We start from the raw sequence: 72,089 nt of genomic DNA on the forward strand, positions 1-72,089 counted from the left end.
TATATCTCGCTTTTGGAAATCTCTCCAATCTGCGCTAGGAACTCGCTTGGACATGAGTACGGCATATCATCCTCAGACTGACGGTCAGTCTGAGCGAACTATTCAAACTCTTGAGGATATGCTCCGATCTTGTGTTCTTGATTTTGGAGGTAATTGGGATTCACACCTACCTTTGATCGAGTTCTCTTATAATAACAGCTATCATTCCAGTATTGGTATGGCCCCATTTGAAGCACTTTACGGTCGTAAATGCCGCTCCCCGATTTGTTGGAGCGAAGTGGGTGAAACTCAAATCACAGGACCCGAACTTGTTCAAGAGACAACCGATAAAATCGCCAAGATCCGTGATCATTTGCTGACTGCCAGAAGCCGACAGAAGAGTTACGCAGATCGTAGACGGAAGCCTCTCGAATTTCAAGTTGGTGATCTTGTTCTCCTCAAAGTGTCGCCCTGGAAGGGTGTTGTCCGCTTTGGGAAGAAAGGTAAGCTTGCTCCTCGTTATGTTGGTCCATTCAAGATTCTCGCGCGTGTGGGAAAAGTTGCCTACAGACTTGACCTGCCGCCCGCGCTCAGTAATGTGCATCCAACGTTCCATGTTTCCAATCTCAAGAAGTGTTTAGCAGACGAGAACCTTCACATTCCACTTGATGAAGTTCAAGTTGATGAATCTATGCATTTCGTTGAGAAGCCTGTTGAGATTATGGATCGCGAGGTTAAGCAAACCAAGCGCAGTCGTATCCCTATCGTGAAAGTTCGCTGGGAGTCCAAGCGCGGAGCCGAGTTTACATGGGAAAGGGAAGATCAAATGAAGATCAAGTACCCGCACCTGTTCTCTGCGCAACCTACTTCGAGATAAATTTCGGGACGAAATTTCTTAAAGTAGGGGAGACTGTGACATCTGCCCCGATCCGACCCGACCCAGGTACCCGTTTCTCTTACCCGATCTCTCTTTTATTATTTAATATTTATACTTATATTTTATTTTTAATAATAATAATATATATTTCCTTCCCGCCTCTTTCTCTCTCTTTCTTTCCGCCGTCCCCTCCCTCTTCCTTCTCTCTTTCCGCCTTCTTTTCCCTCTTGTCGCCATCCCGCCCTTACGCCTTGTTTCCCTCTTTCTTCTAACTCTTTGCTTGTCCTTTGGTTCTTCCCGCCTAAGGATGTCTGCAGCTCCACGCGCCAGACTCCTTACTTGGAAGCCTGCGTGAAGACATCTTGTTCCTGCGATGCGTGAAGAGAACTCTTCTCGCAGCGCGCTAAGAATGCATGTTCTTCCCGCAATGCGCTAAGAATGTATGTTCTTCCCGCGATGCGCTTAGAATTCTAGTTCTTCACACAGCGCGCTAAGGATTTGTGATTCTTCCCGCAGCACGCTAAGGTTTGTTGTGCCAACCTTCGCGCTCGCGCACTCAGCCTTCTCGCGCTTGACCCTTTAGTCTAGTCCTGTTTTATCCAGCCTGTATGCTTTTGTGTTGTCTTTTCTTCTGAGCTGTTGACCTAACCTATCTAATGTCTGAATAGTTACTTTCGGCGCAGCATGCGTACCAACCCCCATTGGTTGGTAGAAAAAGTGACTGACATTATCTTTTGAGATCTGCTTTTGCCATGCTTGACCAGTACCTTTATCTGATCCGCCCATGCCTGTTACTGTTCCCTGTCAGCTTTATCTTGCCCCCTGCAGCTGCCATATCTTTTGATATCTTTTGCTTTTGGAATCTTTTGCTTTTTGAGATCTTTTTCCCTTTTCTAGGGATTATGTCTCCTAGGGTTTTTCTATAAATAATAATAATATTTCATAACACATCACACACAAAACACTTAATCTCTCCTGTTCTCTTGCTCCTTGCTCTCTCTGCCGTCTTCCTCTCTGCCTCCGTCTTCCTCCTTGTTCTTCCTGCTTTTCCGGTAATATATATTATAATTTACTTATTAATTATGCTAACTTATAATCAAGACTTAAAACAAATCATTAAAACAATAATCTTATTTATAGGTTAACTTGTGCTTGTTTAAAGTTGGTTCTTGCTTTATCTATCACCGCATCGTTTATCATGTGAGTTATCTCGTATCTAATCCCTTTTTATTTTAAATGCTTTGGGATGTTCATGTGTTCATACAAAACTTGAGTCTTAAATTTGTTTATGAACTTTAGTCGCGCAGTATCCCATGTGTTGAGGACGTTTACTTGGCTGTTTATTTGTATGTGTGTATCATTAACCGCTTTGTTCGGCCTATTCCGCAGTTCCGTTGGTACCATTAGTTGAACACGGGAGACCTATCGTTTACGGTTTTCTTTGTTTACACTTGCACAGATGTTTTCTCGTTTTTATGCTCAATTGGGAGCATGGATTGAACTATGATCTATGAACTATCTTAGGCTTGATCACAATCTGATTACACCCTTGTTAAACTCTAGACATACACGTGTTGCGCGCAGATTTACTGTGATTATCTATGATTATCTATTAAACTTGATTTCTCACCAACACGCAAGTGTTTGACGTTTATTTTAACACATGTTCAGGTTTGCAGTAGCTGTTTTGGAGCTTGTGGACACGTAGGACGTTTTTACTTTTGGACCTAGAATTAAAATGTATCAAGACAAGTTAATGTTGTTTGAATGTTATAATTTATAATATATTGATTTATGTTTGATTTATGTTCTTTATTTTCCCCGCTGCGCTGTGCGCGATAAAATGTGTATTAATAAATATTGACACCAATAGTGTCGCGAGTAATGAAGCAATATGTGGCGCCCCGATGTATAATCCGCCTTTGGTCGGGGTGTTACACATACTGACACGTAAAGGCTAAAAAACTCATTCATAATTCCCTATAATAAATGCACGATAACGTCGCGCAAAAGAGGAATAATGAAATGCCAAGGCACGTGTCAGCATATTCAGAATATCGCAAAAAATAAAAAAAAAACTTGAAATATGACAACTGTTAAGGATTAAGTTAAAATAATTTCCTTAAATTTTGAATACTGCTTTGAAGTGTTGTTCCTGAATGAGGATCCTTGTTTCAGGAGACTCTTGTTTTGTTGGAGCTCCTACCCGTTCTTGGATCTTCTTATCATCCTCTAGCCTTATAAACCAGAGTGCCCTATTTCTGACTTCATGTAATGTCCTGCATGGGGTCATAACAAGATCGTCATAAAATTGGGAGCCCTTATGTAACCCCATCTTGAATGCCTCAACAGGCGTAACCATATCAAGATTAGGGATCTCTAGGGATTCCCTTCCAAACTTTGTAACCAAATCCCTTAGGGATTCATCACGAAGTTGGATAACTCTATATAAATCACTAGTCATTTTTTTGAATTTTTTACTACAAGAAAAATGGCTATTGAATAAATTAACTAAGTGCGAAAAAGAAGTAACAGAGTAAGGAGGAAGACTTAGCAGCCATTAAGTGCGGATCCTATTAATGTGGATCCAAAATCTTTGCATAGGCAGGCCTCTTTGAGTCTTTCAGGAATGGGGTTGATCTCCATTCTCTCCCTGTACCGAGCCAAATGCTCTTCTGGATCGGTTGTTCCATCGTACACCTTCATATTGGGGGTTTGGAAGCGCTTTGGGATTTCAGCATCACATATTGGTGGAGCAAACCTCGATAGCTTGTGGCTTCCTTCTGGAATTTCAGGAATGGGTCGAACCACTCCTGGAATGCTTGATACCATGTCATTCAGTTTCTGAAGTTCCTTGGCCATGACCTGATTGATACCTGTATCCTGCATGAAACCAAGGTTAGTGTCTAAGGATATGTGATTATAAGGGTTACCTCTTTGTTGACTAAACATTGGCATCCCAAAAGAGTAGCCAAGATAAGAAGCATCTGCTATGGTAGTTGGTCCACCAGAGGAAATGGTTTGCATGGGGATGATGTCTCCTTCATAGACCTCTGATGACCTTTGATGTTGAAGTCCTGAGGATCCCTGACTTTGCATGAAGGATCCTTGGGGTTGAAACTTGAAGGATCCTTGATGATACAATCCAGAGGATCCTGTCTAAAGAAAGGATGATCCTTGCTGGAGGAAAGATGATCCTTGAGTTTGCTGACCCATGGATCCTGGTTGAAGGAAAGATGATCCTTGCTAAAGGAAAGAGGACCCTTGAGTTTGCTGACCCATGGATCCTGGTTGAAGGATAGATGATCCTTGAGCAAATTGAGCCATGGATCATGGAGTGGCGAAATCCAGCATCCTAGGCATTAAGGGAGTTTGATCCTTTACTGGCTTCTGGGTCTTTTTGAGATCCTCTCTCTTACGTAGGATCTTCTGGTTAGTCCTGCTCTGCTGCTCCATATACGCCTTAACCTGCAAAAACATAGCAGAAACATCATTGTTAGAGTTTACCACATGAGTGGCAGCAGTGGACTTTGAGCTCTGGAAGACTGGAGTCTGCGTCTTGTTTCCAGCAGCGGTGGTCCTCGGTGCTTCTGCAAGTGGAGGAGGCATTGGCAATGAGTTTTTGATGAGAGGGAAAGTGATGAGGGAATGGTGGTTGAAGCATAAGTTGGTTGAGAGGCTGATAGTGATATGGGTAGAAAAAGGTTGAAAATTGATAGGAAATATTCTGGATTAAAGCACCACTTGCCCCATGGTGGGTGCCATATTGTTTTGGTCAAAAATCAATTAAGAATATTGTAACCAAATTTGTAAGGTGAGGTATAATGCTTGAGTTACAATAACGATTATGAAACGAATGAAAGCAAGAACACAGAGATTTGTCGTGAGGAAAAGCCTTTGATCTTGACCCCGGGTGATGACAAATTGTCTATCACCTCTTTATTAATAAAAAATTGGTGTTACAAGGTTTTGGAGGTTATGATCAGTAAATACAAGATTACGAAGTGTGTGTGAACTGCTATAGTGAGCTCTGTGAATTGCTAAACGAATGAGGAGTGTGTCGTGTATAACCTAACTGATCATAAGCTCGTTATATAGAAAAAATAGCAGTAACTAGAAGTCCTATCTTTGCGCCACTCTCCCACTAGATGCGTCCAAGCCCTTTGACCACGTGCTGAATGAGTCCCGTAACGAAATAATAGGTAGACTAGGTCTTCCAGCCGTTAGACCTGTTAAGTATAAACCTACACATGAGAAACAATCATTAGCAATAACAAATACTGAGGATCTTTGATCCTGACATAATTTTGGAACTCTTATGCAGGATAATTGATCCAAACACGTCTTCAAGAATAACACATCCTCGGTACAAATTATGCGTGACTTAACAGAGTGGACATGGGATATTGGTTTTAAATACTCCTAACTTTGACCTATTGGTAAATAGCACTCCCAATTTACGAAATGTTTCCCAACACTCCCAACATTTAACATATTTTCTTCTAGCACTCCCGGAGTAACGAGACACTAACTTCGTTAGTGATTTGGGTAAAAAATGTCATTTTTTCAAAGTTCAAGGGATAAAATCAAAATTTTGTTTATTATATATTCCACCATCCCTCTCTTCCCAACCACCAACCCTCTTCCCTGCCAACAACCACCACTTCCAGTGGCAGCAACCAACCACTGGCAACCATCAATCACCCCTCTTCTTTAGTGTGTGATACATGATTAGTTAACATAAATTGACACCACCACCACCGACGATCTCTACTCGCCGGAATCAACAGAAGCACCAATCTATTTATCCCTTCTCTAAACCGCCACCAATCGACATACGTGTTTGATGGTTAAAGGCGGCAATTCACCTTACGATTCATGTTTAGCCACCTGGAGGATGACATCGATGGATTTTAGGAGATCTGAGAATGGCGGAAATTTGCTCGGTGGTCGTTGAAGGGAAATGCAATGGAGGCGGTGATGGAGTAGATGGGTTTAGATTTAGGTAACTATAGATAAAGGGAAGATGGTGGTTGGGTGGCGATTCAGGCGAATCCTGATTTGATTTGCGGGGTGCTTACAACAGTGGTGGCGATGTTGGTGTTGCTGGAGTTCTAGTGACCGTGATGGTTTTGAGCAGCAATTAGGAACTGGGAGGGAAGACGGTTTGAGTGTGGAAACTAGGTTAAGAATGTTAAAAAAGTGGGGACGAAAGTTGAATATTTGATAAAACCTTAGGGACTATTGCAGTTGATTCGCAAAAAAACTAACGAGGTTAAGGTTCGTTAAGTTTGGGAGTGACATGAGAAAACCTGTTACAAATTGGGAGTGGTGGAAGACAAATCATGAGTTGGGAGTGTTATCGACCAATGAGTGAAAGTTGAGAGTATTAAAAACCAATATGCTCAAAATGTAATGGGTTGAATGAAAATGCTCTTACATGTTAGTACACGTGTTATATTCTTATCATCTTATGTGACTTTAATACTACATTAAAAGACATTCTTGACACATGCTAACATAAAGCCCAAATGAAGAGGACATATGACCGACCCAAATAGTGGTTAGATTAAGAAGTATCATTAATACCATTCAGGACTAATTAGTGCTTTACACGACGGGTAGGTTGGTAAAACCCGGGTGGTTGTAAAACTCAAACATTGAGTTGACGTGAATTCGGTTGGTTTCGATTACATGTGTTATTGCACCAAAATCAATACCAAAATGTTCGACGTTTATTTGGTCCGTAAACCATTGGGTGGTAAAACCCAAGAATTTTCGGTCCCGAGCATTGAGGCGGTAAGTTGACACGAATCCGGTAGGCTTCTGATACGTTCGTTACAGTACATGAGATAAAAATATAAAAAAATATATAAATTGAGGCGGACCAATGGGGTGTCGTTGATCAGTAAAATTGGGGGTTGGTAAAAATCGAGCGTCGAGGTTGTGGGTGTATATGAATTCGGTCGGTTTTTTTCACGTTCATTAGCATACCAAAAATCAAAGAAACACAAAATTTACGTTCTGGTCGGTTTCCGTCACGTACGTTATCGTACCGGAATTAAAATAAAAAAAAATCACATAAATGGCATTTGGTCTGCTTCCGTTATGTTCATTGTGGTACCGTAATTAAACCGAAAAAATAAGAAAAAACCCAAATGCGAAGGACCAATAAGGTAACGCTAACTGGCTCAATCAATTCAGCGACATCAAACATTTAATTGTTGTATATAAAAATAATATTAGACATATGGCAAAAGACGTACTTTATGTTTGGTCTGATTTTCATTAGACGTCCTTTATCGAAACAAATAGCACAAGACACATATCATGTATTAAATCTCTTTCGCGTTACATCATTTGGCATTAACCCAGTTAATGTTTTTTTTATATATGGCCATGTGCTTTGCACATGAGGGCAGTGTGGTAAATTCACACATTTACTTAATAATTAATACTAAAACATAAATATGTTTAAAAAATTTAAACTCTCTCTCTCTCTCTCTCTTTCAATATGTCTCTCTCTCTCTCTAAACCACCATCACCACCCACTCCATCTTCATACAAAACCAAAACAACCACCGCCACCATCACCAACTAACAACCATCCTTGGTCACCTATTCCGGATCACGGTCACCACCGCCATCGTTCAAGGCCATCCCAACCAATTCAAGGCCACCACCACCACAACCAGCCATCGTCGCTGCTGGAAACCCTCTCTCGCCACAAATTTTCCTCAACAAACATCTGCCACCACACAAACTCAATCAACTAACGCTATCAATCCACCATCGCCAAAGATCTCAAAACCCATCAATCGGAAACCCAAATTAGGGCTAATTCACTAGATCCGTCATATTTGGTTATTAGTAGGGGTGACAAAACAAACCCAAATGGATTGTTTTGGGTCAATTTGAATAATTTTTAAAATTCAAATGGGTTAGGATGAATCAAAAGAATTTTACAATGAGGTCAAGATGGGTTGCGAAAATGTTGTGACTTTTGGTTATGAGTTAGAATAAGTTTGTTTATGGGTTAGAATGGACGAAAACAAGCTCCATTCAATTTTATTTTAAACAAAACCCACGGAACCGAATAGAAACCGAGAAATCGAAACCGAAATCATTGAAACCAAACAGATACCAAAACCGACCGAAATGAAAAAAAGCAAAACCGAACCGAAAAAACCCAACAACAATAGAACCTAAAACGATACAAAACCGGGTTTTTTTAATGAACGAGGATGACGGGGGAAACATTTTAGTTATTTTACATTTTGCGTTTTTTATTTATATTGAGTTATTATTTTTTTATTAATTTTTTTGAATTTTTTTTTGAGGGGTTTTTGAAACTCTTTGTATTTTAACCTACACTTGGGTTAATATGGGTTAGCTTTACCCATCTTGACCCATACCCATCCTAACCCTCTAATTCAAAAATCCATCCTGACCCATGCCCATCTTAACCCATACCCATTCTAACCCATCACCCAAACCCAACCCAACCCAACCCAACCCACATTGCCACCTCTAGTTATTACAGAATGCAACACTGGTGGTGGTTAGCGGGTCCGGTTGAGCCAAGAGCAACTCGCGGTGACGGTGGTGACATAGGGTCCGCCGATGTTCCGACGTTCTACCATGCTCTCTCATCCATTTTTTCTATTTTTCCTTCCATAACGAGTCTGAAGCTCCAACACCAAAATCCTACCAACCATTTTCCAGCTGTATTGTCAAGATCCACAAGCAAAAAATCGAACTCAGATTCGGCTTCACCTTAATTTGGGGCTATCGCTTTGAAGGAAATCGAACTCAAGTGTCTCTTTGGCTCGAAACCCAAGTCATCGGCGGATATTAGGTTTTGTTCAGATCGTTGGTGGTCACCAAGGTGTTCGTCTTAGACGATGGCGGTGGCGGTGACAGTTCGTATTAGACGGTGGCGGTGGCGGCGTTCATCTACGAATTTTGGAGTTCCTTAATGTGTTTAATTGGTTGGATTGTGTATTATATTAACATTATAATAATATTATAATATATAATGTTACATAAGGTGTGTGTATTTAATAAATATTATAATTTGTTAAATTACAAATTTACCCTGACCATATTTAACAAAAAAAAATTTAATGAGGTTAGTGTCAAAGGATGTAACGCGAAAGAGATTTGGTACATGATATATGTCTTCTGCTATTGTTTCGATAAAGGACGTCTAATGTAAAGCAGACCAAACATAAATGACGTATTTTGTCATTTTGTCATAATATTAAAGAATGTAGTGCCATGCCTGAATTTTAATAAAATGAGTAAACTGAACTACAAAAATAAGATTGCAAATAGTAAAAATTTTAGGATCAAAGATAAAAGAAAGATAAATAAGACATGTATGTATGTGACGAAATTCAAGTACATAACAATTAATACTTCAGATACGTGGCATAATTCAAGTTCATAAGGCCACCTGGGCAATGGCTTGCGGCGGAATTTGGGTGAGTTGGGCGAGAACACCGCCCCCAGCAAAATGTGGGGAGATAGGGGGGAACCTTTTGTCGCTTGTTTGTGTTGGAATATAATAATAAAGTATTAATAATACCGTTGGGGAGGGTCAATTTTTTTAAAAAAAAATTTAATTTAAGCAATATATATATACATATACCCTTCTTCTCCAAACCCATATCCATTTCATACACATAGCCTAACCAAATTCTTCAAAAATACAACAAAAATGAATCCTAGAAACAACCCGAATCAACCATTCTCTCCTTTCGGTCAACTCCACGGTTCGCAAAACCAACCGAATGTAAACATGCAATGGAACCCGAACACCCAAAACCAACCGAACCAAAATTTCCCGTTTGGTTTGGCCCACCCGAACCTAAACATGTATGCCAACTACCTCATGCCCCATAACCTCATGCCGGCGTTCAGGTCTACCCAGCCGGACCCGAAGACCTAGACGACATGAGCCTCCGGTTCTAACCAAAAGCCGGGCTGTAAACATAAAAAAAACAACCGGGTGAGCCGACGGCGCAACGTGATCCATACAAGCAATGGGTCGAAGATGAGGAAGTAGCTCTCGCAAGGGATTGTATCATTGTTTCGGAGGATCCTGACGCCGGTATGTTTTTTAATGTTAACTATTTATATAACTTTATTCATTGTTTATTAAAAATGTATAATAAATATGACAAATAATTTAAATTTGTAGCTAATTTTCAAGCCGCCGGGTTATATTAGAGGAAAGTATTCGAAGCTTGGCTCAAGCTATCGGGTAACCCCGAAGACTACCGGGGAAAAGAAGCGGTTCAAGCCCACTGGAAGAACCTTAATTCGGATTGCCAAAAGTTTGCCGGGATATACAACCGTTTGCGCGAGTCCGGTTGGCGTAGCGGGCAAAACTACAGCGACATCTAATCCCAAGCGTTAAGCGACTTTTGATCTCAAGGATATCTCGAAGGCGGTTCGGGAAACTGTTCAAGCAACTAAAATGTTGGGAAAAACTAAGGCTATGTGCGAAGTGGAACGAGGCACCCACCGTTCCGGTCGCTTGACGAGCCGACTCATCATCCCGGCGTTCAAAAAAGTCGAGGACATCTTCCTCGACAAATCCGAGCACACCTAACACACCCTCCGATGCTCGTAACTTTAACCTCGTTGGCGAACACGACGCAGTTAACTTAGACGACGAAGACGACCAAGTACCTGAGCTGGCTCAACCCCGCGGCAGAGCAAGAAAAAATAATACAAAAAAAGGGGAGGGTTCGTCGTCGTCACGATTCAACCCTATGGCCAATGAAGAAACCGAACATCTAAACGAGGTGTTCGATCATTTCGAAACACATGTTGTGGGTATGGGAAGCGACATGAAAGCAACCACCGAATATCAGGGAATGGTGGCCCAGACGCTTCAACTAAAACAAATGACAGAAGACTATTAATCACTCGTAAGGGACGGGTTTTACAAAGAGACCACATTATTGCAACGACGACAACTTAAAAAAATACATGAATATTATGGATATTAGTTTTTTTTTTGTTATGTGTTTTTTTAATGTTTCTTTTTTAATTTTAATGTATTTTTATTTAATTATTTAATTTAATGGGTTTTTATATTTTATTTATAAAAAATAATAAAAAATGGTGACGTGGCACTGGGCGCCATGTGTCACAGGGCGCCATGTGTCACAATTACATCCCAAAAACAAATTCATATCTTTTGCTGACTGGGCGTCACGCGACACAATTCGTCCAATTTGTAGCCCCTCCACTACACATAGCCTAACAAACTGATAGTCCAGGTGATAAAATATGTACATTTTATGAATATTATGAATATGTGAGTATGACACACTTTGCCAACTAGTATATATATAATGCAAGCATATGAACTAAACCTGACCATGTTACAAAACATGCCGTGTTGCGATGGCGTAGTGACGCGAGTTCTATCAGTATATTTTATATTTGTTTCCGCACCAACATTAATTAAAAAAAATATATTTGTTGATGCCCAAAAGCGATATCGACACACATATAGGTTATTTTCAATGCGACACAATTCGGTCGGTATCGATCAAAGTTTTTACCGCACTGAGACTAAACCAAAAAATTTGTTTGTAGATGCCAAGAATAGTAGTGATACTCATGTAACTTATTATACAAAAAATAACATATATAAAACAATGTTTATTTGTTAAGTAACACCCGAGCGTTATAGCGACGCGTAGACGCGAATTCGAACACTATTTTTCAAGTTTGTTATGGTATAAGAATTAAACCAAAAAAAATCTCGACAAATTAACTTATTAACATATGTGAATCAATAAAAAGGAAACGTCACCAACCCCAAAAAATAATTAGTAAACACCAACTATAGTAGTGACACTTGTATAAATTTATATACAGAAAAAAACCATATTTAAAACGACGTTAATTCTGTCAATAAAACATGATCGTTATAATCGCGAGTTAACAGGAATTAAATTGTAATTAGGTTCCTTATGATATCAAAATAAATCCAAAATATTATTTCGTCAAATTATTATATATATTATTTATTAACTTTCGTTTGAGACCTTTTCACTGTTCATCGTTTTCGGCGCATTAATCAGTTGTACGCTGTGTTATACATGTGGTATTCTTCCTTTATCTTTACACGTAACGTGACAGAACTCTTGGTAGTGTAGAAGTTGCATTCTCAATTGCTACGTGTTGTTTTCTCTTCGCCTGTTTTCTCTTTTGGTTCCACGTACAGATTTTTCACTTCCATTCTGTGTTTGGTATACAGAGAAAAATGGGAAACAGAGACGGCAAGGTTTGATTTCTAATAATCAATAAGGTTATTGCCTTTTTATATATTCTAATTTTTGTTTTGAAATTTTAATTTTATGTTTCGATTCGTCTGAGTATAGTATTAATCCTAACTAGTGGAATTGAATCTTAAAGAATCGCCATGGTGAAACAGAGACGCCTAACGATGACAACGAAGAATGAATCAAAGGATGAGCATAATCTTCAACTATGGTGTTCTCTCTGATTTGACAGGCACGATTTCTTATTGTGTTAAACTGATTTTAGGGCTTCTTATTGGCTAGCATGAATGGGATTAAGTTTGAAAAACATCTTATTGACTTTTTCAAAAGGATTATTGGAGTAAAATAATCCTCATCGTTGGCCAATAATAATCTCATCTGAGTTATTTCCCTCTGGCGGTTTTACCTTTTCCATGTTTCTTGATTTATAATCCCTCGTTAAAAATAACTAACAGTGTTAGTTATTGGCTAACGTGGCTTGATGAGTTGGCATTTAAAAATTCTACATGGCTTTTTTTTTCTTTCTAGGTATTTAAAAATCCTACTTACTTCACCTTAACCTTGCCAGACCTCCACCAACGAAAACCCAATGAAGTCACCGGAGGTTTTTCCTTCACCATTTTCACCATTTTCAGCTCAGCCGGCAAGAAACAACGGCGGGGTACGGCGGTTTTCGTCGTCGTTCTCCAACGCTTCCGACGCATTCATCTTCTTCTCCGGCGCCGTCGCTACGTTGCTTCTCGTATGGACTTTCTCTACTTTCTCAAACCCTCAAACGGCGGTTTTACCGATTTAAACCCAAGACCCGACCCGAATTTCTATAACGACCAGACAGTCAGGGTACACTATCAACAACCGGATTAAAAACTCAGATGAAAAGAGAAATGAATGGTTGAAACAACACCCTTCATTTGGATCGGGTTCCGAAGAACGGGTGGTTGTGATATTTGGATGTGGAATTAGGGCTCCAATTGATCATTTAGGGGTTAAATGTGTGAGGGATTCCAATTAATTTTCCTAGGAAGACAAAGAAAATCCATGTAGGATTTTTAAGCCAACTCATCAAGCCACATCAGCCAAAAACTAACCCCGTTAGTTATTTTTAACGGGGGATCATAAAACAAAAAAATATGAAAAAGGTGGGACTGCAAGAGGGAAATAACTCAGTGGGACTATTATTGGCCAACACATTAAATGTGGGATTATTTTAATCCAATAATCCTTTTCAAAAAGCCAATAAGTTGATATGTATGTGCATTATGATGTTGTAGAACTGAATTGAAGAAGTGAGTTGAGGAATTCAACCACGAGCATTATCAAGTATAGTTTTCTTTTGATTAGTGCTTGTTCCTGATTTTCTTTTACTTTATTTTACTAGACTAAATGATTCACTTTCTCAGACCATGTGTAGTGGTGGCTTTGCCACCTGCGTTATGGCTCAAAACGCGGGGGGTACACCGCCCCCCCCCCCCCCCCCGCGTTATGTTGATTTCAATTTTGCAAGCGTTTTATATACAACGTTGATAATAGCCACAAAAAACAAGTGTATAACTCTGGAAACACCCCCCCCCCCCCCAAGTTATGGAGGCTTTATGACTACACTTGTTTTTTGTACAAAACCATAACTCTGACTGGGCGCCACGTGGCGCATAACCCCTGGATGTGGAGCTTTACGACTACACATGGTCTCATAAGCATAGCATCCATCAAGAGGTGAATTTTATAAAATCATAAAAAATCCTGGGTGTTGCTAAACGTACTCCACTTACACCATTTTTACTAAATATACACCCCATTAACTTATTAGATAAATTATTATTACCTCTTAAAATTATTTATATACATATTAGTCCCTACAACATTTTTTTCACTTAATAATCTCCACTTCATATATCAAATTAAAAACTATCAAGTATTACTATTAATTTATTTTTTTATTATTAATATTTTAAATATTTATAATATCTTTTTTTTTAATTTTAATAGTATATATATTTATATTATCCTTATTTTACCTCTTTATCTTTTACAAAATAAACTCTAAAACCCGAAACCCGAACCCTAAACCCTAAACCCGAACCCTAAACCCGAAACCCTAAACCCAAAACTCGAAAACTTAAAACCCTAAACCCGAACCCTAAACCCGAAACCCTATACCCTAAACCCGAAAACCTGTTCCCGCCGCGTAGCTCAGTTGGTTAAGGGGGCGTAAGACTTGGAACAATAACCTAGAGGTCGTGGGTTCGAAATCGATCCTAAGCGCCAATCACCTTGATGCGGAGTGAGGCTGATTTACCTTTCACGTGATGGGCCTGGGACAGTCTGACGTGGGCCGGTTTGCGTGCCTGGAACAACACGTATTGGAACAATAAACCCGAAAACCTAAACCCGAACCCTAAACCCTAAACTCGAAATCATAAAAAACGCAACTTGTAAAAAAAAATATGAAATCCTTATTTTTTGTGCTAATTTGGTAATTATGTGATTTCAAGGGGTAATATGAAAGTTGGTTTTTTCAAGGGGAGGGGGGGTATGACAAGCAACCATGAGGGGTACGTTTAGCTTGACCCAAAATCCTATTTGTTTCCGTCATTTGAGCAAGATAACATGGAAACAAATGGTTTTCATTTACATTTACTTTGTGCAAATTTTGATGTGGAGTGGTCAAATACTGAGACCAACAAATTGAAGATGTGTACAGATAATCTAAGCATCATCTTAATCACAAGGTTTGTTTTTATTTTGAAATCTTTATAAGGGTAATATGTATAGATATAATCTTAGTAATATGTACAGTAACATGGGATTTTTCGGAATTTCACCGCGCACACGGTTACTCGTCATGCTACCCTGTGTTTTCACCGAGGAATTCAAGTTCATCATCTCTTCCCATGGTTTCACGAACCCTTTGGACCTCACCATGGTTTGCCACTCCCTTGCCGCTTCATGTAATTAGAAACATATCCCTATATCTACGCAAAAAAGACGTCTCCTACTATTGGATGAATGTGTAAGTATACTAACCACTACAACATACAAATTTATAGCTTGCTTTTATTAATACGCAAAAGTAGAAAGGGAATAGTTTCACATATAAAATGATGCCAACGTTACACAAACAAGATCACGCTAACTTCTATGCCATTGCAGGTGTATGCAGGTGTAAGCAAGACCCGCACATTATACAATTTGTTTAAACCGGGAAATTAGATTATACAAGCAAACAAAGAAGTTTAAGAAGACAACACATCAAGAGGTTTTTCTTTTGAAGTTTCTATGTAATATGTTTGACATCAGAAGACAAGATAGATACAGGAATTATGTATCAAAATATAAATGATATAAATGTCAGCGATGCGTCAAATTGTAAATCATAATTTCATAGAGGTCTCTAGAATAAAAACAGAAAAATAAGAAATGGATTGATTGTTTCTTAGTTAGTTGATGCCATTGTGGTAGGATTATGTTATGTGCTAGAAATGCATTGTGACTTTTGAGGTCAACAAGAATTAAGGAAACTCATGTTAAATGTGGAATTAAAATGGTGGTGACAAAATATAAATGGTGGTTAATGGATGGTGTGACGACTAACTCATTGCACATGTTGATTTGACTCTCGATCGTCAAGACCTGAGCTTTGGTTATGGTTTGAAACACATGGTTTCACAAAAAGCGGGGGTCGAAATACTAGTTAACAATTTAAAAAAACATAGTAGAGTTAGAAAACAAATGAAAAACAAGAGAAGTCCAATAAACTAATCCAAGAAACCGAGCACCTCTTTTAATCTTATGTGCAAATATGATATCTAGCTCTCATTAATTTTATGGAAAATTCTTAAAATAGTCAAAATCATGAGAGAGAAATTGAAAATAGTTCAAAAGTTTTATAAATTCCAATTTTAGTCCATCAAAAATCATCTTCGTCGATACATTTGGAATCGTGCCGACAAATTTCGATAACCAATGAGGTAATGACACGTGTAAAGGTGACTACAAATTTTAGTTGAAATCTGTCTTCGCTATTATTTTTTAATCCAAAATCATCCCCTCAAAAACCATGGTTTTCCATTCAAATGTGCCTAGCCCGTGAATTTTCGAAAAAGATAATATTTGCGTTTTATTGAATTTCATCTCCCCAGATGCATTTCAGTTCAATTTAATCTCCTCAAATGAATTTCAAAAAAGTATGAAAAAACCAATAATTTTCCAGTGAATTTTCTCCTCAGCTGATTTTCAAAAAAGATTAAAAAAAACGATAATTTTCCAATGAATTTAATCTACTCAGTTGATTTTCAAAAAAGTTTTAAAAAATCTATAATTTGTATGTTAACTATGTCAGGTTATATTTTCCTTAATATTTTCTCCCACTTTAACAAAAATTTCTTATAAAACAATGAAATTTAAGAAACGTGAAAGGATTGAAGTTGTTGTAGTGATGGTGGTGGAATTGAGTTTGCAGATGGTGCACGTAATTGTAACGCTCTTTGACCAAATATGAACTGTTAATAGTTCAACTTATGATATGAATGAATGGTTTATTATTATATTTATTATTTCATGAAAGGTTTTTTTAAAAGAAATCTTACTTTGTAGTATTTTTTTCGTTTGTTTTGGTTAAGATGAAGATGAAGATGAAGATGAAGATGAAGATGAGATAGAGGAAGAGGAAGAGGAAGATGATGAAGATGAAGATTGCTATGACCCAATAATGCCGAAAAAGATGTTTTTTACAACAAACCATCGATTCCAATATATTTCTAAGAAAATTCATCGGATATGACAAGCAATGATGTAGGTGGGCCCAACAATGTTGAAAAAGATGTTTATTTTGAACAAATCATCAGATACAACAGATTTCTATTAAAATTCATCGGAGGAGATTAAATCCACCCGAAATGCATCCAAGAAGATGAATTTCAATAACATGCGAAATTCGATGACTTTTAAAAACTTAAGGGCCAAACAGATTTAAGTGGAAAACTATGGTTTTTGAGGGGATAATTTTGGATTAAAAAATAACAGGGAAGACAGATTTCAACTAAAATCTCACGTCAACTTTACACGTATCATTACCTCATTGGTTATCAAAATATGTCTGTACGATTCCAAATGTATTGACGGAGATGAATTTCTATGGACTAAAATTGGAATTTAACAAACTTTTGGACTATTTTCAATTTCTCTTATAGTTATAGTTAGACTATTTTGAGAATTTTCCGTAGTAATAGTTGCAAACCATAGAATATATGTTTCAATTTTAAATGATAAAACTTTAATACAAACAAGAAGTTCATATCCATCCGTCCTAGACGAAACCTCTGGACTGAGCTTTCAATTTTTATATAATAATAAAATAAATCAATGTCGTCTTCCCTACCACCAACACTTAAAGGATATGACTGGCACACGCTAACACACCAGCTGTAACCTCACCACTTCACTCTCACCTAACCTTCCTTCAACTTTCATACACACTTGACACTTGTTATAAATACCAACATCCTTCGTTTCATATCTCTCACCTTCAATTCAACTTATTAACACACACATTCAAATGTACACATTTACTTTCAACTACCCTACTGGTTATCATTAGCACCTCCGCCGATTTCAACAATGAGTTCGAGATCACTTGGTGATCAACGGCGATCTCTTGACACTCTCCCTCGACAAAGCCTCTGGCTCCGGCTTCGAGTCAAGAAACGAGTACCTGTTTGGCAAAATCGACATGCAACTCAAACTCGTACCTGGCAATTCAGCTGGCACGGTCACTGCGTATTACGTAAGTTTCATTTCTTAACAAATATATATTTATTTAATCTGTCTGTTTCGATGTAATCACTATAAAAATAAATAAATAAATAATGCTCATTGATTTTACGGCAATCTAATAATCTACTCTATTGTATTAATGCAGTTGTCATCGGAAGGATCCAACTGGGATGAAATCGACTTCGAGTTCTTGGGGAACTTGAGTGGCGATCCTTATATCCTACACACAAACAAACGTGTTTAGCCAAGGTAAAGGCAACCGAGAGCAGCAGTTCTACCTGTGGTTCGACCCGACTGCTGATTTCCACACGTATTCCATCCTATGGAATCCTCAACGCATCGTCTAAGTATCTAATTTTCACATATATATATATATATGGTCTAAGTCCTAAACTATGTTTATGTTGATTGGGACTGACCATTGTGTATGGTTTTCAGATTCTCAGTTGATGGAACACCGATCAGAGAGTTCAAGAACGCCGAATCGATTGGTGTGCCGTTCCCGAAAGCCCAGCCTATGAGGATACACTCTTGTTTATGGAATGCGGATGATTGGGCAACCAGGGGTGGGCTTGTGAAGACTGACTGGACTCAACCTCCCTTCACTGCTTCATACAGAAACTTTAAGGCGGACGCGTGTGTTGTGGCTTCTGGGAAGTCGTCTTGCGGTGGTGCTACAACAGCTTCCAGCGGCAATCAGGCGTGGTTGTCGGAGGAGTTGGATATCACAAAGCAGGAGAGACTCAGATGGGCGCAGAAGAATTACATCATCTACAACTACTGCTCAGATTCCAAGAGGTTTCCTCAAGGCTTCCCACCAGAGTGTCAAATGGCTTAAGATGTTTGTTATACAACAATATTGCTTGATGTGTTTTAAGATTACAATTTAAATTCTTTATTCATATTCATTGTAACTAGTTATCCAATAAAACAAAATAATAAAGATGAGTCTTTGCTTATTTTAACTAGCCACCAAAACACTAACATCAATCATGAAATGGTGTTTACATATCTCTACCTATTGAGTCAAATAAGCACAGGTTATAGGGAAATGTTTCATATTACTATCATTACATTCTTCCCTGTTTTTCAAATACCATAATTGTCACAAACCAAGTTAATTCACAAGCAAAAAGAAAAAAGTAAAAGAAAAAAAAATAACAAATATGTATGAGGAGTTCATGTTCCTTAAATCGAACTTCATACTATACAAATGCAATCAAAGCCAAATTAACATTCCTAGAAAACCCATAAAATTTACTGCAGTCTCATGAGTGCATTTTCATTCATCATCTTCTAACTCTACAATCTGAGCCCGTCTTTCAGCCGCCTTTTTCCTGACGAAAAACCCCCAGCGCATCGCCGCCTTAATCTTCAACCAACCAACCACTGCCTTCCCAGACCGGCTGCGGTCTTCATCAAAGTCAAAATTAGGAGCCGGTGATGGCATAAACGATGGAAAAGAAAAGCCATCTCCCGCCACGTTACCGCCATGACCACCGCCCATGCTAAAGAGCCGAAGCAGATGCTGCATATCTTCATTCTCAAGCATCTCGTGACTTCTCATGCGGATCTCATCCTCTGACATGAAATCCCCAACCCCTTTGTCCCGGCTGTTGTTGGACCAGTCATCAAATGGGCTCATATTGGGCTGCTGCTGAACAGATGTGTTCACGGGCTGGAAAGATGATGATGATTGTGGTGGACCGAGGGCTAACTCAGATCTATCATCGTACCCGTTGTTTTGCATCCGCTGAGTATTGCCAGTGTGGCGGCCACTTGAAACAAGATTCATCTCATACTGACCATGTGCATTAGTGCTCACAAGTTGTGGCCCGGTTTGGTACATATTATCTACATTGTCATTATAACCTGAACCCAAATGACAGAAACTAAATGAATATATTGCAGGTTTCTTATAATTATTAAATTCATTAGAACACGTCTAAAAAGAAAGTAGGTGTTACCTCCTAATAGCAGGTTTGAATCAACAGAGAGAAAGTCAGAGGAATCCACAACAGGATGGTGTGGCGGCAGTAGCTGATTATTAGATCTCTGATAATCTAATGCGCCCATTGAATAATCATTCCGGGATGCACCAGACCTTATAGGTTGGTTGAAGTTCACAAGTGACTTGCCATCATACTCCACAACTAGGTTCCAGTTATCATATGCTATCTTAACCAATGTATCCACATATACCTACAAAAATTAATACTCGAAACATTATATAAAAATAAGTAAAAGAACTTGAATATAATGAAAGTGGCAAAAACCTTTTGGCCATCAGAAAGAGTATCAGCTGATTGATATTGGTCACCCACAATAAGACCTCTTAGCTCATATATATTATTAAAAACAACTCCTACATTTCTGTTATCCTCGGAATAATATACATAAACCTTGGTACTCAACACACATGTTTTTGCATGCTCTATCAAAGCCTCCCACATCTTATTCGACATGCCACTTCCAAGAATCTAAATTAAAACAGAATAATAATAAAACAATAATAATTACATGCAGAAAAAACAAAATAATGCAATAAACATTACTAAATTAAGCTTGTAAACAAGCTGAATGTTCAGTGAACCGTTTGTAAACCATGCAGCGGGATGTGTGTTTATGTTCGTTTAATTAAGAAACAAACATGAACAAATTTTTTTGTTTTAGTTAAAACGAACTAACATGAACACAAGTCTCGTTTGCTCATTTATGTTCGTAAACGTTAATTTACACTACTTCATTTAACTTCACATATGTTCAATTGTTTACTTTCATAATGTTGTTAAGTTTCGTTTTTTTTAAGTCCATTTTACTTTTGATTGGTTTTAGCTCAATTACATGTTCGGTTATTTAAGTTCACGAATCTTCGTTTATATTATTTACGAAAGACATAAACGAACACAAACACGTTCATTTTCTTAATAAACTAACACGAACAATAAAACCACGTTCGTTTAATAATTATTGCTCATTTTCATTTAAACAAACGAACACAAACATGTTCCATTCAAGTTCGTTTACAGGCCTAGATTAAATACTTACTTTACGTAGCTTTTGAGCATCCCGCACTACAAGACGTAGAAACTCTTCAACTGTAAATATCCCTGAACTATTCAACCGCTTGTGAAACGATCCATCCTTTCCAATTTTCTCCAATCTCCATACCTCATCATTTAAAGTAGGCGGGTAGTGTTTCTTGTATACTATCAATGAAAATAATAATAACGAAAAAAAATGAGTCGGAATGTTTTTTTCTCCTTTTTGAAATAATAAAAATGAACCAATTGCATACATTCTCCTCTGTGATCTTTAACAGTGAAAGCTTCAGTCTTTGCTTCACGAACACGAATCCCTTCACAGAAACCCGAGGCGACCTTTAAACCAAGTCTAAACTTCCTGCTTCTAATCCAACTTGAATTGTCGGTGAAAGTCAACTCTCCTAAAGTCCCAACACCTTCTTTAAGAACAACCTGCAAGTCTCCAGTCAACAACGGTCGTTTTCCTTCACGTTCTTTAACAACATGGCTTTCAAACTCTTCTAGAGTCCAGCCTTCATCATCTTCATTGTTAAAATCACCTTCTAAAACCACAATGTCTAGTTTTATTGATGATTCGGGTCCTGTGGTAACAACATGGCCTGTGGTCGCATCGACTAAGACTATATGAATAGCAGCACCCTGTTCGCCTTCAACTTTTCCACCAGTAAATAATGGTAATGACATCCTGGATTTGAAGAGAAGCTGCAGATTTCTGCCATCAGGCCCTTCGATACGCTTAGGTGATAACCTGGAATTATCACATAGAATTGGTTTAAGATATAAAGTTTGTTATTATTGATATTATACAGAAAGAAATTCCACGAACCTTTCATTAGTTACACGAGCAGGGCCTAATTTTGCTAAAGCTCGTTCAACCTCCTCACTAACCTGTTCAGAAAATGGTTTGGGAGATGGTAAAAAATGTGCACAAAACTATCTTCAAAAACTTCACAAGAACAGTCTTTTAATTAAAAAAAAAATAGAGCATTTAAAAACAATAGCTTCATAAAGTCAGGATGCACATCTAAATTTTGAAATTTAAACATGGAAATGTAAAAGGCTGGATCTTACAACTCTGCGAAGAATAGGTTCCAAAGATGAGCAAAGCTTTTGAAGACTGTCCACCTTCAAAGCTTCCACAATTACACTGCATAAACAGTTTATGTGTATATCATTAGAAAACATAAAAATCTCCATAATAAGCAAAAAAAAAAATAAAAAATAAAAAAATAACTTGAAATTAAATGGCTTATTGAAAATAAAACTTGAGATAAGATTTGCTGGTTTAACACATAAACAACTGACAAGTGAGCAAAATAACCTTTCAATTTGGCAGGAGATAAGAACTACAAATCAACTTGGTTAACTTTAGCATGGAAACAAACAATCAACATATATTACTCCATTTCAGGAGATGATGATACTTTTCTATTGGACAAAAGAAAAACCAAACATCACCCAATATTGAATGCATCTAACACATAAGTTACCAATGTAAAAGACTTACAATCCTCACAGAAGTCGTACTAACAGATACAATTTGGAAAGTAATTTCTGAAAGATAGAAACAGGGAAAGTACTAGAACTTGACGCCAACAAGTGCCAAGAAAAAAATTGCTGTCTTTCTTTACATGTTGGTGTGGGTTAATACTGAGACTTGGGCTGAAATGATAATGCTGTTACCTAAACAATGAATAACATTATGATTACATAATCCTCCATAAGTGTTGGTGTTTACATCTCAGACTAATCATAAAAGTTATATTTATGTAGGGATTATCAATTATGTAAACATAAGCCACTAAATTTTAAAGCGCAATTCAAGTCACCCAAGTACTAGTTCCATTCTAATTATGCCAGGTCTGATAACATCAAGCTAAGACCTTGCTAGACATTGATTCAACGGTTTTACATAAAAGTGTATTCCCAAATATGGTTCATTTTGATGAGTTCAACAACAATACAGCTTCTGTCCACACTTCAAAGAGTGTTTCCCAACTTTAAAATTATACTTCAAAGCACGATTTCCAAAAGAAGTTAAAGTTCATGAAATTTGGCCAAAACCAAATTAATATGTTGGTGGCATCAGGCATGAAATGCTGTGTTGATATTTGAGTGATCATAGTGTAACCTTTTTGCATACTTTAGTGACCTATATGAATACATTATCCCTACTGTGTAATAAGCAACCATGTTCATCCGGTATTCACATTCATAAACATCTTGCATTGAAAAGTATCAAATATAAAGTAAATGTAGTGAATTAACGTTTGTGGCACGTATGCAGTAAAGCCAACAAAAACCTAAATTCAGTATTTGAGACATAATTTCACAAAAACTATACTCGAAACCAATAGATAATAATAATAATATAATAATAATAATACAGTCAACACGGTTACTTTTGCAAATTGCACAAATCAACAAACAATTCGCCTATCAAAAAAAGCCCTAATTTCAAACGACAGGCCAATGAGCAAACATCAAAAGCAGACTCCATTCATTGAATACCTGGCTAAAGCCGGGCGCTTCCGCTCGGGCTGCTGCTGCTGCTCCTCTTCACCTTCCAAGCCTCGTTTCCCCCTCTCCCTAATAGAATTATTCCTCTCCATATTCCTCGTATGCATTTTTAAAACCCTAACCACAATAATATCAAAACCCTAAGTGGAAAATTAAATCGATTACGGTTAATAGATGATGAACAAAGAACAATCAGAGATAAGTATTTATTATTATACCTGTGAGAATTTTGAAGTCCAAGTGGTTTCTCTCTAACAAAAAACACACTGCGAGTGTCGTAAGCGTTACTGTTATTGGTATTGGTATTGGTATTGGTATTGGTATTGCTTTTACGGTTACAATAGAATAGAATAGAATAGAATAGAATATATCTTAACGGCTGAGTGAGGATTGTTTCTCTACGGCTTATCCGTACGTGCCACGTCACACAGGTGTGACTGTGCTAGCCGCCAAACTTTGGTTGAGTGTCGTCTCACGGAGCTTCTCAATGTGATTTTCCTTTTCTAAAATTGTGATTTTTTTTTTTTTGTTGAATGACCGATCAAGAAATATATTAATAAAGAAAAAAACAAAGACCAACAAGGAGCTAACCCAGAACAAAAAAACAAGCAATAAAACTCAGACAAAGAAAAACCACCCAAACCGCCCATAACCCTTACAAAAGATCAAAGTTGAAATTGTTCCACCTCTCTCAAGTTAAGCTTGTATGTTTTGATCTATTCCAGATCCATAGAAAGCTTAAAGCCTTTATTTCTCGTATTACTCCTCTTAGATTAGCCTCATTTCCTTCAAACACCGACTCATTTCTAGCTTTCCAAATACACCATATTGTTGTTAAGCAAATAACATTAAACACCTTTGCTTTTTGGATAGGCAAACTCAAATATTTATGCGCTTCAAGAAGATCGCAGATTGAAAAAATGAAAAAGTTAGGCACCTTACACCAACTCACAATTTTATCCCAAATTAAGTGTCCAAATCTACATGAAGAAAACAAGTGTTCCGCCGACCCCTCCTCCTCTGTACACATGGGACACACGACCGAACCAACGTCAATATTACGTTTTGCCAATGCAAGAAGCACCGGTATTCTTTCCATTTCCTCCCTCCGAGCCAAAATCCCCACTTTTTTAGGCACGAAATAGTTCCACTCAAATAAATAATTCATAGGAATGCTTATAACGGAAGCCATGCTTTCTTTTATAGTCTTTAGAGAAAACCTGTAACATCCATCCATACCCCAAACAAGACGGTCTCGGTCGGTTCGCAAACTAATATTTTGACATGCTTGAAGCAACTCCTTTAACTCATCTAATTCCTCCCTCCCCCTCGGCTCTCTACTCCAACCCCAAACTCCACATAACTCCTCCATATGCATAACCAAACGGGCCGAAACGCTACAGAATTTATAAATTTCAAGTTCAAAAAGTTGAGGAAACTGCGAGAAAAAAGGAGAACCGTTACACCATCTATCAATCCATAAACATATTTTTGAGCCATTGCCCATCTCCCACCTTATCTCCCTTTCAATATTTATCTCAAACTCCTCTAGTTCTGGTGCAATCCTAACGATTTGTTTCCAAGGCCCTGCCAATGAAACTTTAGCGTACATTTCCGACCAGGAACTATTCGAATGAAGTGACCAAACTATATTTCTCCACATCCCGCCCTTCTCTTCTTTAGACCTCCACCACCATTTTGCTAGCATGGCGAGATTCATTATACGTAGAGACCCAAGACTGAGGCCGCCTTTACATACCGGTTCGACCACTTTGCCCCACGCGACCCAATTAATTTCCGCATCTTCCTCCGAGCTTCCCCAAAAATATGCGCCTTATCCTATCAAGCTTCTCCAAAACCCTAATCGGAGCCTTAAAAAGAGAAAAATAATAAGTCGGTAGAGAATTCAAATCGCCTTTAAAGCCGTAACTCGCCCGCCAATCGACAATTTTTTAGCCTTCCAATTAGACAACCGTTTTTTAAATAATTCTACCACCGGGTCCCAAGAAGCTACTAGGTTCATGTTACAGCCCACCTTTAACCCAAGGTAATTAAACGGGAACACACCCGCCCTACAGTTCAGCCAACTGGCCATCTCCTCTCTTTCGTATGGATCTACCTCAGTCCCATAAATCCAACTTTTTGCTAGATTAATTTTCAAACTGGATACGAGATAAAAGCATCGAAGAATACGGCGTAAATTTAAGGCATTCGTCTTATCCCACTCACCTAGGAAAACTGCATCATTGGCGTACAGGAGGCGTGAAACCGACTGACCTGTCCTCCCACAATTCAACTCCCCTAAAAAGTTGAGTACTACACGCTCGTTTCATTATCCCCAACAAAGTCTCCATTGCTAAAACGAATAAAAAATGGGGATAACGGATCCCCTTGACGGAGACCACGAGAGCAAGCGAACTCGGGAGTCGGAGATCCATTTACCAGGACCGCCGATCGCCCCCGCCGATTGTGAAAATTATGGTTTGTATCATGTGCAATATCGACGGGACTATCTAGGTTCAATTCTTAGATTGATTGAATTGTGTTATTGTACTTTTCGGACACGCGCAAATGAACCACCTAGAATCAATCCATGACCGCTAAACTAAAGAAATGAGTTCTTTATCAAGTTAGCTAATTTATAGAGACTGAAAGATGCATAAAGTGGATCAATATTTAACCAATGCCTTGCAGCTTTATCTCATTTCTACTTCTCGTGGGGCTAGCACACGGGGAGTGGCCCTGCGCAACTAGGGCGAAGCGTAGAGGTCACTTTAGCTTGTTGTACCGGATGGGATGGGATGGGATGTAAAAGAACAACTATGGCTTGTGGAATTTCCTATTGATTTGTCTAAGGGATGGGATGTAAAAGAGGTATGCCCTTCCGTCTTGTTCAAGAAAATGCTGAAATGATCATTTTACCACCAAACCTTTAATTTTGTTTGAAAATAATCTTCCAAAATTGGAGAGGTTGGGATTCAAACCCCATACCCATGTTTTAACAACCTACTATGTTAACTAGGCTACTCTTTGATACTATTACAGAATATGAAAATGTATTACCACCGTCAACACTTCATCTTTCACCCAATTCCAATTAGAGTTTCCTATTGTTAATTCCAAACCATTATCAATATCATAAAACATGTTTGTAAACTAAAGGATGCATTTTATCAAACGCCATGACTGCATTATTCAATCTACTCCAATTCTTGGTATCCAAATCCAATGTTTGCCAAGCACCATGATTGCATTATTCAATCTACATCGAGACTGCATTTTATCAAGCATTGATGGAAGTTGGAGTTCAACCATGAGACAATTAGCCGAAACGGGAAGAAGAGGAAGCACTGATTGAACAAGTATTAGGCTTCGATTTGAGTTTTGAAGTCCAATTGGCGATGGGGACTGCATAATCGTCCTTTAAATTTCAAATCTTGACTTCTTGAACATCGATTAGGCACCAATTGAACAATGTTAGGCTTCAATTTTGAGTTTTGAAATCTAATTACAGCAACATAGACAAGATATGGACGAACACAATGTATCAATAAGGACTGACGAGTTGAAGAAGTTCGTTGAACGGTTACCGGCGGTGGCCCCCGGTGTTTGTGAGAAGTTGTACAGTGGCTTCGTTTAATGGTGGTGCGGACTAGGGTTATCAGCTCGTGTCTTATCGTGTTTAACAGGTTATAGACAACGCGAATAACACAAGTATCAAACATGAAAACGACTCGTTTAACAATTGACTTTGATGATTTGAGCATGGCAATTATACGTTTAATTTACCAAGAAGGATAAATGATGTACTCTAGCCTCTTAATTTTAATTAATTTATAAAAGTATTAAATCGCATAACGCATTTTTTTTGCTAAGCAGGTCTTATCATGTCAAACAAGTTCCCATTAGGCAGCCCGTGGCGATGTGTTTTAGGGGTGTTGTGCTGGTTGGGGGTGAGGGACATGAGGGAGATAAAGTGTCGTTATTGTTACTATTGCTGCTGCTAAGAGAAAATTAACAAAATGCATTTTTCGTCAGTTGGTCAATTGATGGTCAACTGAAGGAAATGCACACTTGTACGCACCGAAAAAGTACGATGTCACTAATCGCTCAATTTACGAATTGAACCTGTAAAGTGCCCCAGCCATATGGCATAGGGGCACAAATAATAATTTTGTTTAAAAAATATTATAAAGTTCAAAAAAACATAATATTACATAAATGTTTTTGTAATATGTTGAAATTTTAGGTTTTATATATAGGAACACTGGTCATACTATATTTATTGTTTACTTCACATGCACTCTATTCGTTCATTTTTGAATGGGTGTTAGAAACTATGTTAGATATATGTGAACATACATTTTTACCCTTAAAGTTAAAAACAAAAAAAAAAAAAAAACAATCCACACGCATCCTACATTTTCTTTCAAAAACCGATGACCAACAACCCATCGCAAAACACACATTATCATGTCCCAAAACTATCACGTTGCAACCCTCACTCTCCTCTTTGACATGTATATCAAGAAAGTGGCAACGGTAAGCCCACAATCACAAAATTTTTAATTAGATTCACTCTCACATGTTTTGTTTTGATCATTCGTCATCAACCAGTTGTGTGATTTAAGTGGGTGTTTGAGATTCCTTATTTTAGCCTACTTATGACTTTTTAACTTTTTGAAAAGTTAAATGATGTTTGGGAGTCCTTATGATGTGAGTGGAGAAGTTGAATAAGTTACAACTTTGTAACTTATGACTTTTCCATAAGTCCTAAGAATGCCAAAATAAGGAATCTCAAACACCTAGTAGAGATGACTTGTATTGACCCCTTATGTTCAAATTTAAAAGGATGTCCAATACATGGGTTACAGATGGTGTTGAGCTTGTGCTAGACTATGCTAGATCTAAGATATGTTTAGAGCTCCGTATTTTTTCTTGCTTTTTTGGAATCTTGATATATGGATCAATGAATTAATTTTAAGAATATGAAAATATCATGTTGATTCGCAAGATTAAGATGGGTGAAAATATTTGGGAATTGTTTGCTAAAAAAGCTAAGAAAAGAGAGAACAAAAATCTTCTAAATGGTTGGACGGATTCTTACTTCTTTTGTCTCCCATAAACTAGTACTTTACCAGTCCGGTGGACGGAAGCATTAACCTAGGAATGTAACGACTACATTAATTCAGTAACATAAATGATTAGGGGCGTCTCCAATAATCTTTTAAGATTTCAGCGCTCGGGACGAACATATAAAAGGGCCGTGAAATCACATTTTCAATTATGTCATAAATAATTTTGACAATTTTATTTATTTGGTTGCCTTTTCAAATCACAATTCGAATAAAAACAAAGAAGAAGAAGAAGAAGAAGAAGAAGAAGAAGAAGAAGGTACTAAAATAGCTCATATAAAAAACAATGGGAAGCTTTTTATATAAAAAACCACCAACGAAATGAGAACTGAACTGAACTGATCTTTGATTTCATATAGTACCAATTTTTTATACACTCAATTTTTTCATCGCACCAAGAAGTCAATTTATAAACTTATACTTCAAAACAAAAGTATATTACAATATATAAATTATATAAATCTTTTAACAATTATGAGCCTCTCGAAAGTATGGGCTTGGTCCGTCACCCTCCTCGACCCCCCTTGGGTTGGGCCTATGAACAAGTAGAACACATGTTTGGATGAATATTTGGATGAGATAGTGAGGTTGTAGGGAACAATTGGTGTATGCATGATTATATTTTGACAGGTAGTTAACTGGTATCTTGTGGGTTTATTTCTTGCTTCACTATATAATTCATGGTATATGAACGGGTTGTATGCTTTTGCCTTACCTAACATTTGACATCATAAACTATGTATGATATATAATGTGTGTCTGTTTAAAATTAGTACAAACTTAGGTCGAAAAAGAATAACAAGCATCAAGTTTCGTTGTTAGGTCATTTAACTTTAAAAGAAGACGTTTACGTAATTGAACATATATTTGTTCGTTCGTTTATAAAATGAACATTCTCGTATTCGTTTGTTTAAAATCTAAACAAACAGTTAACGGACATAAACGAACAAAAATAAACTAACATAATGAACATATATGAACAAACATAGGTGAACACATACAAACATAAATGAACACAAACAAACAAATACATAAAGTATAGGGGTGCAAACGAGTCGAGCCGAGCCCGAGCTCGACTAGGCTCGAGCTCGGCTTGTTTAACTTGCATAGAGCTCGAGCTCGAGCTCGGCTCATTTCGAGCTCTATTTTCAAAGCTCGAACTCGGCTCGTGAATGGATTTTGAAGCTCGAGCTCGGCTCGTTTACTATTTATTAATTATTTTTTATATAATTATAATTATTTTACATATTTTTTCTATTATAATTTTATGCATAAAAGAATATATATTATTCAGTTATTTTTATTTATTTTTTCATAACATAATATTTATTAATTAATAATTATTAAATATATATTTAAAAAATATATATAAATGGCAGGCCCGTTTAGGCTTGCGAGCCGGCTCGAGCTCGATAACTAAAGCTCGGGCTCGGGCTCGTTTAATAAACGAGCTTATTTTTAGGCTTGAGCTCGGGCTCGGGCTCGATAAAGCTCGGCTTGAACGAGCTTTTTAACGAGCCGATCTCGAGTAGCTCGCGAGCAGCTCGGCTCATTTGCACCCCTAATAAAGTAGATGACTCATTAAGATTAGATTTGATTATTTTCTATTAATATGCAAACGAACATCAAAGAACTAAAATAAACAAACTTCCATGGACATAAATGAACAAATGAAACATGTGTTTATGTCCGTTTGTTTAATTAAATGAACACAAATTTTTGTTCATTTATTGATTCATGAACAGTTCACTAAACATAGTTTTACAAGCCTACAAAAATGACAATGATGGAGTATTCATCAACTAACTGCTCAATGTTATTTATTTACTTGTAAAAAGATAAAACTACAATGCTTTGAATTCTAATTCTAAATAACATCATAATAAATTTAAAATCAAGTACAACTAATTTAACTTCTAAGAGCTGAGATTCATCATCATCATCATCATCGTACTCAGTATATCCCACCAATAGCAATGCTATGGTAGGGTCTGAGGAGGGTAAGATGTAGACAGCCTTACCTCTATCCCATAGGGATAGAGAGGCTGCTTCCGGTGAGACCCCCGGCTCGATAGTAGTTTTGCATCAAGCCTTGGACATAAGGCACATAGCACTCAATCATCGGGACACCGGCTGATCGGTGCATGTGCCCTTGTCTTTCGGCTATCAACGCCACCACATGATGCCTGATTAACCTTCCGCCACTTTTAACGTTATTTTCACGAGATTAGTAAAATAACGTCAAAATTAGTGCAATTTTACTTTTGCCCACCCGAGGGTTCACACATATATACATTATATGCGCGCACCGCAAGCAGGGCGAAATATCTTTTTTTTAGCAGGGCGAAAAATCTTTTCTAAGAGCTGAGATTGAGTTTGAAAAATGCTTATTGACTTTTTAATGTTTTCAAAAAGCCAATGAGCCAAAATGTGTTTGGCAATTACAAAAATCCTTTTTATTTTAGATTCTTGAAAGGATTAAAAATTAGTTTTCTAAAAGTCCCAAATCCTGACTTTTCAAAATGAAAAAGCCAATAAACATTTTTCAAACTCAATCCCAAACATGCCCTAAATAAAAAGCAAGCGGCTAAACTAACACAAAGCAATAGTCCTTGATAAGGCAATATCCATATGATTAATCCTCGCCTGCAATAAATTGAAGTAAACAAAGACACTTAGATGTTTATTTAACCAGACTGTAAAAATGCACTCTCACATATTCGACCCTTTAAAGCATTTATGAAGCAGAAATAACAAATTAACTCTAAAATGATCTTTTTGAGGATTAAATTTTATTCGCTTAACTTTATTGAAACCTGGCAGAAAGCTCTGTGATAATTTTACTTGTTTTACAAATGAGGGGTTAAAAAAAGAGCAGCCATGTTGCTTACAGTAAACATAAATTGTGCTCTTTTTAGTGGACCCAACATAAGAAGAAATTTTCCTACAAATAGAAAAAACTTCATCCTACTGATGAGTGAAATTAGATAAACCCGGAGTATTTGATGGGAGCTGGCATTTTTCCTTAAGTCCCCTGAAGTTTGTTTAGTATTACCTTAGAATAGAAATATGTTTGTTACCAAATTTTATGTACTATAATGACAAACTGAGTGGGTCAGGCGGGTTCAGTGAGGAGTCAAAGCGGGTTCGGGTCAGAATAACCATTTTAAAAACAATTAATTTGGTTCGGGTTAAAAAGGCATGGTGACGTCAACCAGACTGATTGTTTTTCTATAAAAATGGCCCGTTTTGGCTCTCATTTTGCTTAGAACCGTTTCCATTAACTTGTTTTTTTCTTTAAACAACATTCTTACCCGCTAACTAATTTGAGTAGACCCAAATTGGCCAATTGACTAATTTGAGATGACCTGAATGAACCCATATACATATTCCTTTTTTTAGTTTTTGCCCAAATCAACTCAATCTATACAATGTGATTTGAGAACCTAGCTTCCTTGATGTGGAGATAACCGGTAGAGGTGGCAAGATGGGTGATTACGGAACAAAATGAACCGAGCAATGAACCTGGCCGGGTCAATGACTGGACCTACAAACACCTTTTGCCCATTTTTAGCATACATAATTAATAAACTATTAACAAATACAAAAGTGAAGATTGACTAAATAAAAAGCTTTCTATGACATATTTCATATACGAAACCTACAACAAAAAGGGTAAAAACATCGACTACGTCACCCATGCCAACTGTGTTGGTTTTACTCCTCCCCTAGTAGTAAACACCTCAAGAAATGCTTCAAAACATGCTGGTTGGGTCAGAATGATGTTAACTAATTATACAGCTTACTCTATATTACAAACATTATAGGTGTTTTTTGAGAATAAAGGGGAAAAAGTGGGTTGTTCGTCAGATTGTATAGGTCATATCTATCGAATCATAACGAATTATTCTAAATCGAATAGTACATTACCTGAAGGTTGCATTCTTTGGATTGCATTGTAGACCTCAGATTCCATATGCCGTTATTAGTTATTATCCAAAGAAACCAATATTAAACTCCATGAATCTAGATATATCTGTCAATAAACTACACATAATTTGTACAACATTCTGTTTTTTTTAACATAAATATTTAGAAAATGAATAAGTACAAGCTATGAAATTACTATTTTCCTGCTAAAAGTTTATGAAAACAACTGTTGTATTGGTGTGCATTTTATGTTTTTTATGCTAATAGTTTTTAAGCCATTTATCCTGCAAACTCTGAAGATCTTCATTTTTTCTTAAATAATGTTATCAATGTAATCAATGTGGATTATGACTAAAGCAGGTCATGTAATCAATGTACAATAATACTCTCATGCATATAGGAATAGGACCTAAATACTAATTGTGATAACCGTAATAATAATTTTTTTTACTATTTAACTGTCACCCAATGACTCCCAAATAAAAAAAAAACTTACCATGGTTTTGGTCCATCTCCCTTCACCTGCATCACAAAAATGTCCTTATGTGTATGGTGTAGAACCAGTAACTTTCATCATCTAAAAACAACCATATACACAAACTACACATATAAGAATGTAATTTTCCAAAACCCCAATTTTATCCCCAAAGTCCATGAAAAATACCAAACACTAATTCCAATCGAATTAAGAGACTAATATTCAATTACCAAACAAAATTGTAACCCGATCATAGATTTAGAGAGAAAACAAAGCTAGATTTCCATGAAGAGACGCATATATTATCATACCCATCAGTAATGTATTAAGCAACGCAATAGTGATGAGGTCCACTAAACATAAAATCAGTTACAAAATGTAATATAAATAATTAGCCAAAGTAAACTGAACGTTGGTTTCAAATTGGGGTTAAGTATTTATTATTATTTACCAACAATTAGATTAGAGGGCAGACCAGACCAAATGAATAGATTACTTGCACCAAGTTGAATTCTTGAAACCATAGTATGGAGGTAGGGTAACAAAAACACCCAAATACCCTTAAGTACTACCCGCGGGTCAGAGGAAAACTCCTCATATGTCACCCGCGGGACAAATGGATCATCCGCATGACTCAATAAAGAAAGAACAAGGATACGTCCTAGAGACCATGTGTGGAAGCACCCAGGCACCCTCAGAAGTCATCCACAGGGTAGTATTCTCACCCGCTAAGATGACCAGAAGGCAATGTCATAGGACAGCTGTAATTAACTAATTACCTTCTAGAAGATTTACCAAGATCCTTTCTTGGAGAATACGTGACACATCAGCCAATGAATGGAGGACAGCTAGCCATGTTGTTATAACCGTGCACATGACCAAGTTTATCTCGTCCTATCATCGATAGACATGTGTCCAGGTTGTTATAACCATGCACATGGGACGTATAGCTCAACCTATTATACGAAGGCACGTGTCCAAGCGGTTACGAGGGCATCTTCTAGAAAGAGACAGCTGGACCAATAATATTCCCACACTCTTCGGCTATAAATACTTCACAATCTTCATGAGGTAACACATTCACTTCCCACTATCTACTCTAAATACTTAAGTACTTTCTCTCTATCAGAACTGTACTTATTCTCACGCTGGAGGGTGGTTACGGGAAGTGTCACACCCCAACCTACGGCGGAAATGTCGGGTGTGAGCTGATTGTCACAGCCCTCAAGGTTACTATCATGCAACATTATAAGTTTCAATATCTATTTAATAATTTCAAATAAAACAATTACAGTTAAGTACATCAAGTATAACGAAATTACAACAATGATTAATTAATTTTGTATCCTAAAAAGCATCTCTACGTAATCTTCATCATGCTAAACAACCAAGCTGATAACCTGCAAATGCGTATAAAATATATTTTTGTCAACAACACATGTTGAGTGAGTAAAACACCAGTTTAAGACACAACAGTAATAGTATATATAATATATAAAGAAAGATGCAAACTGTTCCTGTGAAATAAACAGTTAAACCATAGCACATACACAAACAATCAAACATAAAGAAAGGGCTAAACCGTTGCCATGCGAATGAGCATTAGTTACCAAAAATGAGGTGTCTGTGAAACCATTTTCAATGCGTCGGACGCCGGCCACTACGATGGTCGTATGATCATACTAGACTGAGAATATGTTGGACCTCTCCGAATGCGGTTCAAATTAATCAAGTAAGCAAATAGCAAGTTAGGCATAAACTGATATACACACAAGGATTAAACAGTTGCGGTTTTGAATACTAGATAATAGATAAATATGATACGATACGCATATGTCCCCAAAATGGTTAAAAATAAGTAAAAAGTGGGAGTGATTACTCACCTGATCGGATGTACGAAATATAATTGATGATGATGAGAATAAATCATTCGAAATATACCGTCAATGATTCCTAGTTAAATAATAGTAATATGAATTAATTATAAAGATAAAATATGTGTAATGAATTAAGATTTAGATGAGGTTAAGTTATGTTTGGGATTAGAATGTTTATTAATTGATCAATGGATTTCTGTAATAATTATTATTGCAAAGAATAATATTATTGTTCATCTTTTATTATTTATAAAATCACCTTTATAGTTGATAAAATAACTAATTAAAAAATTTAAATAAACATGATTTATGATAAAATAAGTATAAGTAAATAAATATATTATAAATAATGTGTAAATAAAAATATACTTTGAATCATCAACGAAGCTTTAAAGATAAAGTTTTATTTAACGTGCCTAATATGTTTATTATATCATCGTTTAAAAATTAATAGTATTTATATATATATATATACACACATATACATATACATATACATATATATATATGACGAGTTTGTAAAAACGTTCAATGACAAGAAAACGTGAGTTAAGAGTGTCGGGTTTTAAATGAAGTAACGATGATATATTATTATTAAAAAATACTTATAATACATGTGTATATATAAATATATATGTATATACATACGTAAACTAAAGTTATTAACGAGATTTGACAAGAAACATAGCTTCAATATGTCGGTTTTAATATAATAATGTTTATCTAATAATTATTATAATTTATCATTTATTCAAAATAATCAAAAACTCATAAAAAGAAAACAAAATCTAAAAATTCGGGTAGCCGGGTTCAAACCCGCGACCCCCAGCCCCTAACACACACAGACTAACCATCTAAACTACCCAATGATGACCGTCGTTTGGGTCAATCAAAAACCTAATTATTCTAAATAGTTAGAGCAAGTAGGGTATCGTATCACACGGAGTATGTGGTCAATGTATTCATGTAACAGATTTAATATTATGAAGTGACTAATTTTTAGTGTTGATCACACAAGCAATTTTTAGTAAATTCAGAGAACTAAGCAATGAACAAGTAAACGAATTTCAAACACTTAACAAAGCAAATCACACCCGGGAATTCAAGTAAGCAACCAACAGTATCTCATGCAACATAACAGATTAATTATTAACGATTAACTGAAAACTGATCAATCAGACAAAACCTTAGACATCAACAATTACTTTACACACGGCACTGGTTATGAAACAGTCATTGCCAGTGTGACTCAGTTAAGGGTAATTGTATGTTTTATCGTATTCAATCTAACCAAACAGTTATATGACTAATTACCTTGCACTGGTAACAGATCGTTCAAACCAACGTAAACCTAAACCGACCGAACACTCAAAAATACCAATCATCAATAATCATATATTAATCATCAATAACAAAACATAAGTATTCTTAATCACATGAGAAAAACTTTAAAAAGTTACAAACTATACATCCCGGGTGCGATTCTAGGAGATTAGCCGAGCCGCGACATCATCGAGTCTTCAATACGGATGATATGGATCATAGATATGGACTTGACACGAGCTAGCATGGTGAAATCGCCTATAGGAACTGCTAGAAATCGCCTCTCTTCTTAAAAAATGGAGTTAGGGTTTTATCTTGATGAAATTGATGTTATAAACCAAAATCCCGTCTACACACCCGTCGCGGTACGCGACGGGCCTTCTTATAGATTTATCGCGTATCGCGATTGACCACCAAGTCAACTTCATTTATGTCCCATCACGGTACGTGATGGGACCCTCAACACACCCATCGCGTACCGCGATGGGTTCTGCTACAGCAAGCATCAACAAATGTCATCATTTCGTGTGCTGGACATCCCGGGTCTTCATTCCGTGTCACAACAGGTCCATAATGAGTACTTTAACGCCTATGACCTGAAATCCAATAAAACACGTATGAAGTATCGATAGTTCTAGAATAAAAAGTTAAAACTAAATAATAAACGAACTAAAACATATACAAATTAACCGACCATCACATCCCCACACTTATCTTTTGCTTGCCCTCAAGCAAAACTCTAAAGCAAACATCGACCTCCATCATAGGTATGTAGATTATCGCCATTAATACTAGTAAGGTTTAAGGTCATACCCAGGTTCCCAGACTGACACTTTCTGGATTGACATCCCACAAATAAGGTTAAATGATATTATAAAAACAATAGAGCCGCCCAGACGAGTGTACTTTGTTTCCGGTTAAGGCATACATGTTCATACCCCTCAAACTATCAACACTCCTCTCGGTTTAATATCTGGACTAGCAAAAGATGTGCCAGTGATGTTTCTGCCCTCAACTACCAAATATGAGTTACAACTTAATAAGCTTGCAGGCCAGTCTTATCTCCACCCATTACCCACCGGTTGCATAAAGACTCGGACTAAGGTTTTGCTGGGGCTTAGGTTGGGTGCGGAATAGGCATATTTAGTGACTAAGGTAGATGTAACCCAGTTTACAAATACAGAAACAACTAATAAAAACAAACAGACTGCTAATTACATAACTGAATAAGAACTGACTTTCTTTTTGGCTTTTTGATGTTTTTTTTATTTTTTAATTATTATTTATTTATTATTATTATTATTATTATTATTATTATTATTATTATTATTATTATTATTAACTGATATACAATACACCGAAGCAAATAATTATACAACTCTGACAAACACATATTTACAACTCAACCGAGACATACGTACATTGTGTACTATGCTCAACAACTGACTATATACAACTCGATAACGAACTGGATTTCATCACACAGGGTTAAAATATAATGAAGGCCAAGGCTGAAATGGTGTGTAATGTCTGGTTTAGCAAATAAACAGGAATGAGGTCCAAATGGGCTCCTAGGGGGATATTGTCGGGTAAGGAAATTTATTTAGTGGAGGAAAAGTGTATGTACAGGTTTTCTAAAGTCCTAATCTCCATACAGGTGGTGGTATTAAGATCTCGATAAGCATGTGACAAGCAAGTTCTAACTCTGTAAAACATATCGGTTTCCCTCAATCAATGGTGTAAGACATGTTTTATATCTATTATATAGTATGTGTATTAAGTATAGGGGGTCATCTCACAATATGTCTGGAATAATGGGCTACCGATATGAAACATGTATACCCGTCCCCTTGACTCGTTATCCCCGCCTAAACGACCCCATTTTCAACTTCTCTTTTTGAAAACATTTGTGAGTAAGATTATCGAGAAGCTGAAAAACCAACCATGACCAGAAATCTATAACTTGGCATTAATAGCAATAATTAACAGTTAACAACTTCGGTTTCCGAACACTCTTCGAGGTACCATCGGGCTAAAATTTTCAAATTTCCCCATCCCCACACTTGAGGTTTACATTGTCCTCAATGTTAAAATAGATAAAACGATTAATAAACATTTGAGGGACGGGGTTGAAATTGACTTTTTGGCTAATAAGCAATTTTAAAATTCGGGGCTCAAATGTGGCGGTTCAACTAATAATTATACAATTACACTTTTAACGTTTAAATTAATAAAAAAAAAATTATGAAACTGAAATCACCTGATATCAACGGGACTGGAGAAGGAGCAGTCGGCTCGTGAACTCTCAAAAACACAACTCTCGTCTCATCCAATTACTAAACTGACAATCGAACCTGCAAAATCTCGAGACGTGTAGAATCAAGCTTCTCACAAGTGTAAGACAAAGGTCTTTTAAGAGTTATGAAAATGAATATTTATTAAATTTATTAAAACAATTATCGAACCAAATTAATTCGTTTCATAAGAAATTCTATTAAGTTAGTTAAAAACGTTAAAAGACCTAACTCACTTTCGTAGGAATCACGATTGCATTTAGCATATGCAACAAGCCCTGTAAACCCCCCGGTAGCCTGGGAGGACGAGTGGGGTCTCGTGAGGGTTTATAGCAAACAACACCCACAAATTTCGATTACAACAAAATATACACATAAATCAAACACAGCAGCAATCAAAAGATATATAAACATAACGCCCAACCAGTTACCCATGCATGATACAAATAAAAACAAAATAAAGTGAAAAAGGTAACCAAAAAGCTACTGTGCTGGCGGATCATCAGCTGCCTCGTCCTGCGGATCCATAGGCTGCTCCGCTGTGATAATCAATGACTGTGGGAGCGGTACCTGCGAAGAGATAAATAAAAAACGAAAATAGTCATCATGGCGGGCCAGATGGGCCCGCGTCTCCAGCCTATGTGCTCGGGCCTCCTCCATCTCGGCCCGAACCTCTTGTCGATGGGCTCGAACCTCCTCCAGGATCTCCGACTGCCGCTGATATATCATAGCCAATGTGACGGGCTGCTGCGGCTGGCGTGAGGAAGATGCTGATGTCTCTCGGAGTGAATCCTGCAGCTGAGGTAGCATGATATATGGAGTCGGACCACGCTGACGGCGTGTCGGTATACCTCTCTGTAGAGAAACTGCAGCCTCCGACCCCTCTGGTGGTGATGCCTGTGGACCATGCCAGACCGGTACTAAAGCTACTGGATCATGCTCCTCAACGATCCCGGACCGACAGGCCTCCAATATCCCAAAAACGCCTATAGGTGGCCCCCGCGTAAAATATCTAGTCGGATAACGGTTAAAAACCCCAAGCTGCTCGGCGATCCTCGTAATATAAGGCCCTAATGGTAAGCGTGCCGAGGATCCCTGTAGTCTGCTACCCCGAGCGAACGACGTGAGCAGGAGCATCGTCACATTGGCTGGTCGCTGGCCAATTATAGAATATAAGCACAGCAGATCTAAGTTGCTGCACTTCTCGTGGCCCGAATGTCGGCCGACGAGAGTACAGGCAACGATCCTGTGAATATAGCGATGGACGGGGTCCCAAATAGACGACTCCACAACATCACTGGAGTGGGCCCTGTCGGCGATCTCCGCCCAATACTGGCCGAGCTGGGCCTCCGTGAGCCAGTACTCACGGGGATCCTGAGTATGTGTCGTGTAACCACGTATACTCTGGAGGAAGGCAGGCGCCTGAACCTTCTCAGCCGTATAAAATCCAGTGGCCACGGCGAAATCTGGGACTGACATCTCGTACAGCTGTCGTCCCAGTGAGAATGATACCGCGCGTGGCTCACTGAACTTCGTGGGCGTAAAGTCAAAGGTGGAATAAAACTCAAGTGTGAGCTCGGCATACGGAAACGAGTCACATGCAAGCACATCCGCCCACGGACCTGTCAGTAACTCACGTACCTGGTCGTGAATCTCCAACTGAAGCAGCAATGTCCAATCGAATGAACGATGGTGAAGTAGCTGCATCTGTCGTATCCGCTGGAGTCTCGTATACTCCTCTAATGTGAAATAGAATTGAAGAACCTGGGGAGGAATACGTCCATCACCCATAATATCTGCTGGCTCGATGCCCTCTACAATCTGCACCTCATCACTACCGTAGCGGATGACACGAGGATCAGTCTGCTGCCTCTTGCCCCGGGTGCGCGAGGACTCTGGTGCATCAGACATGTGTGCAAAATCGAACATGCGAATTAGATATGTCAACGGTCAATGTGGCGACAACCGTATAGCATTTCGGTCGCGGTCGTTCCACATAATAAAATAATATTAAAATATTAATAAAATATTAAAAAATAAAGATGAAAAATTCGGGGACACCCTGTGCGTATTTCTAAAAACCAGATTAACCCGCCCGGATGGAGATTGAGTACGGGCGGGTAATCAATTAACAATTCAAATTGTCACGGTATCCCCGAGAGTCGATTAACAAAACACAAACAAACATGACTCGACACAACTCGATTAACCACACACAACCAAACCAAACAAAAAACACAAACTAACATACTTTACACAAACTGACCAACTGTCTCGAAAAACGTGCAAAGTAAACAACTAATATGTTTAGTTGTGTTTTTGAAGTATTAATAAAATATTTTTTTTAAATACGTTCACATAAATTGTTTAATATCGAACAAACACTATCATTAGTTTCATAATAAAATAATGATTTTTAAATGTGAACATCAAAACCAGACTCGTCACATTGAACAATCTTGATTAGCCAATTGAATAACCAACCCGACTAACCCGACAACCATAAATCCAAAGTAACAAATAGTAACCCGAACCAATGTCCCAACAAACCCAATCGCCCTAACAAACCTAGCATCCCGACTATCCAACCCAAATGAACCCAATAATAACCCGATAACCATAATGACGCCGAAATAAAATAAGCATCTAAAATTAACATACCTTAACGTCGGTTAACTGAGGAATAATAATAACAGTGGGTGGCGGGTGGTGGTAGATAGATGGCAGTGGCTGGAGGTGGTGGTGGCCGGAAAGGGGGTACGACGATGATAGGAAGAAGGCGGGGTGGTGGTGGTTAGTGGACTATGTGCGGTGGTGGATGGGTGGTGATGGTGACTTGGTTCGGCGGAGGAGAGAGACGGAGGTGGTGGTGTGGTGATGCGGTGGTGATTTGTGGTGGGATGGATGGTGAGATTGATGACAGGGGAATGATGATGATGATTGGACGGTGGTTGGAGTTCGCCGGAGAAAGAAGGAAGAGAGAAGGGGGGCAGACGAAGAAGAAAGAAAGAAAGAAAGAAGAAGAAGAAGAAGAAGAAGGAGGTATATAACCACTCGGGTCAGGCGGGCTCCATGACCCATCGCGGTACGAGATGGGTTAAGTGAGGCTGAGCGCGTACCGTCGCCCAAAGTGAGAAAATTAGGGTTTTAACCCCATCGCATATCGCGATGGGGTGTTTTTCCATGACCATCGCGTACCGCTATGGGTTCAGAAATCAGATTTGAAATTTTTCGAAAACGCACCTGTTTTGGCATCCTGACATCACCCTGGACACATTCAAAACTGAAAATACCTTTACATACCTGGAGTGACGTGTACTACACCAATGCTTATCGAACTTCTCTAATTTCCCATTCTTCAACAAGCTTCCCCACACTTGGCGTTTACTGCACAAAGCTCGAGACGACACTAAGTACAAGACTCAATAAAATAAAATAAAAAATTGGACAGACACTTACAAACCCCGGGTTGCCTCCCATAAGCGCTAAATTTAAAGTCTACAGCTCGATAGTGCCTCGAACTCAGTTATCTTCATAAACCGGCGAAGTTACAATAAAATTCACCGATTCCTCATCCAGCTCGTGTATATCCTTCATCTCCAAATATGGCTTCAGTCTATATACATTTACCACTTGCCTTAAATGATCATCAAAATTTTCAATCTCGTAATAACCATGATTCCCGACTCTTACAATTGAGTACGGGCCCGTCCATTTACTTCTTAACTTGCCCGGGAAGAGTTTCATTCTCGTGTTGTACAACCACACTCGTTGACCAACTTCAAAATTCTTCAACCGGATATTAGCATCATGAACTTTCTTCATCTTTGCATTGTAAGCGGACGCACAATCGTATGCCTCGTCTCTCAACTCCTCGATCTCGCACAAATCCAATTTCCTCGCTTTACCTGCATCATCATAATCCATATTAACCTGTTTAGTAGCCCAAAACGCTCTTTGTGCAATTTCAACTGGTAAATGGCGATCCTTTCCATACATAAGTCTATAAGGGGTGGTTCAAATTGGCGTTTTATAAGCAGTTCGGTAGGCCCATAGAGTATCAGTCAACTTAGTTGACCAATCTTTTCGGTCTGCCCGAATGGTTTTCTGCAAAATTTGTTTAATTTGCCTATTAGAAACCTCCACTTGTCTACTCGTTTGTGGATGGTAAGGAGTTGCTATTCTGTGATCAACACCGTATCGTTTAAGCAATTTTCAGAAATTTAAAATTATTAAAATGAGATCCCCCATCACTTATGATAGTTCGGGGGACTCCAAATCTCGAGAAAATATTACTTTGAAAGAAATTGCAAACGACTGTATGATCATTTGTCCTAGTGGCTATAGCCTCGACCCATAATCAACGGCCACTAGGATATATAGATTACCGTGCGAGTTAGGAAACGGGCCCATGAAATCGATCCCCCAAACATCAAAAATATCAACAACAAGGATCGGGTTCAAGGGCATCTCTTCCCTCTATGAAATACTCCCGAGTTGTTGACACTTTAAACAGTGTGTCGCAAACTCGTGAGCATCCTTAAACAAGGATGGCCAAAAGAAACCACTTGTTAAAACTTTTCGAGCAGTTTTCTGGCCACTAAAATGACCACCACACGCAAACGAATGTGCGTGTTCCAACACCGCTCTGACATCCTCCTCAGGTATGCATCGTCTGATCATCTGATCTGCGCCGATTTTAAACAAATCTGGATCGTCCCAAATGTACTGTTTTGCTTGGGACATCAACTGTTTATTCTTTCTCCTCGGCCAATGCTCTGGTAAATCACCTGCAACTTTAAAATTAACAATACGAGCAAACCAGGGATTTTGTGAAACTGCCAGAATATGCTCATCCGGGAAGGACTCGTTAATGGGCCCATCTGTGTCCTCATTTTCAACCATAATTCGGGACAAGTGATCCGCAACAACATTTTCACTCCCTTTCTTGTCCCGAATCTCTAGATCAAATTCCTGCAACAGCAAAACCCATCTGATAAGCCTCGGTTTTGCATCCTTTTTGTCCATGAGGTACCTGACAGCAGAATGGTCAGAATATATAATAACTTTACTACCCCAAACATAAGACCGGAATTTATCTAGAGCATATACTACTGCTATTAACTCCTTCTCGGTTGTTGATGTGGTGTGATATATATATATTTTTATTAAAGATTTATCACACTTTGTCGGGTTTTAAAAATGGTTTTCACCTAGACTTAACCACACACACAAAAGGAAAGTGTACCCGTCGTGTGGTAGTATAATAACGGCGAGAACCGGGTATCAATCCACGGACACATAAATTTTAATATCAAACCTTTGCAAATATAATAACATGAGAAATGAGTTTAATTGATTTGTTTTTAAGATTAATTTTTAGAAAAAATTGTAACAATAAATTAAAGCAAGCAACACGATAATGGAGATAAACAAGAATTAAGAAGCTATCACTTTAACTTAGAATCCACTTGACTTCTAATGATGGTAAACTTAAATATATGATAAATTCACTATTTTGTTTTAAAAAGAATAGTTTCTAGTTATAGATAACCATCCAAATGATTTTTTGGAAAACTTAGTATGAATTATGCAAACTAATCACCTCAAATCATACTATAATGTAAGTGAACCTTTATGTTGAAATTTAAGATATAGATTATCATTCAATTACGAAACTCAAATCTAACAACCAGTCGAAAAGATTACATGAACAACACATAATCCACCTATGGTTGATTAAATTAGACTAAGTTCAAGTATTCCTTTGATTTATGAATTTCCTACCCAAGTGTAATATTAAAATAGTCGTGTTAACAAATTATTTATAATATTACTTAACAAGAATATCAATTCATAACAAATGTTCAATCTTTTCAAATCTAAACATGAGGATCTGTGTTTAACCAATTTTCATGTAGCATACAATAATTATTTTAACTATTTCTAGATTAAAAGTTATAAAGTTGCATGGACAACATTTATAAATAAATGATAAAATCAAGAGTCTTTCAACATAACAAGATGTACCATTTATAATTCTTGTATATTACCTTCAATTGTTTAAACACAATATTTCATCAAAAGATAACCAAGAACTAGTCATTATTTTAACATAAAATTATCATATATTAATTCCAACCATCAAAAGTTGTCAATTTTCATCATGAGTTAAGGTGATATAAAGAGTTTTAGCTCATGATAATTATAAAAGATACACCAAAATAGAAGAATATAGCATTCATGTTTAATATTAAGATGATCTAACCAAGCTAGATAATTATGATGATGCTAAGACTTCTTCTTGATGTTGTATGAAGGTTCAAGAGCTTCTCTTTCTTTACTTCTATGGATTATGAGAGTGAAAATGGGTGTGTTTTTCTCCAAAATTGTGCACACCCAATGAGCAACATGCATGGTCTTTATATAGGCTCACTTGTGCACAAGGCATGACCCATGCTTAGTAGGGCATGACCCATGTTGGTCCCCATGTAGTACACCACGAGCTCCCTGGTTGTACTCTTTAGCATATAGCTAGGCACGGGGCATGTCTGGTCTAGGCATGGGCTGTGCTGGTCCCTCATCATTTAATGCGCATGCAACTGTTTGTACTTTCTTGGCAGACATGATTGGCATGGGGCATGCCTGGGTGAGGCATGACCCTGTGTGTCTTCAAAAAGGGGGACAATGTACTGTGTACTTTATTTTTTCATCTTCTCAGGAGGCGTGGGGCATGTCTGGCTGAGGAATGGCCCATGCTTAGCTGATGTGTCTTCAGATGGACATGGGCATGCCTGGCTGAGGCACAGCCCCGTGCTTAGCTGACAGACATTCATTTTTCTTGATTTTTTTCTTTGTTTTTCATCATGTTTGGTTTTCTAAGCTCATTTTTTCTACAAAAACAAATAAAGACTTATTAGAACCGATTCTCAATAATATTATCACGAAAATAACATGAATCGGGTATAAAATGACGCAATAAATATGTATAAATAATTATACATCAAACATCCCCACACTTAAACCTTGCTTGTCCTCAAGCAAACTTAAATATAAAAATTCTCCAAATTGTAATAGATAACGAGACCGTAGCTATAATACCCCCAAAACGTTAAGGTGGCTTTGAAGAAAGACACACGAACAACCCAACCATCGGAGATCGTATGAATATATGTAGTGACATAGGAAAACATGGTTTGTACTTATGGGTTTCTTTTTATGCAAAATTACACGTTCTCACAATGTTCACTCACACTCGGTTTTAAATCTGATCATACATGTAATGTTGTATGTATTTATGAACACTCTTGTCAAAATGCAACTTGTGAAAAATAAGCTTGTCATGGGATCTATTCTCCACCAACTAATTGAAATGTTGCATAAACGAAGAGGTAATATAGGTTGGTTTTTGGGTTTTATGTTGTGAAGGTATGGGTATGATTGGTGGTTGTTGTTTTATTTTGAAAGAGGAATATATACAATCTTGAACCTCGGGAACTTTTTGATTGTCTTCAATGTTTTGAGTTCACAAATTCTTGCTCCTTTAATCACCTATTTTGTGGTGATTTACTTGAAACCTTTTTTTTTAAGTTATAAAGTTAAAATGTTGACCAAAATATGAAGATTAAGTCTTGACTAGCATTGGTCATTCTTTAGATTTGATTAAGTTTGAAAGGGTTGTTATGGGTAAATGATTGTGTATTGGATAAAAGGGGAAATTTTGAAGTGAAGTGGAGTATGTGGTTATATGGGGTTTTGAGAGAAGGGTTAGGTTGGCTATATATTACCTCCATTTTTATGCAACATTTCGTTGTGATCTAGAAAAGCATTCCCAAGACAAGTTCTAAATCACACGAAACAAATGACTCAATCAATCCACGAAAACGTAAGTGATGAAATATTGCAATAAGGCTTGAAGCTTTGCTCTCGGGAACGCAGGGACTGGGTTTAAACGCCACATTTTGCATAAAGTTTTTCTCAAGAAATACAAACCATATTTTTTGTTTTCACATTAAGTTAAAGTTGATTCGGTGGTTGGTTTGAACGAGCGCTTTTCGAAATACAACCTTAACCCTTGGTTTTGTCAAATATTCATTAAAAGGCTTAACGGTCTTTTATTTATTTATTTTATTATTATTATTATTCTCTTTTTTTTAAATTTGACACAAAAATTAAAATTTGGAGAAATTTTTCAAAAAATATTTTATTGGACAAAACAAAGTTTAAGTAAACCCCTCCCCACACTTGAATCTCACATTGCCCTCAATGTGAAAAGATATATAAAAATGCAATACAAAATGTAGGGAAAGGATGAAAAGTAACACCCCTATATGCCGGCGGCCAATGGTTGCGTCCGAAATCCACACTTCTCTTCCAGGTAGATGTTTCAACGAAAGAAGCAACGACCATCCAGACAAACAACTTAAAAAAATCATAAAAATAAGATAATATAATGTCTAGACTGGGCACGGAACAACCAGTTCCCAAATATGTTGAAAATTGTCAAGACATTTCCTATTTTTTTTAAACAGAAACTATGTGCAAGTGCCATGTTTTTTTTGTTAATGGTCCTGGCTATACCCGAGACTTTCTTTCAAGGGTTCTTGGAATGGAGGAGCATTACCTCCGAGACTGTTCCAATTTTCCCTTCGACGTAGAGTTTTAAACGATGACCATTGACTTTAAATGACTGACCATCTCCATTTTTGATTTCCACGGTCCCGTAATCAAAAATCTTCTTTACCAAGTATGCGCCAGACCAACGAGATTTAAGTTTTCCTGGAAATAAACGAAGGCGGGAGTTGTATAACAATACATGATTGCCTACTTGGAATTTCTTGTGGTCCTTCAAGCGAGCATCATGTAGCCTTTTTGTTCTTTCCTTGTAAAGTGATGAATTTTCATATGCCTGGTTCCTTAACTTCGAGTTCATGGATTTGAACAAATCTGTTTTCACTTGCACTTGCAAAGTCGAGATTCACAGCTTTTAAAGCCCAATAAGCTTTATGTTCAAGCTCCACAGGTAGATGGCACGCTTTCCCATACACAAGTTTAAATGGTGTTGTGCCTATGGGTGTTTTGTAAGCAGTGCGAAGAGCCCAAAGGGCATCGTCAAGCTTTTCGGCCCAATTCTTGCGGTTCAAACCAATTGTTTTCTCGAGAATTCTTTTGATGCCTCTGTTTGTGACTTCAACTTGTCCACTCGTTTGTGGATGATATGGTGTTGAGAATCGATGGTGCACTCCATATCGGGACAAGGCTTTTTCCATTTGGGCATTGCAAAAGTGGGTCCCTCGATCACTGATTAAAGCTTTTGGGGTACCGAATCGTGAAAATAACTTCTTAAGGAATTTGACAACAACCCTAGCATCATTAGTGGGGAGGGCTTGTGCCTCAACCCACTTAGAAACGTAGTCAACTGCTACTAGGATGTATCGATTTCCAAAGGAACTTGGAAACGGTCCCATGAAGTCAATTCCCCAAACATCAAAGATTTCACAAACTTGAATGCTCTTTTGAGGCATTTCGTTTCTAGATGAAATATTCCCAGTTCTTTGACAAGCATCGCAAGCTTGGATCAAGGAATGGGCATCTTTGAACATTGTGGGCCAAAAGAATCCTGAATCAAAGACCTTTTTCACTGTGAGGGTTACACTATGATGTCCTCCAGTGGGTCCTTCATGGCAATGTTTAAGAACTTTCATGAATTCGTTTTCGAAAATACACCTGCATATAATCTGATCTGCCCCAACTTTGAACAAGTATGGATCTTCCCAAAAATAATACTTGAGATCAGAAAAGAATTTTTTACTTTGCTGGTGGGTTAAACCTTTTCGCATGATACCACATGCTAAATAGTTTGCATAATCGGCAAACCAAGGGCACTCATCTTCATCTTCTTTCAAAATCGTTTGAATGTGCATAAGAACCTTATGGGGGAAATTGTCATTTATGTGGGACCCCGATGGTTCGTGTGAAGCTGAGCACTCCAAACGCGAAAGATGATCGGCAACGACATTTTCTGCGCCCCTTTTGTCTTGAATTTCGATATCAAATTCTTGAAGCAGCAATATCCAAAGGATTAGTCGAGGCTTTGCATCTTGCTTGTTGAAAAGATAGCGAATGGCTGCATGGTCGGTGTAAACGATGGTTTTCGAAAGAACAAGATAAGATCTGAATTTGTCGAATGCAAACACCACCGCCAGCAACTCTTTTTCTGTGGTTGTGTAATTTTCTTGTGCATCGTTGAGAGTCTTGTTGGCATAGTATATCGGGTGAAAATGCTTATCTTTCCTTTGGCCTAGAACCGCTCCTATAGCAAAATCACTTGCATCACACATGATTTAGAATGGTAATGTCCAATCTGGAGCAACCATAATTGGAGCATTGACAAGTTTGTCTTTCAAAAGAGTGAATGCCTTCAAACACTCTTCAGAAAAAATAAATGGTGCATCTTTTTCAATGAGTTGGGTAATTGGTCGAGCGATTTTTGAAAAATCTTTTATGAAGCAGCGGTAAAAACCCGCATGACCACGAAAACTCCTGATTGATTTGACAGACGTTGGAGGTGGGAGTTTGGAAATTGTTTCGCCTTTTGCTTTGTCAACTTCAAGTCCAGCTTGGGAAATCTTGTGACCGAGAACAATGCCTTCACGAACCATGAAATGACATTTTTCCCAATTAAGAACAAGATTTACTTCTTCACATCTTGTCAACATTTTCTCCAAATTATTAAGACAATGATCGAAAGAATCTCCAAAAACAGAAAAATCGTCCATGAAGACTTCCATTGAGTGCTCGATCATCTCATGGAAAATGGCTACCATGCAACGCTGAAAGGTAGCAGGTGCATTGCATAGCCCAAAGGGCATTCGCCGGTAGGCAAATGTGCCATAAGGTCATGTGAATGTAGTCTTTTCCTGATCTTCAGGAGCAATGGGAATTTGAAAATAACCAGAAAAGCCGTCAAGGAAGCAATAAAACATTTTTCCAGACAATCTTTCAAGAATTTGATCAATGAAAGGAAGTGGAAAATGATCTTTCCTTGTGGAGTCATTAAGCTTGCGGTAGTCAATGCATACCCTCCAGCCTGTGACGGTTCTCATTGGTATAAGCTCATCTTTCTCGTTCATTACCACAGTCATTCCTCCCTTCTTGGGTACAACTTGGACCGGGCTTACCCAAGGTGAATCAGAGATAGGGTAGATTAACCCTGCATCAAGAAGTTTGATTACTTTTTTTTTCACGACATCTTGCATGTTGGGATTCAGACGCCTTTGATGTTGAACTACAGGTTTGTTGTCTTCCTCCATGAGGATTTTGTGGGTGCAGAAAGAAGGGTTGATGCCCTTTATGTCCATGGTCTTCCATGCGATGGCTTTCTTATGAAGTTTGAGAACCTCGAGCAACTTGTTCTTCTCGTCAATTGACAAGCTGGCCGAGATGATTACATGGAGTTGAGACTCACTTTCCAAGAAAGCGTACTCCAAGTATGCTGGTAGTTCTTTTAACTCTAAGGCTGGTGGTTCCTCAGTGGATGGTTTATTTTTGGTATCAAGTTTGAGATCAACAACTTCGAAAATTTCTTGTGGTGAAGACGTTTCTTGGTTCTCCAGTTCGATGACTTCTTCGACGATGTGATCCTCTCGAATGGGCTCAGAGATAGGTTTCTCGAGAATTTGTGTATCAAGAGCATTCGAGATGGCGGAATCCCTCACATGGCAACTCACAACAGAATCAATAACATCAATTCAATAAAGTGAATCATCGTGGTGTTGTGGGTGCTGCATGGATCTACCTATGTCGAATGTAACCTGCTCATCATTTACTCTAAGAGTTAGTTTTCCTGTGCAAACATAAATGAGTGCTCTAGCCGTGGCTAGGAAGGGTCTCCCTAAGATGAGGGGTACATTCTTGTCCCTATCCATGTCAAGGATCACAAAATTTACTAGGAACACGAACTTGTCAATTTTGACTAAAATGTTCTCAACAATGCCCCGAGGGTATTTTATGGAACGGTCAGCTAACTGGATACTCATGCGGGTGGGTTTCGGTTCACCTATCCCTAATTTTGAAAAAACCGCATATGGCATCAAATTGATACTAGCTCCTAGATCATCCAGGGCGTTGCTAACAGACAAACTTCCTATAAGGCAAGGAATAGTAAAACTCCCTGGATGAGTCATTTTTTCTGGAAGCTTGTTTTGTAGAATGGCTGAACATTCTTCGTTCAATGTGACATGGGATAGCTCCTCCAACTTCCTTTTGTTGGTGAGAACATATTTCAAAAATTTGGCATATTTTGGCATTTGTGAAAGTGCTTCAACAAATGGGATGTTGATGTGGATTTGCTTAAAAAGCTCGAGGAATTTTCCATATTGAGCCTCTAACCTTTCTTTCTTCAAACGTGCTGGATAAGGAATTGGAGGAACATAGGTTCTGAGTGGTTCCTTTGGTCGTGCGATACTTTCTGGGACTAGCCTCTCTTGCACCTCTTCAGGAATCTCAGTCTCCTTTTCCGTGGCCACTGGTTCTGAGGTTGGTTCGGTAACCATAGTGGTTCTGCCACTCCTCAAGGTGACTGCATTTACAACTGCGTTCGGGTTGTTTACTGTGTTGCTTGGAAGGCCACCTGGATGTCTCTCAGATAGTTGTTGAGCAATCTGCCCCAACTGGTTTTCAATGTTTTGCAAATGTGCCTTCTGATTCCTTAGCTCTATCTCATTCTTTTGGAATCTCTCTTTGGTTAGTCGGTTCCTTTGCTCAGCTAGCTTGTTTGCAGTTTCAGTGTTGGCCAACAATTGTGTTAGAAGACTATTTGTTGTGGTTTCGTTGTTGTTTGTTGACTGGGACCGGGCTCTTGGTTATGATACTGAGGCTTGGGTTGGGAGGTTTGGTTTTGGTTGAAAGGATGTTTTTCAAACCCAGGTGGTGCTTGGTTGTTTGTTCCATCCCTCAAGCTGAAATTAGGATGATTCCTCCAACCAGGGTTGTATGTATTCCCGTAGGAGTTGTTTTGTCGGCTTACGAAATCGACTTCTTCAACCATCATGCTCTGCTGGCAATAATTCGTTTTGTGTTCACCCCCACAAGTGTCAAACTTGGTTTTGGCTTTTACCAACTTTGTTTGTAGTTGCTCAAGTTTCTTCGAGAGTGCTTCGAGTTTTGCAGTGACAATAGTGTTGGAGTCAACTCGGTGCATACCCTTGTGTGATGGTGTGGACCTTGGTGGGTTGTAAGCGAAACTTTTCTTGGCTGCTTTCTCTAGAACTTCAAGTGCTTCGTTGGGAGATTTGGTTCCGAGATCTCCACCGGCGATTTAATCGATTTCCTGCTTGTTTTGGCTAGATTGTGCATCGAAGAATGTTTGAACTTGAAGCCATTTGTTCAACCCATGGTGTGGACATCTTCTTAGCAATCCCTTGTATCTCTCCCAAGCTGCATGCAGTGACTCGTCTTCGTTGGTTCTGAATCCGGTGATGCTGGCTCGGTACTTTGCGGTTTTGTCTGGTGGAAAGTATTTCAGGAGGAACTGCTCTACCATCTGGTCCCAATTGGTAATGGTGCCAGATGGCAGTGACTCTAGCCACTCCAAGGCATGGCCTCGGAGGGAGAATGGAAAAAGCTTGAGCCTGATTTGGTCCTCAGAGCAGTTTTGGATTTTGAAAGTACCGCATATTCGTAAGAATCGAGCGATATGAGATAAGGGATCTTCATCGAGAAGCCCATGGAATTGAACAGAATTTTCCACCATATGAATGATGCTGGATTTGATTTCGATGTTTACAGTGATTTCCGGTGGTGCCACGCCACTTCCATAACCTTCGAGGGTCGGCTTGCCATATTAGTTCATGTTAGGTTCGTTTTCTGGCCCATTTTGTTCTGCCATGTTTTGTTCCGTTACAGTTTCTTCGGTTGTTACGTCCGCAAACGCCTCGTTTTTGATTGTCTCAGCTACTACACATGAACGGTTGCGTAACCTTTGGTGAAGGCGACGTTCGGGTTCCGAAAGTGGTGAAACAAGCTCAGGTGCGGGCGTGGTGGACATTTATTACTAAGAAAATAAATAAATAAACTAAACAAGTAAAAGAGAACTATAAGTAATGCGGAAATAAATAAACTTTTTTTTAAGTAAACTAAGATTTTTTTATTATTTTATTTTTTATAATTAGACTAAAACTAAATAAATTAAAATGAACAATTTTTTTTAACAATTATAAACAACGGTTAAAATAAAAACTTAGATTAGTATTAAAATTTTACAGTGTCCCTGGCAACGGCGCCAAAAACTTGATGTGGTGTGATATATATATATTTTTATTAAAGATTTATCACACTTTGTCGGGTTTTAAAAATGGTTTCACCTAGACTTAACCACACACACAAAATGCAAGTGTACTAGTCGTGTGGTAGTATAATAACGGCGAGAACCGGGTATCAATCCACAGACACGTAAATTTTAATATCAAACCTTTGCAGATATAATAACCATGAGAAATGAGTTTAATTGATTTGTTTTTAAGATTAATTTTTAGAAAAACTTGTAATAATAAATTAAAGCAAGCAACACGATAATGGAGATAAACAAGAATTAAGAAGCTATCACCTTAACTTAGAATTCACTTGACTTCTAATTATGGTAAACTTAAATATATGATAAATTCACTGTTTTGTTTTAAAAAGAATAGTTTCTAGTTATAGATAACCATCCAAATGATTTTTTGGAAAACTTAGTATGAATTATACAAACTAATCACCTCAAATCATACTATAATGTAAGTATACCTTTATGTTGAAATTTAAGATATAGATTATCATTCAATTACGAAACTCAAATCTAACAACCGGTCGGAAAGATTACATGAACAACACATAATCCACCTATGGTTGATTAAATTAGACTAAGTTCAAGTATTCCTTTGATTTATGAATTTTCTACCCAAGTGTAATATTAAAATAGTCGTGTTAACAAATTATTTATAATATTACTTAACAAGAATATCAATTCATAACAAATGTTCAATCTTTTTAAATCTAAATATGAGGATATGTGTTTAACCAATTTTCATGTAGCATACAATAATTATTTTAACTATTTCTAGATTAAAAGTTATAAAGTTGCATGGACAACATTTATAAATAAATGATAAAATCAAGAGTCTTTCAACATAACAAGATGTACCATTTATAATTCTTGTATATTACCTTCAATTGTTTAAACACAATATTTCATCAAAAGATAACCAAGAACTAGTCATTATTTTAACATAAAATTATCTTATATTAATTCCAACCATCAAAAGTTGTCAAGTTTCATCATGAGTTAAGGTGATATAAAGAGTTTTAGCTCATGATAATTATAAAAGATACACCAAAATAGAAGAATATAGCATTCATGTTTAATATTAAGATGATCTAACCAAGCTAGATAATTATGATGATGCTAAGACTTCTTCTTGATGTTGTATGAAGGTTCAAGAGCTTCTCTTTCTTTACTTCTATGGATTATGAGAGTGAAAATGGGTGTGTTTTTCTCCAAAATTGTGCACACCTAATGAGCAACATGCATGGTCTTTATATAGGCTCACTTGTGCACAAGGCATGACCCATGCTTAGTAGGGCATGACCCATGTTGGTCCACATGTAGTACACCACGAGTTCCCTGGTTGTACTCTTTAGCATATAGCTAGGTACGGGGCATGTCTGTCTAGGCATGGGCTGTGCTGGTCCCTCATCATTTAATGCGCATGCAACTGATTTGTACTTTCTTGGCAGACATGATTGGCATGGGGCATGCCTGGGTGAGGCATGACCCTGTTTTTCGTCAAAAAGGGGGACAATGTACTGTGTACTTTATTTTTCATCTTCTGAGGAGGCGTGGGGCATGTCTGGCTGAGGAATGGCCCATGCTTAGCTGATGTGTCTTCAGACGAACATGGGGCATGCCTGGCTGGGGCACAGCCCCATGCTTAGCTGACAGACTTTCATTTTTCTTGATTCTTTTCTTTGTTTTTCATCATGTTTGGTTTTCTAAGCTTATTTTTTCTATAAAAACAAATAAAGACTTATTAGAACCGATCTCCATAATATTATCACGAAAACATGAATCGGGTATAAAATGATGCAATAAAGATGTATAAATAATTATACATCAGTTGTGGTATAATTTAATTGAGCGTCCGAGAGGGTTTTACTCGCATAGTATATAGCAACGGGTTTCTTGTCAACCCGTTGACCCAAAACAGCCCCGACCGCGTAATCACTTGCATCACACATTATTTCAAAAGGTAAACTCCAATCGGGTGATTGCAAGATCGGGGATTCAACTAACTTCAATTTCAAAATATCAAAAGCCTTAGCACATTCATCATCAAAATCAAACGGGGCATCCTTAAGCAATAAATTACATAAGGGTTTGGTAATGTCACTAAAACCTTTGATAAACCGTCTATAAAACCCGGCATGCCCCAGAAATGATCTAATGCCTTTGACATTGGTGGGATGAGGTAAAGTGGAAATTACTTGGACCTTAACCCGGTCCACCTCGATCCCTCGACTCGAAACAACATGGCCTAATACAATTCCCTCTTGGACCATGAAATGGCTCTTTTCCCAACTAAGAACCAAGTTCGTTTCGACACATCTTTTTTAAACTCTTTCGAGTTGGTTTAAACATGACTCGAAAGATGCGGTGAAAATCGAAAAATCATCCATGAAAATTTCCAAAGACTCCCCCACCATATCTGAAAAGATACTCATCATGCACCTCTGAAAGGTGGCGGGGGCGTTACATAACCCGAATGGCATTCGCCTAAACGCGAATGTGCCGTACGAGCACGTAAACGTAGTCTTTTCCTGATCTTCAGGATGAATAGCTATCTGGTTATACTCGGAATACCCGTCTAAAAAGCAATAAAATTTTTGACCAGATAACTTTTCGACAATTTGATCGATAAACGGAAGCGGAAAATGATCTTTTGATGTTGTCGCGTTCAGTTTACGATAATCAATACAAATGCGCCACCCGGTCACCTGGCGACCTCGTTACCTGAGTCGTCCTTGACGACTTGGATGCCCGCCTTTTTCGGTACTGTCTGTGTCGGGCTCACCCACGTGCTGTCTGATATGGCAAAGATAATGCCCGCATCTAACCATTTCAGCACTTCCTTCTTCACCACTTCCCTCATATTCGGGTTCAACCTTCGTTGAGCATCGTGCGCGGGTTTGACAGTCGGATCTGTTAAGATTTTGTGCATCACGATTGAGGGACTGATTCCCTTCAAATCTGCTATCGTCCACCCGATTACTTCTTTATTCGCAACTAGCACCGCCATCAAAGCATTTTCCTGTTCAACAGATAAATTAGAAGCTATAATAACAGGCAATGCATTATTCTTACCAAGAAAAACATATTTTAAATGCTTTGGGAGCTCTTTCAGCTCGACTTTCGATGCTTCCAGCATTGATGGTTTCAACCTGGTATCAATCTTCTCGGGAAGCGGTTCCACCTTAACTGACCATGGTGGACGGTCTCCTCGCACAGCTGCGATCTCCATTTGTTTTTCTTCCTCTTCCCGCAACCCGTCTGTTTCCACCTGTAACTTGTCAAAGAAAAAACACGTCTCCGCTGTGCCATCCGAACTGATGAAAGAGTCGTATAGCGGGATGCACTCGTCAATGACATCAGCCATGAAGCACTCGTCATCGACCGGAGAATTATTTCCATGTGTGAAAACATTAATTCTCAGCTTACGGTTACCGAATGCCATGTCAACAGTACCATTTCTACAATTAATGTTGGCATTTGCGGTAGCCAAAAATGGTCTATCGAGGATAACCGTAGGCTGTTTGGTCCTTTCACCCGAAACATAATCGAGGACCAAAAAGTCAACTGGAAAGTAAAAGTCTTCCACCTTGACGATAACGCCAGTCAATATTACTCGGGCCAGTTTCGGTGTCTGGTCAGCCAGGACAACCGTGGGTGGCAGCCGCGCGAAGCGGGCCAAAGTCATACTGATCGTATAGACTTCCCGGGAGAATACTGATGCTAGCTCCAAGATCTAGAAGCGCCCGAGTCATTTTAAAATCACCCACTTGAATGGGTATAATGGGCATTCCCGGATCTTGTAGCTTGGGTGGAAGAGCACCCGAAAGAATTGCACTTACATTATCGGTAAAATCAATATGTTTAGGAATCTTATGACTCCTTTTCTGTGTGCACAATTCTTTTAAATACTTAGCATAGGCGGGAATTTGTTTAATGGCATCTAAAAGAGGAATGTTAATTTTAACTTGTTTAAAAGTTTCCCACATTTCTTCTTATTGCGGGCCTCGTTTTGATGCCATCTTCGCCTTCGATAGCGCCAACAAAGCATCGGGATATGGAACGATTTTCACCTTTTCCTTATACTTAGGGTTGTTGGTGTCATCCTTCGGAACCGATTTATTATTTTTAGTTTCACTTTTGTTAGGTTTATTTAATTCAATCAGTTCCGGCTCGTCATCACTGACGAGAGTTTCATCTATTTCTTCCACCACCCCATCAACCAATGGTGGTGGACCCCCAACCTTATTATCATATTTCTTACCATTACGTAAAATACTTACCTGGCTGACGTGCTTTTTCGAACTAGAACTGTGATGATTCGGGTTGACTGTGGTGTCGCTCGGAAGTTGGCCCGCATTCTTTTGTAATTTCGCCATGTCTAAAGCGAGCTGACCAATTTGCTTCATCATTGCCTCCGACGATTTATCCCGTAACTCGAACTGTTGCTTCATCTCAGCCTTTTGATCAGTTAACTTTCAATAACGCATCCAACTTCGAGTGTACTGACTCGTCCGAATTACCCGAGGACCGTTTCTGCTGATCCTGATTACCTGAAAAATTTTCATCCCGGTTACCGTCTCTGTTATACCCCCGATTCTGATTACTCGAACCTTGCTGATAATCGCTTTGGGGGTAATTACCCTTCGATCTGTTCTGGCTCGATCCCTAAAAGTTCGGGTTCAACTGAGAAGACGCGTTCCCGTAACGAAAGTTCGGGTGATTCCTCAGGCCCGGGTGATATGTGTTATTTTGTGGGAGTGGGTCTTGGTTTAGGTTATTGTTCTAGTTCTGGTTCTGGTTCTGGTTCTGGTTTTGGTTCTGGTCTTCCATTTCAGAATTTCTGTTTTGTACTCGGTTCTGCCGAGCTAACCTCTCTATTTCGGGCTCGTAAATTAACGGAGACTGTCGGCTCGAGTGGCGGGTGTGCATAAACCTGTAATCTGCACAACTAACACAACCCGCGTAAAATACAGAAAAATAAAATTTAAACTAAAAATTAAAACTAAAATTAAAATTAAAATTAAACACAAAAAATCAAATAACACGAAAAACACTAAGCGAACTAACTCCCCGGCAACGACGCCATTTTGATGACCGTCGTTTGAGTCAATCAAAAACCTAATTATTCTAAATAGTTAGAGCAAGTAGGGTATCGTATCACAAGGAGTATGTGGTCAATGTATTCGTGTAACAGATTTAATATTATGAAGTGACTAATTTTTAGTGCTGATCACACAAGCAATTTTTAGTAAATTCAGAGAACTAAGCAATGAACAAGTAAACGAATTTCAAACACTTAACAAAGCAAATCACACCCGGGAATTCAAGTAAGCAACCAACAGTATCTCATGCAACCTAACAGATTAATTATTAACGATTAACTGAAAACTGATCAATCAGACAAAACCTTAGACATCAACAATTACTTTACACACGACACTGGTTATCAAACAGTCCTTGCCAGTGTGACTCAGTTAAGGGTAATTGTATGTTTTATCGTATTCAATCTAACCAAACAGTTATATGACTAATTATCTAGCAACTGGTAACAGATCGTTCAAACCAACGTAAACCTAAACCGACCGAACACTCAGAAATACCAAACATCAACAATCATATATTAATCATCAATAACAAAACAAAAGTATTCTTAATCACATGAGAAAAACTGTAAAAGTTACAAACTATACATCACGGGTGCGATTCTAGGAGATTAGCCGAGCCGCGACATCATCGAGTCTTCAATACGGATGATATGGATCATAGATATGGACTTGACACGAGCTAGGATGGTGAAATCGCCAATAGGAACTGCTGGAAATCGCCTCTCTTCTTCAAAAACGGAGTTAGGGTTTTATCTTAATGAAATTGATATTATAAACCAAAATCCCGTATGCACACCCGTCGCGGTATGCGACGGGCCTTCTTATAGATTGATCGCGTATCGCGATTGACCACCAAGTCACTTCATTTATGTCCCATCGCGGTACGCGATGGGACCCTCAACACACCCATCGCGTACCGCGATGGGTTCTGCTACAGCAAGCATCAACAAATGTCATCATTTCGCGTGTTGGACTTCCCGAGTCTTCATTTCGTGTCACAACAGGTCCATAATGAGTACTTTAACGCTTATGACCTGAAATCCAGTAAAACACGTATGAAGTATCGATAGCTCTATAATAAAGAGTTAAAACTAAATAATAAACGAACTAAAACATATACAAATTAACCGACCATCACCCAACAAGTTGAGTTATAAACATAAACCCTTTAATATAAACAGATTCGCTCAAAATCCCCAAAACCTATAAACCCTAGTTTCTGAAATCGTTCTATCTGTGATTCGTTTGTTTAATTAAGGTTAGGGATATTATTATATGGATCAAAACGACTAAGAATCATTGGTTAATTACCTGGTTATGTGATTAATTGATGATGAACGGCTAACAGCAAACGACGGCACAAAACCGATCATGAACACCTTTCCACAGGTTTCTAAAACGTAATTCGTTATAGGGGATTTAATGGCACTGGGACAAGGATCATAACTGCAGCCTTAATTGAATTATGAACTGCATTTTGTTACTTCATTGCAAATGAGAGATGTCGGTTTGGTTCTAATTAAAATACATATCTCATTTGATTCCTTTTTCCAAATTAACGAGTGTCGGCAGATCATGTAAGGCAATATTAACATATCCAGTGATTTGGTTTCCATGATTAGCACGAAGATTGTGGTTCAAGATAACTAATTGGGTCCGGGTTTGCGAAATGGGTCATGGGTTTGGTAGCTGGATAGGGTTACGGGTCATAGTTGATAAAAAGTAATAATGTTTGCATTTTAGTCCCTGTAGTTTTAGGGTGGACACAATATAAGGTAATACTTGTAGTTTGGGTCAAAATTGCCATAAAGTGAAAGTTGTAAATATGTTTTAAATAAATAATTAAAATAATATTATAACAATTAATTTAACTTGATAATTGGAGTATTTTATTCGATAAAATAACCCGAACATAAAAGCGGATCGAGTAATATAAAATGAAAAAAAAACCGAGTTGTTACAAGAAGACCCCCCCACTTGTCCTTCCCGTAACGAGCTCACATTGCTTGTTTTGCAGGTTTCTGTCACTGGACTTCTGGAGGTTGTGCTCATATCGTTGGTAAGTTGTACTTGACCCATCCCTGTGGACTCACTGGATCCAGGACCCGTTAGGGGATCGGATCCGTGTTTCTTCACATAGTAACCCTAAACGCATAATAAATTAAAATCAGGATTGAGAAAGAAAACCAGCCAAAATCCAAACCAATCAATTATGAAACACATACTAGTGGCAAGTTCGTCCATCGTCACTAAACCACAATTCCGAAAAATTGTGTGGCCTCGCCCCATCGATGCGTTGACGAAGCCTCGCTGGTAATCCAGCATCATCGCTGGTCCACACTGTAAGACTTTCATCCGCTGATTGAACCATAATCAAAACTCTGGTCGACATTCAATCCAATTCCAATACGCTCACTCGATTAACAACTCATTTTTGACAAAGGACTATACATCGATTAGGGTTTACTGAAGTATAAATAGGATGGAGGTAATGGCTTCACGACGTGGGAGGAAAAAAGGAGCGTATGAAAGGGAACATGGAACCGCTGCTCATGCGTAACTGCCGTTTAAGTGATAACTTAAGGCCAGGATTTCATATTAGATAATTTCTACTGTTGAAATTTAAGGAAAAAGAAACTTCTTCCACTCTTTTCTTGTCATATAATATATAATACTAGCTTTTAAATCCATGTATTACATGTTGATCAGTTCTTCATGTATATAACAGAAAACATGAATAAAAGGAAACCTATGAACCTGTTACAGCATGGAGAGTAGTAACCGCAACAGAGTATGATGTAGCCGACATGTTTGTCATCTTGATCGAATTCCCCTTTAGGATGTATAGTTAAGGATGGTGTTAGGGTTCTTTAGAGGAACCCGGTTTTAGGAGAGAGGAGGCACACAAAATTGTTATGTGTGTCTGATTAGGTTATGATGTTAATATTTATCTCTCTTTATGTACACCCAAGGGAAAACCCTTTATTAGTTAATTATACGTAATATGGCCCATCAACAATTACCAAACTAATATATAATAAGGTATAGTTAACATTTTGATCTATTATAATATAAATTATTATAATGGCCATATATAAATATATATTAGAATATATTATTCTTACATTCTCCCACTTGGTCGAGTAATCATTTATTATGAGTATTAGATAAGCCTGATCAGGAGTTAACACTCATTTTAGTTTTAAACTTAAACTGGAGTAGAAAAATACAATCATTGAATTGAACATCAACTCAGACCCCTATTAATCATATTGTAGTCCTTATTTAAGACCTAAGTAGTTATGATCAAAATTTTCAAGTAAGCCCTTCAGAATGTTTGATTTGTATATTAATTTGACTATATGTCATTATGCATGAAGGACATATTAAGAGACGTACAATATAAAAACTGATGAGGAAATTTAATAGTTAATTATTCATAGTGTGATATGCAGTTGCACATAGTCATCAATAACCCTTCATTATTATAAGCGCTTTCATATTATTTATGGGTGATACTTTTAGTTATCGGATCCTTAAGCATATCATGAATTTATTCGATGCGAAAATTTAGATTCCTCAATTCGTTCATAAACGAATAATTAATTTCATATCGAAATTATAATGCAGCACTTCTCGAACTATTACTATTTGAGAAAACATGATAGCTGACTTTATCACAGTAAATCTTCAATATATAATTTATATGGAGTTAATAAACTTATGAGTCCACTGATAAATTTTCAACAACATTTATTGCTAATTGCGTTGTGATTAATCAACATATTATGTCATTATAACTTAGGTTGTTGTTATCAGTTCATTATGACTCCTCCATGAGATAGATTTATCTGCTAACATAAGAATATATCCCGAAAATTATATTTTCTTATATCTGAATATGACAAAGTTTAGAGTAATCTAACGGTTTGTATTCTCACTTCTTCTTTTAAATTATAGTCTTTCGTTTCCTTTAAAGATATCTTAGTACTCTTTTATATGCTTCACATTAATCTAGACATATCTAGTGTGTTGCAATTTTGAGTAATATCTAGACGAGTATAGACTTGAACTTATATAAGGTTTCTACTTAATGAAGCATAAGATAATAATCTATGTGATCCTATTAACCTCTAAAGTAGAGCAACATTGTTTGTTACATGTGTAAGGAATATCTCTGAGATCTATAATATCAAAGTATATGTGAACAATGCTTTAACATATGTAACATATACTTGTCAGAAGAATGTCATCTATATAAAGACAAGTTTGTTTTTAGTTTCTCCCACTCATCTTAAGGTAGGTACATTAATCCACTTCGTTATTCATTAAATTAATTGAATAAAGATTTAATCACATTTTGATGTTTGCATTAACCCATCTATGGATTTTATTGACTTATAGACTAAATGTTCTTTAACCTTCAGTCTATAACTTTTAGGTTGTTTTATGAACATATAAATATGTAAGCCAATTGTTATGGAAAGTTGTTTTAAGGTTCATCTAATGTAGCTCTAAACTATTTTAAGCTACTTGAACAATGACGATCCTCAAAGAAATATTTTGTAATATAGGTAAGAAGATTCTTTGATTATTTATTCCCTCTTGAAAATAACTTTTAATAATCAATCATGCTTCTTAGTGTTTTAACATTTGTGTTAGGACTTAGTTTAGTTATGAACACCCTTAGGTGTTTTAACAAAATCACAAATGTTATTATGACTTATGGAATCAATTTTGCTAATAATAGCTTTATTCTATTTAGAAGATTAACTGATATTAATGGTTTAATTAGAAGATGTATGATCAGTAAGCTTTCCAACATCCATTTTAACTTTAGTTAGGGAAGTTACATAATCATCAATGTTAGTAGGTTTTAAAACCTAGATGGCCTCCTGAGTTGATTATTGGGTAATTTTAAAAATCTCGGTTTTATGGATTAGCTCTTGGTTAGGTTGCTATCATTTTTAGGATTCTAAGTGTGTAAGAGTTGGTGCAGTATGGTGTACAAGAGGTGTAATTGTAGTTAAATTTGGAGTAAAATTTAATGACTCTTTTTCCCCTGCCTCTTGTACTTCAAACAAGTCATTACAAGGACTTTTACTGTATCCACTGACCTAGAAACCTTTAGGAAATTAGCATGCTTAGGGTCAATAATTAAAGACCAATAGATTCTAATAGAGAAACAAGTTAATGATGTAAGTCGTCGTAGTTTCTCTTGTATGAATTATTTTAGTAAGAAATCGGAGTATGTCCACATTTAAGAAACAATGAAACTTTTGTAAGAGTAGTAATAAATTCTAAAGAAATAAATTTTGATGGAGCAGTGTCTTGTACAAGAGGTGTAATTGAGAAAATATCAAGTTTTCACTCCCCACCTCTTGCAAATCTTGCAGATTATGATCAAGACACTTAATGCTCCCACTGATCTTTAATGTCTCTAGAAAAACTACATAAAGAGTTTCAATGATGTAGGTGATGTGGGAATATGCCATATATATGTTAGACTTGATTTGATTTCATTAACGTCCTGATGCCATAATAAACTAAGGAACATATTAGAAGAAATGTATTAGATATATATGAATGGATCTCTTTAAAACCATGAACCATAGAAGTCAGATTAAATACAAGTAAACAGCTTTTTAAATGATAAACGAATTATGTCAGAATATTCCGTTTTGAATAAGTTCCACGAATGTCATTAAAATATAACTTATGGTGGACCCATACTTATTCCTTAAGCCAAGTAATGTTTAGGGCATCAAAACATGATTAAAATCACTAAGAATGATATTAGATGAAATTCACCCTCATCAACCATGTCATGATTTATCATTAAATTTGGTTTTAATGGATGAATTTTATAAGTCTCATTTGTCTTTTATTAAATTCTTATTTGCATGATAACAAAAGTTGTGAAAGTATGTAGTATTATATAATTCTATTTAATAAATGTTTCAATCCAGATATTGATAACAATTAATATGAGAGTTTAAGGTAAGAGTGACTTTATGTTGGCTATGCAAACCTCACAACTGTCATAATGTAGCTTAAGTATTGATACTAAATTCTGAATGATCTCCATAATATTTAAGGTATCATAAAACGTAATTAGAAGACAGTTTTTCATGGTTATAATAGCCTTAACATTTAAATTTTGTCACCAACACTCATGTTAGTTATTTGTTGATATCAATAAAGAAACTTATAGAACTAGACTCAACCTATCATGTGTTAATTGGAATATTAGGATTAGCATACTTAAATATCATTAATATACGACTACTGTTTTAGCCATATATTCTTTTAAATTATGGATAGCCTTGTTACTTATGCCTAATATAATGACATATTTTTACAACGAGACTTTTCTTAGAGAACTTAAAGCTGGAAGTAATACTTTTATTTTGTCTATGAACCTTAGAATTATCCTCTTTAAGGTTTTAATGGTGATGAGTTGAATAACATCTTATTTTCCACTGCCATATTCTTTTCTTTTACATGTGTTGCTAATCAACATACTCGTTTTTCTTTTGTACTTATGAGTGTTATAGTTGATACTAAAGACACCAAATTGTAATAATATAAAATTTTAGTATGTAATGCATTAGAAAAGTGTACTTATTTCCATGTGTGAGCCCTTAACTTTATGGGTCATGGTATTGTATATTATGATGTATTCAGTAATGCCATTTAACCTTATAGTTAGAACTTTTAAGGAGTGCATGAATCTTAGGAGTTATTTAGATTAGTCTTAGGAAAAACTAAATCTAGAATAACTTTAGTGATAGCATTTATTTATATGAGTTCTTGATTATCATTATCGTAAGAGACATTATGATTGACTCATCTCATTTTTTATGCTCTAGTTTTTAATAGAATGATTGTTATTAGAAATAACAGTAGTCCTATATTAATGATATTTAAGTATGCTAATCATAATATTCCAATTAACACATGATAGGTTGAGTCTAGTTCTATAAGTTTCTTTACTGATATCAACAAATAACTAACATGAGTGTTGGTGACAAAATTTAAATGTTAAGGCTATTATAACCATGAAAAACTGTCTTCTAATTACGTTTTATGATACCTTAAATATTCTGGAGATCATTCAGAATTTAGTATCAATACTTAAGCTACATTATGACAATTATGAGGTTTGCATAGCCAACATAAAGTCACTCTTACCTTAAACTCTCATATTATTTGTTATCAATATCTGGATTGAAACATTTATTAAATAGAATTAGATGATACTACATACTTTCACAACTTTTGTTATCATGCAAATAAGAATTTAATAAAAGACAAATGAGACGTATAAAATTCATCTAGCAAAACTAATAGACTATAATTAAAAGTTCTACTTAAACAAAAAAATAAATCACCTTTGGGCAGAATTAAAGTTTATTGAAGTATGTGTGCAAAACAATTGTAACACATCACCTTTGGGCAGAAGTGTGACAATTATTTTAATTATACACGGGCTAGTTTTGCTAGATAAAAATGTAACACATCACCTTTGGGAATAAGTGAGACATTCGTATCATCTTAGGCAAAAACTAACAAAAGCTTTTAATTAGACTTGAATGATACGGTAAATGTAACAAATCACCATTGGGCAGAAGTGATACATCAAAATTTCATTCAAGTTAAGCCTTCTTAGATTTGTAAATATATATATACATATATATATATATATATATATATATATATATATAATATTTAACAATTTACAAAACTATTTAGTTAATAGCAAATCATTAGAGTTCTCGAAAAATTTAGTTCTTGGAAAATTGAGTTTTCAAAAAATTTTGAGTTTTCGAGAATCTTAATGGGTTTACGGGTTTCTGAGGTTTATAGTTTATGGTCGGTAAACTAGTTAGAAACCCATAAAATGACTTGAAAACCCATAGACTAATCCATGATCTTTATTAACTAAATTAATAATAATAAGATTTGGTTCAAATATTTTTAATAATTAACAATTATATTTGTTTCCTTTTTTAAGAGGATTCAAATCTTTTAAGAAAATATTAAAACTTCTAAGTTATCCAGGATTTGAAAAAATATTTCCCTAAATAATCATTAACAAATTTTAATCTAAATTTTGAACTAACATATGTGTACTTTTCGATAATAATGATGAACACGAAGAACATCATCGAAAATTTTAACAATTAAACATACAAAAAAAACTTGGAATCGAAATCTTTAAACATGAAATTAACAGATTTCGAAAATATTAGAGTTTACTAAATGTCACACCCCCATCTAGGGCCTAGGAGTGCGACCTATAAGTTGGTATCGTGTTTGTAAATAGATCAGAGTTTCGTTACGTTGTGGAAGACTTATAAAACTTTAAGGATCGAAAATGTAATTTATATATATATATATATAATCAAAAGACGGGAATTATAAAATACCCGTTTAAAGTTGTTAACAAAAGATTGCTTGTTTTATGTTTACAAACCACCATATTAAATTTATACAAAAAGAATCCAAGCCATCGGATATTAGTACTCCGTCATTTCCAAGCTCTAGCTTTGTTCACCTGCAAAATGTAATAAAATACGTCAGCAACGAATGCTGGTGAACACGCTGACGCAAAAATATTTCTTTTACTTTATTACCCCTCGAGACTACGCCTGTCTCGGCCCAACGTGGCTTAGGAATAACAAAATCAAATAAAACATTATAAATATGAGCCTCTACGCTAGGTCACCTCAGCAAACACCGCAGCGTTCGACTTAGTTAAGTACCCGTAAATATACACATAAGGCCGTACTCCCTGCAGGAAAGCGTCCTACGACCAAGGGTGGTGCGATCATGCCCATACATCGCATAGTACCACCTATGTAAGGATCCAGACATACGTATACCACAGCCTGAGGGCTAGGTTCATACCCTTTATTTATAACGGTTTTAGAAACACATAGTTCCTTGTAAACAATTTCATAAAACAAGTTGACTCATTTTAAAATAAGTAAAATTTTGGGGGCGTATTCACCTTATCTCTTTAGGATCGGCTTCACTCACTGTCCGGTCTTTACCTTCTTTATCTCACACCTATAGTACGATTATAAATATTCATTAGTCGGATACACGATCCGGCTTAAGACCTTTAGTCTTATTTTATATCTCAATCCTCGATTGAACGTTTAGTTCAATTCTTGTTTACTTGAAAACTTTTAGTTTAAAAGTAAGTTATAAACCTTTAGTTTATATTTAAAAACCCGACGTTTCTTCTTCTCCAAGAAACGTATTCTTTTTCTTTATTATTTAAGAATACTCTTTATTCATTAAATAATATTTTCATAACAAAGAATATATATACATATATACTTACACACATATATACGTATTCATCATATTCAATAATCAATTTCTTATTCATTTCTTTGTTATGTTTATTTTTCTTTTATCGAGGTATAGAGAATAACCTCGACTTAAGGCTTAAGCCTTTAATATAATATTAAATTATATTGAATTCGTTATTACGCCTAACCTTAGTGGCGTATAGAAATCCTAGAGAATTGAGCAGCACTCTAATGCCGCTTTACTTTTCTTGATCAACTTTGATATGTCAACTTCAACACTCGTCGGCATGTCTTTCAGGACTCTTTGCCATAACAACGCCTTCTTGATGAATGAGGGTGGAGAGTGGCACAAACTTCGAGGAAATGATGTACACAAACAGGAGATCGTGGCACACTTATCGAGACAAATCGAGGGTCGGGTTTTAAAAATCTTAGAGAGATGTTAGAGAGAGGTAAAAGAGCTGATTTGGGATGTGAAAAATGAACACCCCATGGCTGCTATTTATAGACGAAATTTTGGCTCCCATTGCGGTACGCGATGGGTCCCTCAGCAGGCCTATCGCGTACAGCGATATAGGCCTGATGACGCAGAGGGTAGCTCTGCCACGTGTCAACACGTGGCAGGCGCCGCTCCACGTGGCAACACGTGGCGGCAGTGTTGCCACGTGGTGACACGTGGCAGCACATGGTGCCACCGTGTGCCACATGGCACACGTGTCAGACTCCCCATCGCGGTACGCGATGGGAGTATCTTCTGACTCATCGCATAGCGAGATGGGTCAGGAAAACCAGATTTTCAATTTTAACCCTCAAGTTTGGAATTTGGCAATTTTAGTCCCTAGACTTTGGAAAGTTGATACTTTGAACTCGAAATTTTCACGTTGTTACACTAAATATGAGTTTTAGCGATTTTAAGCAGTTTCATATATTGTTTTCGTAATAGAACATGATAAAAGTAACCGAAAAAATTAGGGTTTATCAAGTTTTAGTCCGTGTCTTCTGATTTAATTCCATATTTAGGGAAAACATGAAGAACTGATTAATCAACATCGCTCTGATACCACATGTTGATCAGTTCTTCATGTAAATAATAGAAAACATGAATAAAAGGAAACCTATGAACCTGTTACAGCATGGAGAGTAGTAACCGCAATAGAGAATGATGTAGTCGACATGTTTATCATCTTGATTGAGTTCCCCTTTAGGATGTATAGTTAAGGATGGTGTTAGGGTTCTTGAGAGGAACTCGGTTTTAGGAGAGAGGTGGCACACAAAATTGTTATGTGTGTGTGATTAGGTTATGATGTTAATATTTATCTTTTTTTATATACACCCAAGGGAAAACCTTTTATTAGTTAACTATAGGTAATATGGCCCATCAACAATTACCAAACTAATATATAATAAGGTGGAGCCAAGTATTTACTGAGTATTATAGATGACTACTCAAAGAGAGTTTGGGTGTATATTCTTAAAAGCAAAGATGAAGCTTTTGAGAAATTTAAAGAATGGAAATCCTTGGTTGAGAATCAATCAGAAAAGAAGGTTAAGAAACTTAGAACTGATAATGGTTTGGAGTTTTGTAGTGGTTAGTTCAATAAGTTTTGTAAAGATCAAGGGATAGCCAGACATTTAACAGTACTGGAACCCCTCAACAAAATGGTACGGTTGAAAGAATGAACCGAACTTTATTAGATAAAGTAAGGTGTATGTTGTCTAAATCTGGTTTACCTAAGGTATTTTGGGCTGAGGCTGTGTCAACTGCAGCTTATTTAGTCAACAGGTCACCATCTGCTGCTATTAACATGATGACTCTAATGGAGAGATGGTCAGGTAAGCCTGCTAACAATGAAAATTTATATGAAAATTTAAGAGTATTTGGCTCTTTTGCATATGCTCATGTAAATCAGGGAAAGTTAGAATCTAGGGCATTGAAGTGTGTATTTTTAGGTTATCCTGAGGGTGTTGAAGCATATAGGTTATGGAGGTTAGATGAGGTCAGTCCTAGGATCATTGTTAGCAGAGATGTTGTATTCAATGAAGGGGTGATGTATAGAGAAATAATGGCTAAAGGAAAGGATCATTTTGATCAGGGGCAAAATGGTCAAATTGAGGTGGAGTTGACGCCTGATAAAGAAAAGAGTGATGTCAATGGTGGTTCAGACACAACTGAGGTTGGTGAGTCTAGTGATTACAACTTAGCTAGAGACAAAACTAGAAGAAGAATAGTGAAACCATTGAGGTACAAGGGAGATGAAGAAAATATATCTGCTTTTGTGTTTATGACAACAGAGAGTGAAGATGTGAATGAACCAATCTCTTATTATAAAGAAATTCATTCTAAGGATAAAATATTGTGGATAAAAGCCATGGAAGAGAAGATGGAGTCTCTCTTAAAGAATGAAACCTGGAAATTGGTGGATAAACCCGAAAATCAAAAACTAGTAGATTGTAAATGGATCTACAAGGTGAAAGAGGGAATCTCGGAGATAGAAGCACCAAGATATAAGGCCAGGTTAGTGGCTAAAGGTTTCACACAGAAAGCAGGTATTGACTATAATGAAATATTTAGTCATGTGGTGAAACATACATCTATAAGGGTACTTTTGTCTTTTGTTGCTAGTCATGATTATGAGCTACATCAGTTAGACGTTAAAACTGAATTCTTACATGGTAGTTTAGATGAAAAGATCTATATGAGACAGCCTCTAGGTTTTGTAGAGGAAGGACAAAGTAATAAAGTATGTTTACTAAAGAGATCATTGTATGGACTGAAACAGTCACCTAGACAGTGGTATCTCAGGTTTGACGAGTATATGTTGTCACAAGGTTTCTCAAGGAGCAATTATGATAATTGTGTGTATTATAGAGAATGTGATGATGGGAATATGGTGTATCTTCTGCTTTATGTGGATGATATGTTGGTGGCATGTAAAAGCAGTGATGTGATCAAGGCTACTAAAGATATGTTAATGAAAGAGTTTGAAATGAAGGATCTAGGTGATGCCAAAAAGATTCTTGGAATGGAAATTGAAAGGGACAGGGTAAAAGGGTCCTTAAATTGTCACAGGCTTCATATACAAAGAAAGTTTTGAGTAAGTTTTGTATGGATCAAAGCACACATGTTTTGACTCCTATGGGTCAACAATTCAAGTTGTCAAATAGGAATTCTCCTAAGACTGATGAGGAGAAATTACAATTAGATGGGGTGCCTTATGCTAATGCAGTAGGCAGCCTAATGTATCTGATGGTGTGTACAAGACCAGACCTTGGGTATGCAGTAAGTCTTGTTAGCAGATTCTTGTCAAATCCTGGTCAACAGCATTGGAAAGCATTGAAATGGATTTTGAGGTACTTAAATGGAACTAGAAATTTTGGTTTATTGTTTGGTGAAGACAAAAGTTTAAGTCCTATGGTCCAAGGTTATGTCGATGCTGATTTTGGAAAAGATTTAGATAAAGGCAGGTCAGTTACGGGTTATGTTTTCAAAGTATGTGAAAGTGTTGTTAGCTGGAAGTCTACTTTGAAAAAGGTAGTAGCTTTGTCAACAACTGAAAGTGAGTATATTGCCTTAACTGAAGCAGTAAAAGAGGCAATCTGGTTAAAAGGTTTTGTCACGGAACTTGGTTATAAGGTTGATAGAGCATTGGTGTTGTGTGATAATCAAGGTGCATTGCAATTATCTAAAAATCCAATGTTCCATGAAAGGACAAAACATATAAATGTCAAGTTGCATTTTATAAGGGAAGTAATCAGTAGCAAGGAGGTTGAAGTTGAACATGTTAGCACTGATTGGAATGCATCTGATATGTTAACAAAAGTGGTTTCAAGTGCAAAATTTGATTTGTGTTTGAAATTGCTGAATATTGGTGATTGACAGTTTGTAGTTGATCATGACATAAAGGTGGAGATTGTTGGAGGTGTTATGTGATGGTCAACTAAAGTCAACTGTTAGTTAAAACTGTTACAATAAGGTTCAGGGGTATATTCTGTCAATATGCAGAAGTTACTTTCAAGAGGAAACAATATTAAGTAAAGTTGTCACGTCTTGTGAACTTCAAGGGGGTAAAGTGTAAAAGTAGAAGAAAGTTTTGTTACAGACTAGATGGGTTCGTTATAAGCTGTTTCTAGGGTTAAGTTGGTTCAGTTCTTGGTTTCAATTCTCTCTCATTAGTGTATAATTTTCATTGATTGTTAATTCATTAGTTTCGTTTCTTTTCATATTCAGAAAGCCCTAATCTGTTGATTATCGGTGCTCCTGTAATCTTTCTAATTCTGAGATTAATAATAGTTGTTCGTAATTGCATTCATCAATTTTTGTTTCTATTCCACTTGAAATTGATAACAGTCTATGTCAGGTAAATTATCAAAATTGATGGGCAAGAGTTGTCCACTTGCTCCAGTGATATTATTATTGATTGTAGTCAAATTGTTAGACAAAACCCTGAAACAAATTGCAACTTGTTAGACTAGAAGCTTCGTATTCTCACCATATATACTATATAGCATAAGAATCACCCTTCTCCGCATCCCATTATCCCTCTGTTACATTTCCTTCTAGCATGCCTCTTCGTTCAAATTGAGCTCCGTAGAGACCCATCATCGAACAACACCACACAGTGTTGTCATCTACACTGGGTCTCTACCACCACTATCACCTTAATGTTGTCCTCACCCAACCACGACTGTCAACAACACCGTGTACCGTCACCTTTGTTAGCTGATAACTTGCAACATTTCATGACAACACTTTTTAACAGCCTAATGATAATCTAAACCTTCTCCGCTATCTTT

General features: G+C 37.1%; 1 protein-coding gene and 1 pseudogene across 1 annotated transcript; one reads left to right on the plus strand and one right to left on the minus strand.

Annotated features, from left to right (window-relative positions):
- Positions 1-19,124: 19,124 nt before the first annotated feature.
- LOC143571636 (calmodulin-binding protein 60 D-like) lies at positions 19,125-23,639 on the minus strand. Its single transcript, XM_077057012.1, has 8 exons — positions 23,493-23,639; positions 22,053-22,128; positions 21,808-21,869; positions 21,236-21,729; positions 20,986-21,146; positions 20,214-20,417; positions 19,905-20,139; positions 19,125-19,809 (listed from the first exon to the last, which is right to left on the minus strand). Exons 1-8 carry the CDS (start codon positions 23,606-23,608, stop codon positions 19,220-19,222), a joined length of 1,938 nt encoding a protein of 645 aa, XP_076913127.1. The 5' UTR covers positions 23,609-23,639; the 3' UTR covers positions 19,125-19,219.
- A 46,792-nt stretch (positions 23,640-70,431) lies between these two features.
- Positions 70,432-71,172, plus strand: LOC143571634 (secreted RxLR effector protein 161 pseudogene; annotated as a pseudogene).
- Positions 71,173-72,089: the final 917 nt, after the last annotated feature.

Source organism: Bidens hawaiensis, unplaced genomic scaffold (assembly GCF_021521415.1).
Source record: "Bidens hawaiensis isolate Kalapana, Puna unplaced genomic scaffold, B.hawaiensis_p1.1 tig00025450_1, whole genome shotgun sequence".
Taxonomy (NCBI): domain Eukaryota; kingdom Viridiplantae; phylum Streptophyta; class Magnoliopsida; order Asterales; family Asteraceae; genus Bidens; species Bidens hawaiensis.

What these genes read in the sequence shown, in the direction of transcription:
- LOC143571636 (XM_077057012.1), bottom strand. Translation starts at nt 23,608, where the DNA reads ATGCATACGAGGAATATGGAGAGGAATAATTCTATTAGGGAGAGGGGG. An exon ending in AAGCGCCCGGCTTTAGCCAG is followed by an intron (nt 22,129 to 23,492) that starts GTATTCAATGAA and finishes CTGTTTATGCAG; the next exon opens with TGTAATTGTGGAAGCTTTGA. An exon ending in GCTCGTGTAACTAATGAAAG is followed by an intron (nt 21,730 to 21,807) that starts GTTCGTGGAATT and finishes TGATAATTCCAG; the next exon opens with GTTATCACCTAAGCGTATCG.